General features: G+C 41.8%; 4 protein-coding genes across 5 annotated transcripts in view; 3 read left to right on the top strand and 1 right to left on the bottom strand.

Moving 5' to 3' along the window:
* The first annotated feature begins 11038 nt into the window (after positions 1-11038).
* LOC142464592 (olfactory receptor 1f45-like) lies at positions 11039-12001 on the top strand. The gene has a single exon (XM_075567965.1). It carries the CDS (start codon positions 11039-11041, stop codon positions 11999-12001), a length of 963 nt encoding a protein of 320 aa, XP_075424080.1.
* Positions 12002-29396: 17395 nt separating this feature from the next.
* Positions 29397-30326, top strand: LOC142464591 (olfactory receptor 11L1-like). The gene has a single exon (XM_075567963.1). It carries the CDS (start codon positions 29397-29399, stop codon positions 30324-30326), a length of 930 nt encoding a protein of 309 aa, XP_075424078.1.
* A 25886-nt stretch (positions 30327-56212) lies between these two features.
* Positions 56213-57154, top strand: LOC142464590 (olfactory receptor 5P52-like). The gene has a single exon (XM_075567962.1). It carries the CDS (start codon positions 56213-56215, stop codon positions 57152-57154), a length of 942 nt encoding a protein of 313 aa, XP_075424077.1.
* A 3856-nt stretch (positions 57155-61010) lies between these two features.
* Positions 61011-62953, bottom strand: part of LOC142465080 (dehydrogenase/reductase SDR family member 4-like) — an 18783-nt gene continuing 16840 nt past the window's right edge. For both annotated transcript variants that reach the window (XM_075568987.1, XM_075568988.1), the window contains 3 exons: positions 62941-62953; positions 62801-62856; positions 61011-61663 (listed from right to left, as the gene is read on the bottom strand). The exon at positions 62941-62953 is cut by the window's right edge and continues 122 nt beyond it. In XM_075568987.1, the coding sequence (XP_075425102.1) occupies positions 61549-61663; positions 62801-62856; positions 62941-62953 (184 nt within the window). In that variant the 3' untranslated portion in view covers positions 61011-61548. The remainder of the gene's footprint in view (positions 61664-62800; positions 62857-62940) is intronic.

Here is a 62953-nt window from a genome sequence, read left to right as displayed (position 1 = left end):
CTCTTCCCTCTCCCAAGTCACCCACTTAACTTCCTTCCACTTGTTCTCTGTGTATAGTGCGGTCTGGTTATACTCTGTCAGTGTTTACTCTGTGACGTTCGAAACGCGTTGGATGGGTCTTTTGTCACATTAAAGTGCCCTTTTAATCATTTTTTGTCCTGGGTTCTTCCTGCTCCGTTTGTGCTGGTGCGCTTTTTGATGTTTACACAACCTCAAACCTGATGGATTCTTTGGCCCCTGAAAAATATACCCAACTCCATATCCATTAAAAAATTGTAAATGTAAAGTGGAAACAGCACAATTAAGTGATAAAATATATGTAAAATATGATAGTTATTGTAGGATGTGGATAACCTCGCTCAAAGCCCCTAGGTAAGGGCTGCGTGCTGCCAGGGAATTAATAGAATGAATCTAAATGGGTGTACTATGTTGGCTTAACAGAGCTCTGTTTAGGCAACATAGTACACCCATTTAGATTCAAATCTGATCGTTACCATTAAACATCACAAAATAATTTATACAAAATAATTTTTTTTAGTTAACATGCAAAAATCTCAATGTATAGTTTAATCACTGTAACATATACATACAGTAAGAGAGATAAATTGTATTTTATCACTGCAAATTCCAGTTCCTTATTATCTCGCAAGCATTAACAAAAGCTTTAGTGCCCTCTGCTGACATATTGCTCTTAACATCACGTTTGAATCTTTGGCATACTGTACCTGTGTCATAGGAGACATGCCATTGTAGGAAAACTACACTGGCGACACAGTTTATTACACTGCGGCCAGATCCGCAAGCCGGGAGATTTCCCGGCTTGCTAGTGGCCGCCCCTCGGCGTGCCGCGCGTCATAGACGCGCGGTCACGCGTCTTCGGGAGCGTGCGCCCCCTGCACGCGCGTCCAGGGGCTCCCCGAGGGAGCCCTGGTGTCCCGCGATCGCGGGACAGCGGCAGGGGGTTCCGGGGGACCCGGCGGACCCGGCAGCGGTAGGGAGAGCGCCCCGATCGGAGGGCGCTCTTCCGCTGCTTCGGCGCGCGCCCGTCACTCTCGGGCGCGCGCCAGGCTACTGCTGCGGCACAGAACGGGCAAATGCTCGAATAAACTGTGCCGCAGCAGTACTGCACAAGTACTGAATGCAGTCATGTTAAGTAACGCCTTAACAAACCGGGAGCGAGGACCTCTCTTCTGGTCCAAAACCCTTCCAATGTACCAGGTACTGGATAGATCCTCTGGACCTTCTTCAGTCAAATTCTTCTTGACCTTGTATCATCACTGGTGGTGGTTTAAGAGAAACATCCGCGAACTTAGAGCTTTGGAACACAGAATTTAGAAGTGAAACGTGAAATACCGCAGGAATTCTCATGGACTGAGGAAGTTGTAGGCGGTAAGCCACAGGATTGACCTGTTCTAGAACCGTAAACGGACCTAGAAACCTTGGAGCCAGCTTCAGGGTAGGTGTCTTCAATCTGATGTTTTTGAAAGATAGCCACACTTTGTCTCCTGATAAATGGCTATCTATAGTCCGAAACGCGTTGGTGTTTTTTGTTTGTATTTTTGATCCATTAAATTAGCTTTTATTTTCATTGTGGGAACGCACTCTTGTCGTTATTCACTGGCTTGCCAGCACTGGATGTAGTGCTCCGTTTTTTCTCTCCTCTCCTACACTTTGTCTCCTGGCCTGAATTTGGGCGCCTTACGGCGATGACGATCCACCTGTGACGGCGATGACGATCCACCTGTGACTTTTGTCTGAGTACAGCCTCTTGGAGAGTCTTTGTGAGGAATCAGGGAACGCGTCCCTTGCGTCACGTTCCCTCCTCGCTTACCTATAGTACTTCAGCGGTAGCTGCTGAAGATGCAACCCCGCTGATGCACGCATCCCCACTCCTGTTACAGAGCACAGCGCACCCGCTCCTTCTATGCACGGTCATGGAGCATAGCTCTGCCCCCTCGGACAAGCCGCACCTCTGCTGTGCGCTGTACATGCGCATGACGGGCCCCAGCTGCGTGGCAAGTTTAGTTATGAGCCCTTGTTTCCTGCAGCCTATCTTTGGCATCTGCGGAGGCCCCGCCTCCGCTCCGCCCCCTCTGGCTCTTGTCTCCTATAAAGGACTGCCTCTTCCTGTCATACCTTGCTAAGCATAACAAAGTGTAGCCTTGTGTGTGCCTTGCCTTGTCTTGCCTTGTCCTGTCTAGTTTCCTGCAGTTAACCCTTTGTGTACCGAACCGGCTTGTTGTGGATTCTCTCTGGCTCTTGACCCCTGACTTACGGACTCCAACTACGTGTATCTCTCCTATCCCAGACCTTTGGCTTACGGACATCAACTAAGTGTAACTCTCTAACCCACGGACACCGGCAAGTATCAGTTTATCCTTTTTCTCATACCCAAACCCAGCAACACTGATAAACCACCTTCTGGACACGCCCCCGCTACTGTGGGTGCGTGGCATAGTCCTTCCCACCTCAATGCCGGGGTCAGGTCTCGTTTGTGGGCTCACGCAAGCGTTACAGTTTTTTGGATCTTCCGCCAGGAATTTTGTAAGGAGTTTACTCTGGAATCTGCTGCTGGGACACCGGATGGACTAGAACAAATGCGAAGACATGATGGGTGAAACCCGTAATTAATAAAGAAAGGCGACTACTGGGTGGACTCGTTTCTCAGGGAGTTATGGGCAAATTCGGCCCAAGGAAGGAGGTCTACCCTGTTGTCCTGTGCATCGTAAATAAAGCATCTGAGGTATTGTTCTAAAGACTGGTTCGTCCTCTCGGTCTGTCCATTGGTCTGGGGATGGTATCCTGACGAGAAGTGCAGTATCCAACCTCTGAGCAAAAGCACGCCAACATTTAGAGATAAACTGAGATCCGCGATCGGACACTGTGGAAAGTGGGACTCCATGGATACGAAAGATCTCCTTAATAAAGATGTCTGCCAAGGTGGCAGAATTGGGAAAAACCCTTGAGGGGTATGAAATATGACTGTTTTGAAAACCTAACAACAATAACAAGAATCGTGTTCATCCAACTAGAAACAGGGAGCTTGACAATAAAGTCCATTGAAAGATGAGTCCATGGATGATCCGGCATGGGCAAGGGACGGAGAAGACCCAAAGGTTTGTTGCGAGAGAATTTGTTTCGAGCACAAATGGAGCAGGACCTGATTAATTCCTCGATATCCTTGATCATATTAGGCCACCAGAACGTGCATCTGATTAAATCCGAAGTTCTTCTTGTACCAGGATGACAGGCGGACTTAGAGGAGTGACCCCACTCAAGGATCTTCCTACGAAACTGTGGTGCAGCATACAAACAACCCTCCGGCACCTCCATACCCTCAGGATTGCATGACTGTGAGAGGCCAGAATCTTATCCAGAACATCAAATGAGTTAGCTGAAATTATATATTTAGAGGGCAGTATAGTCTCAGAAATGTCCTCTGTCTTGTCTTCACTGACGAATTGGCGCGATAAAGCATCAGCCTTAAGGTTCTTGGTTCCAGGGATGTAGGAGATTATATAATTAAATCTAGAAAAACAAGAGCCCAACGGGCCTGACAGGAGCCGAGGCGACGAGCACCTTCAATGTCCAGTAAATTATTATTATCCGTGAGGATTGAGATGGGATTCTCGGTACCCTCCAAAAGATGTCTCCACTCTTGAAGGGCAAGTTAAATAGCTAAGAGTTCTCGGTTGCCGACATCGTAGTTTTGCTCAGCAGAGGAAAACTTTTTGGAGAAAAACCCACAAGGGTGTAATCTGTCTTGAGGAGTTTGTCTCTGTGAGAGAATGGCTCCAGCCCCTACGTCTGACGCATCTACCTCCAGGGTGAAGGGAAGTTTAGGGTCTGGATGACGTAAAATGGGGCCGGAAACAAAAGCTTTCTTGAGGGACTCAAAGGCCTGAAGTGCTTCAGGAGACCAGGAATACATATCTGCACCTTTCTTTGTCAGAGCAGTAATAGGAGCCACGATAGAGGAAACATTATGAATGAATTTATGGTAATAATTAGCAAACCCCAAAAAACGCGGAATCGCCTTGAGGGAAGTAGGCCAATTGTGGCCAATCCAAAACTGCCTTGAGTTTATCGGGTTCCATAGAAAAAACAGAGTCTGAGATAATATAGCCCAGAAAGGAAGTGGACGTTCGATGAAACATACATTTCTCCATTTTGGCGTAGAGGTGATTTTCACGAAGGCGAGACAGATCCAGCTTGGAATGCTGGATGTGTTCAGTGAGAGATTTAGAAAAAATAAGAATATCATCAAGATAAACAATGACAAAAATGTTGAGAACATCCCGAAAAATCTCGTTCACGTACTCCTGGAAAACAGCAGGAGCATTACATAATCCAAAAGGCATGACCAGATATTCGTAATGGCAATCCCGTGTATTAAAGGCCATCTTCCACTCATCCCCCTGACGTATACGTATCAGATTGTAGGCCCCTCGAAGATCGAATTTGGAAAAGACAGTAGAACCTTGCAAACGATCAAAATGCTCAGAAATCAGTGGTAGAGGGTAGCGGTTCTTTAAGGTGATTTTATTAAGCCCACTGTAATCTATACATGGGCAGAGTGAGCAATATTTCTTCTTAACAAAAAAGAAACCAGCCCCGGCTGGGGAAGAGGAATTTCTAAGGAAGCATTTCTTTAAATTCTATTGAATACTCAGACATTGCTTTGGTCTCAGGGATAGATAACGGGTAAGATTTTGACCTGGGAAGGATAGCTCTGGGCAAGAGGTCAATGGGGCAGTCAAAAGGGTGGTAAGGAGGAAGAACTTCAGAACTAACCTTATCAAAGACATCTAGGAATTCAGTGTACACTTCAAGAAGGGTAGGGTTGTCTGGTTTAGGGATGTTTACCCTGCAGATATGTTGCAGCTGCATAACATAGGAATTGGTACATAGAGAACCCCATTGAATAGGTCTTTTGTCAGTCCAATCTAAATGTGTATTATGTCGTTGGAGCCAAAGGAGGCCCAAAATTATCTGCACCGAGGGTGAGTGGATTACGTCTTGATATATCTCCTCCTTGTGACCATCCTTGGTATGAAGGGTAAGTGTGGGTGTTTCCAAGGAGATGAAGGCTGGCTGGAGAGGACGTCAATCGATGGCCTCCAACCCGACGGGCACAGATTTCTTTACCAAAGGAATTTTGTTTTTTAGGGCGAAATCTTGATCCTCAAAATTCCCTCCAGACCCGGAATCAATGAAGGCAGAGGCGGAGGTTAGGAAGCCAGGGCCCTCAAGGAAGACTGGAAGCATGATCCGAGTCGGCAGGTTCTTTTTAATAGAAGGAGAGGCAGAAATGGTACCCAATGAGATCCCCTCATACCTTATTGGGTGTTAGCATTTCCCGGCTTTGTGGGACAGCGAAGCACCAGATGACCAGGCAAACCGCAGTAGAGACAGAGGCCTTCATACCTCCGGCATTGTTTTTCAGAAGAAGAGAGTTGGTGACTCCCTAACTGCATTGGTTCTGGAACATCAAGGACTGGGGAGAGGGTAGGAGAAAGACTGCGAATGAGAACATTGGTCATGAGGGATCGTGTACGACGACGTTCGGCCCTCCTCTCCTGTAGGCGCTGATCAACTCTAATACATATGGCAATGAGGTCTTCCAAGTCAGTAGGTCACTCCAGGGCAGCCAATTCATTCTTAAGTGGTACGGATAGGCCCTGCCAGAAGGCTGCTCATAAGGCCTCATCATTACAGCCTGTTTCTGCAGCAATGGTCCGGATCTCGAGGGCATATCTTGCTACAGATCTATGATCCTGTGAAATATGAAACAGGGAAGATGCTGCAGTAACCTGGGGTGTCAAAGACCTGCCTAAATTCTCTTTTGAAGCGTTCGAAATCGTGAGTGAGTTCTGGTCTTTGCTCCAAGATGGGAGATGCCCAAGCCAAGGCGTCACCGGTCAGCAGGGCGATAATGTATGCCACCTTGGATCTATCAGAAGAGAAACATGAAGGGGTCAACTCGAATTGTATGTCACATTGATTGAGGAACCCTCTACAGCCATGCGGGTCACCCACATAACGATTGGGAGTGGGAAGCTGAGGTTCAGGAGGGGGAGATACCTCCAAGGTAGGGGAAAACAAAGTTGAAGGTCTGATAATTCTGGACGGGGTTTGACGTAAAGACAAGGTTGCTACACTTTGAGTCAAAGAAGTAAGCTGATTCTCCAGGTATATAAAGTGTTCATTAATAGAAGGCTGGGGTTGGCCCACCTCAGGGGGGTCCACGTTCATTGGTCCGATCAAACTGTAACGCTTGTGCTCACCACGAACAAGGCGGGACCCCGGTACTGAGGTGGGAAAGTACGGAACTGCGCACCCGCAGCAGCAGGGGCATGCCTGGAGGGTGGATAGTCAACATAGCCGGGTCTGGGTTGGAGAGATTGGGTTAGTCCAGATAATTGCCGGAGTCCAGGGGTCGGAGCCAGTACAATGGTCGATATCCATTGTGCCGTGGTCTGGGGTTGGAGCCGGGAGAGTAGTAGTATGTCCAAAGCTTTGGTCAGGGATGGAGAGGTGCGGGTGGTCAGAGGCAAGCCGGGGTCATTATCCAGAGAGGGTCATAAAGTCAAGCCGGGTCGGTACACCTGAAAGCAACTAGAGAGATAGCAAGGCACAAGGCAAGCAAAACAGAACGCAGGAACACAAGGCTACACAGGTTATGCTCGGGGTGGAGTGGAGGCAAGGCCTCCACAGAGGCAGGGATAGGCTGCAGGAGACAAGTGGGCAGAGAGATACTTGCCACGCAGCTGGGGAGTGGTGCATGACATCATGTGTGTGTGCCGCGCGCGAGAGGCATGACGCGACAGGGGGCGGAGCCAAGCTCTTTGGCATAGTTAGAAGAGCTGCGTGTGCACGCGCTCTGTAAACAGAGCAGGGAACTGAGACGCAGCAGGTAAGGAGGGAACACGCCATGGAGGACGTGTTCCCCGATTCCTTACAGATACATTGTAAGGAACCCCAACCCTCTCTAATAGCATGTCTATGTGAATCCCAAATGGTAAGTAACTGTAGCAGTCCTCCGGGGTGCCACTTGTTCTGCCGGACCTAGGGGCGCCTGCCCAGCGGGTGGCATTGGGATAGCTGGGGGGAGATGTGGAAGGCTTACTCATGTCTCTTGGCTATTTCAAATTTCCCGCTGACCAGGCTTTTCCACCCGGCTTGGCTCTGATTGGCTGTTTGAGAAAGTTCCTACACGCTGATTGGCTGTCCGGTCTGCTTATATTTTGTGAATGAAGCATAGAATACTATAAGAAGCCTTGAGCCAATCAGATTGGGTGTTCCCCTTGAGTCAGAGCCGAACGAGCGATGGCGGGATTTTCAAAGATACTTTGTTTGTAATAGCAAAGCAACCGGCTTCGATTTCAAGCATGGAAAGCCTGCCCGCCAGAAACTAAGTTCAGCATTTTGCGCCCAAGTTCTCAGAATCGAACGTAGCAGTCACGGCTGGGATTTTATGTCGATTTGCGTTCCAGGAGATTTGGCCTAACTCACATACAGGAGGGACCAAGTTCTCAGAAGAGAACGTAGTGGTGGCGTATGGAATTTTATGCCGATTTGGGTTCCAGGAGATTCCGGGATAAGTCCCGTCAGGGTAAAACTCTCCCAACGAGTTCCCTGCACTTAGTGAAGTCTAGTTTTCAACCCCAGCCCCAAAGTAAGTGTATCTTTTTGTCTGTGGTGTGTGCCAGAGTCTGTTTCAGAAGAGGAAGGTGATGTGACTTTGTAAATGGTTGCTATAGAAAGAAAAAATGCTTGTTACATTATAATACTTTAAAAATTTAATTTCAGAATTGTTTTTAAAAAAATATGCTACACGTATTTTCTCATTGCACAGAACGGATTTATTTAAAAAAAAAACACATTTGTAGGATATTGCTTGGTCTACAGCTTTAAAGCATAAACTCCTATTTCTTGAGAAAACATACTTCTACCTTTCTGATTGACACTCAATGAATTTAGCATAAACTTAGATTATAAACTCTTCGGTAGCAGGGACTCTATTTTCCTAATGTTACTTTTATGTCTCAAGTGCTTATTCCCATTAAGTGTTATATTATTATGTTACATGTATGATTGCTGTGAAGGGCTATGTACATAAATGGTGTTATATAAATAAAGATATCCATACCAGTACATATAAACTCATCCTTTCATATTTGCAGATGAGACTTTTTTGATACAACTCAGAGAATAGAGTATTAACTAGAGGCTTGCGCCCTTGGAAAATCCTAGGGAAATACTTCCCTAGGGTTCTTGTTATATATGTGCCAAGAGACCCCATTACTGTATAAACCATCGACTGCATATACAAGGCAAAATCAGAATATAATTCACCATACATCTGACGCAAAGAATATAAAACGTCTCCTGCAGACCAATGTAAGTATTCCTGATTTCCTAAGCCTTCAATTTTCACTAACACTCATTTTTTTGTCAGTGATGAAGAAAAAAAAAATAATAATAATACAAATCATGTTTAGGATGTTCGGTTTTATATTCTAGAACTATTGCAATTAACAACCAATTATGGTATCTTAAAAGGGCAGGAGTTCAGAGATACAGTAATATTCAGGAAACTGGGTTTCAAATATTTTCTCCCCAATTTATATGGTTGAGACCAGAGTTATTAATTACAATTATGTATTTATAATGTGATAATGTACTGTATGCTGCAGTGCACTATGTACTATAGAGTATTGTACATCATTGCAACATAAATACAAGAGAGAAACTGAAACAAATATAATATTACAGTATACATAAAGTAGCAAGGGGGGAGGAGCACATGCAAAAGATGTGTTATCTTTTATAAGGAATACACTGCAAAGTGTTTGTACTGTACATCTTATAAGTACTGTATTAAGAATGAAGAATGGCTGCCTATATAATAGGGATTGGCAGCTGCATATCCTGAATGTATTCCCTGGAATCATGTACAGTAAATGATGCATTTAATTTGATTAATAAATAGTTTAAAAGCATAGTTGCTTTTGAATTTAAAGAAACACCCTGATGTTCAAAAGTGTGTAAACTGTAAATTGTATTCCTGTCCAACAAAACGTGTAATTTTTTCATCTCTTTTTCATCTTTAAACAGAGGATTAGAAATGGGTACTACTGTATGTACACCCAATATGAAGAGCACAATGACAGAGCTGGTATATAGTTGACAGAGAGGGAAACATAAGAGGAAATTGCTGAAGGATTAGTATGTGAAATATTATAAATCAGTTGTATGTGAGCTTATGTTGTTCTCCACCGCACACCAAATAACTTACTGGAGCTGGCAATCTTTTTCAACTTTTTATTCTTGCTGGCAAGCAGTAACAATGCATATAGTTTCAGGCGATGTCCCCTTTATCAGGTGTGGGATCTTATCCAGTGACAGAAATGTATCAGTGCATTGCAGAAACACACAGATACAGACAAGTGATTGAGAATGTATTCAAGGACATGCAGTAGCAGGATGAGAGATACTGGTGGAGATATGAGTCTCAAAGCATTAGATATTTTTGTACCCTTCAAAAAAGCCATGCATAGATTAATTTTTTATTATTCATTGAATTTTTAATTAATTACATTTACTAAAATGGTCATGTGTTACACACATGAAGAATAATTATGATAGTTTCTTTATTTTTTTTTTGCCTGACAGTTTATGCAGTGGTGTACATATCATTTTTGCAGACACAAGTTCCTGCCCAGGTGAGCTTACAATCGATGTTTTGGGTGCCTGGGGCACAGGAAGATAGTGACTTGCCCAAGGAGCTGACACTCAGATGGGAAATGACTCCTTATTTACAAAAACATTATTTTATATTTTTTTTATATGTTTATATGGGTGCAATGGTATATTATAAGGGGGCGGTGGTATTTAAAAAAAAAGTTTATTATTAATAATAATTAGTTATGCCAGTAAATATACATTTCAGAAATGATTATTTATAGCATAATTTATGCTCATGCAATTTGTTTTCTAATTGTTAGTTGGTCATTAAAGTGTACTGTATGTGCTTTTTCATTTGTATCTGAAATTATATTGATAATACCAGTAAATAAATAAAAATACAATGAAATTGAAAAATAAATAGTAGGTTCGATAAATACAGTACATGGTTTTCTTGATATAGCTCATGAGTCTTTCTCCTCTAAGTACAAAAAAGGGTGGGTAAGTACAAACATATTTAAGCATAATGCAAAGCTGCCATTTTGCTGTAGAAAAATATTTGCACATTTTTTTTTTTTGCAATTGCACAATCGGATTTGCGGGGGATGTTAAAGATATATATTTTTTTCAAAATGTCTAATTATTTCACTATTTGCATGAAGAATAAGGTCACATGGCCAATAATATGTCTTAATATGTATTTAGAAATGTGTATTTACTAGAAGTGCAAATGTATTTTTTGTCTTCTTGATGAAGTAACAGATTATTTTTAGAAAAAAATACTAAAAATATATATGAAAGGAAATGTAGTCCACTGTGTACACCTCAAATGGAGAGATCTGACCCTCTGTACACACTGAGCTCCCGTCTGTATTGAATATCAAAATAAAACAATAGATTGATTTCATTTATCATTTTAATTTTTTATGGATACAGATGATGAGATAAAATGTAAATATAAATTAATATTATTAATTACTGATTTGCACAGTATGATTGCAAAATTACAGATTCCCTAATTTTTATTTGGTATAATTTGTATATATAATTAAGGAAATGAATGGATGTTCTATTATTTTCTCTCATTAATCTGATAGGTCTCTCTGTCAGCAAAGGGGTTTAACTGGGATTAAGCACATATTTACTATACTCTGAGTGATTTCTTTGAATAATTTAATCTAAGACAGTTTTTTATTAAGTACTATGTAGCACTTTGAATCATGTCTTCAAATAAAGGATTGTACCTGTAAATGTTCCCTCTATTCAAATAATTTCATCAAGAGATGTAGCAAAGTGCCACCACTGTAGACTATTTGAAACCTGACAATGTCACTCTATCGACAGGCAGATGGATGAAACAGGCAAGATCAACCATTCCAGTGTGACGGAATTCCTTCTCCTTGGGTTTTCTCTCACACGAGATAAGCGCATCTCTCTCTTCATCGTCTTCCTTCTCATCTACATCACGACAATTCTGGCCAATGTTCTAATCATCATCCTGGTGCACGGCGACAACCGCCTTCATAACCCCATGTATTTCCTTCTTGGCAGCTTCTCCTTCCTTGAGATCTGCTACACAGCCGTAACAGTACCGAAGATGCTGTCGGATTTGATTCTGGAGAATCAGTCTATTTCAGTTGCAGGCTGTATCACCCAGTTCCATTTCTTCTCTCTCTGTGCGGCCACTGAGCATTTTCTCCTTATTGTCATGGCTTATGACCGCTATGTGGCCATCTGTTACCCTCTCCATTATGTGAGCATCATGAGCAACCAGACTTGTATCAAACTTGTTTCTAGTTGCTGGCTCATAAGTGCTTCGTCTCTGTCTATCCCAGCATATTCTGTATCAAGGCTCCATTTCTGTGGGCCCAACACCATTGACCATTTCTTCTGTGAATTTAACCCATTGTTACAACTCTCCTGCACAAACACCTACATTGCCCAAATCATCTTCAATGCCCTCTCTTGGATTATAATATTGGGCTGCCTCATCTGCATTGCAGTTTCCTACATATATATCATCTCCAGCATCATGCAGATCCCTTCCAACCTTGGGAAAAAGAAAGCTTTCTCTACGTGTGCCTCGCACCTAGCTGTGGTTGGAATATTTTATGGGACAGTCATATTCATATATCTGAGACCAACCGTGCATATCCCTTTTAAGCAAAATAAAGTTGTTTCTGTGTTTTATATTGTAGTGACCCCTATGCTGAATCCCATCATTTACAGCTTTAGAAATGTGTCCCTACGTAAAGCTGCCTCTAGTTGGGTGGACAGAAGGAGAGGACACTCTTTTAGGGAGGAAGACTGAAGAAGTTGAATAGAATCTTTATAGAATTGTCCTGACAGTGGAGGGGAAAACCTAGTTAAATCCCGACTTACATCAATCTGCGAGCTTTAAAAAGCTCTTCCTGCATCATTGGCCATTTGTACTAAGAACTGCTACTCCATATGATGTGCTGGAAGAAGACACCATTCATGTGATTGTCATTTGAATTGGCTGTTAGCCAATATTTACTAAGCCATGCTGGAAGGTGTATCTTGGAGCAGCACTGCTTAGTTAATACGTCCCTAAATCTAAACGGTAACATTTGACAAAGCAGCACATTTTTGCAGGCCCCATTTTGCTCTATAAGAAATAAACATATTTGTACTATGTAACTTTTTATCACTTGAAGCAGAGAAAATATGCATATCCTGTGCAGACATACCTTGATTAGTAGTGGAAATGGGGATATTTATTATTGCATGTTACATTTGTAGTAACAAACATTTACAAAAGTACAAATAGATCATCAGCAAATCAGCAATAAGATCATTCAGTAAATGAGTGACTGTTTGTCCTTTAGCGCAGGGGTGCACCGCGCTCTTCCCAAGGCATTTAAATTAATTGCCAGGGAATCACGTGAGGCCTCTGCAACTTCACTTACCTTGTCTCAGGCGACTGGTCGCCATGGCAACGCGGCGGCAAATGACGATGTGACATCACGTGACCCCGCTGCGTCATTTGACGCCAGAGACATGGTATGGAGGGGGATGCGAGCGGGGGAGGGGGTACGCAGGGGGGAAAGATTGCACACCCCTGGTTTAGAGCCTGCATCTCCATACAAAATCTTTTGTTTAGGTTTGACACAAGTTTCTTAGGCACCAGGCACTTTGTGATGTATAAAAAGCGGAGAACATTGTAAGGCAGGGGTTCTCCTCTCCAGCCCCAAGATGCCCCAACAGGTCAGGCTTTCAGGATATCCCAGCTTCAGCACAGGTTTCTCAGTCTTCGATTGAGCCTCTGATTGAGCCACCTGTGCTGAAGCAAGGATATCCTTAAATCCTGACCTGTTTGGGGTCTTGAGGACTGGAGTTGAGAACCCCTGTTGTAAGGGTATATTAACATTGATAATAACTTTGTCATGCAACATTTATCGCTTGCTATTTCTAAGTGGGGAAAATTTGATGCAAAATATGTTGATGGATTGAAGTTGAGATGCATTTTCATAATACTATTTTAAATCTGTTAAAGTAAAACTTTCTGTCTCTGTATTTGTTCAGCTTACAATAAAACACCTTTCTTCTCAAATAGCCCATGGCCCTCTGATTATGTTTATGTGTGAGAACAAATAATTGGGTTCCCAGCACTCAATTGTAAGAAGGATCTGGATAAGAGGATTAAGTCAAATATATCTGTATTGAAAACAGAATCACCACAGGGTACACTGTGTTGGAGAAAAAACAGCGTGACCAAGAACTAAAATAACTGATCAATGTTGGTCAAAGAGTAATACTAGAGCATAATACAAGAATAAGTGTATACTGTATACAAAAAAGTGAACAATCAACTACACGTGGAAGGAGATCAATTTTGTGCTGATTTCAGTTGAACGGCAATTCTACTTGGCTAGAACCAAGTAGAACAAAGAAAAACCAGACAAACAAATATAAAATTAAACTAATAACAAATAACTAATTAAACTAATAACAAGTGCACTGTAAAAGAAAAGTGCACTAAAAATGAAGGGTTAATATAAAATAATCCAAAGTGGGGCATACCGAGCAGAGCACCCTGCCTGACACCCACTGGGAGACAAACTCTAAAACCATCCCAGTGGACTCGACGTACGTGTACTCTGCCCGGATACAGGAGTGCATCAGTGCCCGGAACATGGCAACATTCTTCATTGGTAGCTCCCCTTCCAAATGCTGCTTCCTGGTCTTATACTGTATATGGCTAGCTTACCAATGCGAGGAGCAGGTTGGCAAGGAGCTCCTTAGGGGTAGGTGGTGGGGGAGTCCGTGAAGTGGGCCAAGTACTCTCCTGTGCTCAGTGCACTGTGGAGGACTCTCCAACTCAGATTCGAGGTGGGGCGGGGAACCAACTCTGAATTTAGTTCCCTTCACTGGGGCCTTTTGCCCTCATTTTCTTGTAGTACCACCCCCAGATGATATCAGGGTGGGCGACAAGGGCGAGATAGTAAAGCCCTTTCCTCGGCATACTGCGGAAACATGCCAGGGACAGATCCCCCAAACTTCAGAGGTTGGGGACGAGAGTAGCATATAGGGTTTTCGTGTCTTTGGTCCCAGATCCGGAGAGCTGGGGGTGAAAGGTGGGCAGGGCTCTCCATTCTGCAGTACACCCTCAATGAAGGTGAGTGAGTAGAGGGAAATGGTATCTTTAATCTTCTGGATCAGACGACGAGGTACGCGGGCAGTAGGCAGACCCATATGGTGCTCGAGCAACTCTGCCTCTACCCTGTCCTGTCACTCATAGTCCAGGAGATCCCAACTCTGGTCACTCACGCCAGGATTATTTGATGGCAGCAATAGGGTTAATCAAACATTCAAGCCCCACTGCTGGATTTAACAGCATGGGTTCGTGAGAAAATCAAACCCCACCGCCGCAGCTCCAGGCTCTTAGTAGGTCCCAGTAGTATGCTGGCATCACAGAGAGGTCTCTACCTAACCCCTGAGGCTTGATAATAGACAGTTGCCGTGCATACCCGATAATGTGCAGCTGGCGAAAGAAACTGGTCACCAGCTCGCACCACTGCGCAGACGGATCTGCGAATAGGTATCTCTGCAGGTATTGGAGGAGTAAAGTGTGTATCTGGGAGTGGACTCCCTGTCCACCCTCTCCCAAAGGGAGGCACGCAACACCCGAACAGACCCAATGCTTCTCCATCCAGAGAAAGTCCAGCAACTTCCTCTGGATTCTGCTGACAATTTCAGGGGGTTGTCCCATGGCTATCAGCCGGTGCCACCGCTGACTGGCCACCAGCTGATTGATCAACAAAGTCCTTCCCCTGAGGGAAAGCATTTTTAGCAGATACGCTCACGACCCCAGACGAGCGATGACACGTTCGTCAAGATCACTGAAGTTTTCTGGGGCCGGGTAAACTAGTTAAGTGCCTCTCTGCTAAGGGAGGGGAAAAAAAGACAGCTTTTAAAAGCTGCAGGTCTTTTTTTCTTTTCCTCCCTTGCTAATTCCATTTTCCCTAGCAAGGAGCTGCACATCAATATTAAAAAAAAAAAAAAAATCAACGTAATATAAAGTGAATAAGAAAGAAAAACAAACAACCAGTGGTGGGGGAGGGAATAGGGGTTGAGCCTGCAGGTACCAGCGCACTCAGAGTAGGGCTGTGCTGGGTTGAATCACTGCAGCCGCTGGGGGAATACAAAAAAACTGTTTGAAAACTCCCAAATAAACCCCAAACTCCCTATAAGACTCCCACTATATGCCCCTACTATTTCCATGCCCAAATATACCAATTAAATTACATTAGAAAACAATAAAATAGATTTAAAACCAAATGTTTGGGAGCTCTATTACTGGGTTTCCAACATGGGAGGAGGGAGGGGGGGAAGGGAAGGGAAAGGGGGGATGGGAAAAACCACAAGGGATTAAGTGGGTAATGAAACAAGGGGGGCAATGTTTCGGGGTAGGGACCCCTTCTTTTGGCCCATTCCCACAAACTTGTAGGGTCTATGATACATCTATTATACCTTCCACACACTGCCTATTTTAATCAAATATATCACCCACAGTGTACAGTGCACTTTGTAATGAATGTATTGACACAAAGCACAATATGCAAAGTATGAACTGAATCATGCAGAGACACAATGGAACAAAGTACTGTAAGCTATCACCCTACTAATCCCTGTAAAGCAAATGATTATACAGAGAAATGGTTACAATGACCTATCAAAATAACTCTGAAAACCCTTAAGGGGCAACATGAGAAGATATTGGGGCCTATGCTAGTAGCCTTCATAAAGTGTCTCGCTTAGCCTGCTACGCCGCCAGTTTTGAAAGTGTAGTTATCACAGTATTCAGAAAGACTCTGAATACATGTGATAGCAAAATGCACAAAACTGGTGAGGAGCAGCGATGGGATATTCGCTGCTCTCAAATGGTCTCACCAGTGGATCTGCAATGATCTGGCCCAGCTGCATAGAGAGAGCAACCTCTCCCTGCGCATATCTCGCCAGCGATTGCAGGGGTTTAATAACAATTTTAATACTAGTGTACGTGTGCAGGGGGTCTCCGGAGCAGAACCGTGTTGTTTTCAGGTCCGGGGACCCCCTGCTTCCCGAGATACAGGCCCCGTTATAGGTTGCCGGTATCTCCTTTGCATTTAAATGTCCCGGTCACGTGACGCGAGACCTTTAAATGCATAGGAGATACTGACAAACCATAACGGGGCCTGTATCTCGGGAAGCAGGGGGTCCCGCCCTGAAATCAACGCGGTTCTGCTCCGGAGACACCCTGCTCACTAGCATTAAAATTGTTATTAAAACAGCTTAATTACTTTAGCGGCCTGGTAGGCCACCCTTGGGGCAACTACCCCCTTTACCTAATCCCTCTACCCCAAGAAACAAAAATAAACACAACAACCCTACTACCCACCTCCTCTACCCCCAACAACTCCCACAACACATACAGTACAGTAATGGGCAAAAATACTATTATCCAGATATGAATAATAGCTAATTTTCACATTCTAAAATCAAACATTAGCTAGCCAGCATAAATAAAGTAAATAAAACTTCTATTTACCCCTGCCATGAAGTCCTCCGTTAGTAGCAAAAGTACAATACAAAATACAATCTAATGGCCCCTAACACTTTAATCACTTTAGCAATTAATAACCGCTAGAGTAATTAAGGGGTTAACCCACCCTCCCCTGTTACCCACACGGGAGGCCTAACCACCCATCCTGGCACAAGTCCCTCCACCCTCCACCCATTAATTGGCACAGTGGTACATCATATCCATATAATATGGCATGATAAGCCACTATAGAAGTCAATGGCTAACCTATACAAAAAATGATCCAGCACAACAATACACAACAATTAAAGAAATTAAAAAGCACCTAAACACCACAAGAATAAAAGAACTAAAAAGCCTCAACTATACATCAATAAAATTATTCTAACACCATAACCACAAAAGAATAAAAATTATGCTATACCAAAATTCTAGAATACAATTAAATAAACACCTAAATAACAAAACAATTCAAGAAATAAACTATAAACTTAATGAACATAGGAGTCCTTAGCACCCTTGTAATTCTTGGCCTTCCCACGAGCACGGCTCTGTTGAAAGAATTGTTCGACCAGCCTTACCCACCGGAGCGGGGGTCACGACTTCTGCATCCGCCACAGTGGCCACATCCACGATGACGACTTCCGGTTACACATGAAGGGTGGTGACATCTATGGGAGAAAAAGAAGTACCGGTTGGTACCTCTACGGTGGATTCCTCCACAGGACCAATCCGGACCGGAGCACTCCCGACGATCTGCGGGGTTGTAGTCATCTCAGGAACCTTGGAAATTAACACATCCTCACCGCTCCGCTGATCCACTGCATCTACGTGTTTCTCCTGTCCAGGAGCAGGTACCTTCAATTCCTTGCGAAGATCCTCCGGGCCCTTGGAGATCCTGCGCTTGGGTGGGGTAGCCTCTGATGACGTTACAAACGTTGGATGAAGCTCCCTCTCGCTCCAGATGACTGTTACCTCCACTCCGGGAACGATGAGACGAAATTACGGCTGGAGCATCGCGATTGAGCCCTCCGCCTCGGCTTCCTCCAACACAGCGCCGAACAGCTTGGCTGAAGAGGATGACTGGGACACCTAGATGTCTCTGGTGGTGGCTTGCAAGCAGCGTTCCACTCCTGCACCACCACCGGAAGTGATCCAGCCTCCTCCCGTGCAGTCATCTCACCAGGTAAATCTGTCTTACAGTCCAGGTCAGGGACACATGGTTCCCTTGGAGCATCCGCTCCCACTACCCGCACATATGGTTGAACACTATATGTGGATCGTCATGTTGTAATCCCTTTCAAGCGATTCTGGTCCCCTTGAGCCCCAGCAATCCTAGGTACCCTACACATAATCCTGATATGGCCCTGATACAGTGGTTATTAAGCACCTCTCAGTGATGGAGTTGGATATTCAGGTGATCGTTTTCCCTTACAGGAGGTTCTGGTCCCTCAGATCCCAAAAGCTCCCAGGTTCACAACCCATAATTCCTCTTCCAATGGCCCCGATACAGTGTTTTCCGGGCACCTCTCAGCTTGGCATATGAAGATCAATTCTTCTGTAAAAGCCTGCCTGCTTATCAGATCATTATGGATCTCAGCAGCGCCTCCAAATGTAACCGGTGTCTCCCCACCCTACGGAAGATTCATTGCTACCTGGTGTTGTGGTGCTCAACTGCAGGTTTACAGGTTTTCCGTCGATGTTAGTTAGGGATGAACAGGACAGGCTTTTGAGATCAGTAGCTCTTATCTTCTCTGGTACAGCGCCTCCATTCCCACAGGGCCTATCGCAGATAGATGCAGCCCCTGCAGAAAACCTATTTCCCTCTCCCTGAAAGACTGTAGTCTCAGACAGGAGTAAAAACAGAAATTGATCTTTATTGAACACACTTCATCACAGCATTTCTTACAGCACATTCTCTTCTCTGTGTCCCTGGAATCAACCCCAGGAGCTTGAGGCCACAGAAGTCTTTCCTTGTCTCCAACACTCCCTGGTGGAGTATAGGGTAGCTGCTCCCACTCCCCTAAAGGAGGGAAGGCCTGACACCAGGTCCCTGGTCCAGGATAGAATAAATCCCACTCCCCCTAAAGGAAGAGCATAGAACATACACACCCCACTTCCCATGAGGGGAGAGGGAAGAACACTGAATTTGGAGCTTCAGCCCCTTTTTGTTACCATGGGAGGGGCCCCAGGTCTTAGCCCTGGTGGGGGCAGTATCTAGGCCTTAGATCAACCCCCCTGACACTCAAGGAGCTGTTTACTGCAGCAGGGTGTAGATTTAACCCTAACACTGCCTGTGCTGGCACCAGGGCTTACATGTTAGGCAGAGAATTAGTAGCCCAGAGGGTTACCTGGCTACATGTATATCCTATATTCGTATTTACAGTATTTTGATCCAGAGGAAGGCAAACAAAAAACCCCAATGAAACATCATCCAATGATGTCTCATACATGGAAAAATAAATTCCCTCCCGACTCCCAATAATGGCGATCAGATTACTCCCTGGGTCAACATCCTTCCCATGTCTACTTATTTGGTATATCCCTGTATACCTTTCCTTTCTAGAAAAATGTCAGGGGTCCAAGTACCGATCCTTAAGGTACTACACTCACAACTTTAGCCCAACCTGAAAAGGTTCCATTTATGACAATTGTCTATAATTCAACCAATTTTCAATCCAGGTTTAAATATTTTTACTGGGTCCAATTTCCTTTATTTTGTATACTAACCTCTTCTGTGGCACCTTATCAGGGAAAAGAAGCGGCTCAGTGAGTAAAGACTGATTCTGATTACAAGGACATGGAGTTTGAATCAGGGGAACTGGATTCAATTTCCCAGTATCCGCTCCTTGTGACCTTGGGCAAGTCCCTTTATCTCACTGTGTCTGGCACAAAAAATAGATTGTAAGCTCATCTGGGCAGGGACAGTGTCTGCAAAAATGTCTATGTGCTGCATACAGTGCTCTTTATTGTAATTGTGAAGCGCTTTGAGCCCCATTGGGATAACAGTGCTATATGAAATTAAGTTATTATTCTAAAGTTATTATTAAAAGCCTTTCACAATCTATGTAGATCACACCAACTGCATTACTCTGGACTAAATTCCTACTTTCCTCCTCAAAGAAAATTCTGTAATAAGGGGAAAGAAAGAGATGGGGAGAAGAGTCACACGGAGAGAGGAAATGGAAATGGGGAGAAGACTGACATGGGGACAGAAGGAGATGGGGGATGAGAGTGACATGCGGGAGAAGAGAGACATGCAGGACGAGAGAGTCACATGCGGGGATAGGGGGATAGGGGAATATGGGGAGATAATGACAATAGGGGGTGACATAAAGGGAGTGTTACACCAGAGGATAAAGTGATATTGTAGGGAAGAGAGACACGTTGGAAGGGGGCAGAGAGTTAAATGGGAAGAACAGAGTGACATGGGGGAGACGTGAAAGAAGATTGTGTCGTAGGAGAAGATGGTGGCATGAGGGAAGAAAAGTGACATGGGAAAGTGACAAGGAAGGGGGATAAAAATGAGGGAAGTGAATGACATAAGGTGAAGAGAGTGACATGGGGAGAAGAGAAGTGTGAGAAAGGTGGAGAAGAGGCTGACATTGGGGGAAGATTGTGGCAGGTGTGTGACGATCGAAAGGGGGTGGCCCGGTATTAAAGGGGTTGCACCCCATTTGGCCATCCCCTGACCTCACCTGGGAAGCAAGGGGTTAACTGGACTGAGGTCCAGTAATGTGTTTTTACCTCGCTTCAATATCCAAGTGCTTATTCCCCTGTGTAACTGTATTGTGTTATCCTAGTGTTTGCACCCACACATACACTAGGATTGCTGCGGGAGGGAAAGGGTTAATGTTAAAACAGTGATTCTAGCCCTTTGTTTAAATTACCCTCAAAGATGCCTGCCTACTAAATGCAAATGGTCAGGAGAGCTACCAAATGGTTAGGAAACAGCCCTGATCAATGGCCCAGCCACTCTACCTGTTTGCAGGAAGCTAGAGTGGGGGGTGAGCGTAATAACTCACACTTACAAACCATAGTATCCTGCCATGTGGTAGACTGGCCAAACGCCTCTGATTTAGGAGTGGGGCTACAGAATGAGTGACCTTATTAAATATAAGAATATTATGAGATGTCCTTGGCTGAACGTGCTAAGAGTTACATATGTGTATTCGTGGGACTTACCCGCAACTAACGAATACAGACACCTGAGGTTTAACAGATACTAAGAGGCAGAAATTAATATCTCTCTTAATTTTAGTATTACGCGGTAATATTTAGTCTCATTGGAAGCGTCATGTGTGACGGAATGTATTAATATGTCTCACGTGCCAGTAAGTAATACTGAACTGAAGTTATGAAGTTATTTACAGTGTATATGGGATTTTGAATCTGTTGTGAAAACTGCAAACTCCATCTGTTATGGTAATAGGCAAGCAGAACATCTTGCTAGAATTTACATAGCCTGGTGATCAAAGGCTAAATTGCCTAATTGTTTATGTAGGAGGCAGGAACCAGGAACTGTTTGGTTTTTAAGTGTGATACTTCGCAAGTCCAAAATCAGCTTCAAAGACTTTTGCTAGCCTTTTCGGCATCTAGGGTTAAGAGATGAGTTTGACATGGTATTTAAGTCAGAGTCTCCCTTACTCAAATGTCTTCATGTCTTCATGTCTGCATGTCTTCATGCCTGTGTCTTCATGCATGAGTCTTCATTCATGGGCTGCATGTATTGCTGTGATGCCAACTGAATTATGGAAGAAATGGCCCATCCTGTACCCTGATGGCTTTCTTGTCCTAATCTTTAAGTAAGTGTCTATATTTTGCCTGTTATTTGTATATTTTGTGTGTTCACCTTTATCAAGGAATAAATTATATTCTATCATATCTAAGTCTCGTCCCAGTTCAACCCAGTTATATATATATTATTTTTGTGTATTATTAATAGCCTGTCACAAAGCTCCCGTCACAAGGTGACAGAAGAGGGACATGGGGGATAGAGTCACATACAGTAGGAGAGAAGAGTCAGATGAGGGGAGACTTATATGGGGTAAGAGAGAGTGACATGAGGGAGAATAGTAAAAAAAAAGGGGATGACAATGAAGGGAGAGCAACATGAGAAGAGAGAGTGACATATGGGGGAGTGAGAGTCACATAAGGAGAGCGTGACATGGGTGGAGAAGAGACGAGTGACTCTATATGGCGGCCAGAGATATTTACATCTACCACCTGTGTGCCTGGCGCGCTACAGAGACAACAAATACCTTACACATTTGCTACAGGCCCCATGTAAAGTTATAAAATTATTGAAGAGCAAATGCTGGCGGTCTTCATCATATGGAGCTATACGGTTGTACAATGGCAGTCTACATCTACCACTAAAGAGAAGCGTTGCTATGGGGCAAACCTTTCAACATCATGGCCTGGTTAGTTCTTACAGCTACCACTAGCCAGTGAAGATCAATAGAAGCATTTTAACAGCTCCACTCGTATATCAAAACAATTCTGCTTTATTTATATAAAAGGAGCATCTTCAAATGGTATATTGGAAGTTGCTGCAAGACTCTGAAGTCAAAACTGGTTGTGCAATACAGCATGTAGCATCCCCGACGTGACTATCATGGGGTCCCCGACTTAGCCTGACACAGACTTGAGTCTTGTCAAGAGGCATTCAAATCTACCATCTGTGTTCTTGGAGCACTGGAGCTACAGTATAATAAATACCTTGCATGTTTACTACAGAAAGCATGGGTAGTTAACATTTTTTTACTGAAGACCAAAGGCTAGCGGTCTTCATCACATCGAGCTACAATGGTGTCGACTTCTACCACCAAAGGGAAGCGTGAGTATGGTGCAGACCTCTCATGATCCAGTTTCTTTCTCTAGCTACCAGTAGCAAGTGAAGATCAATAAAAGCAATTTGCTTTGCTCGTCTTATATCAAGAAACATTGCTGCTTTATTCATATAATATGAGCATTATTGATTATGAACTCTGAACTTCGGTTTGTAAATATTGAACCTATATTTAAGGGATTCTTTGCTTTAGAGAATTAGTCAGGAAAGAGAATTTTGCTCTAATAATGAACTTTTTTAACATTGTTTACATTCATTGATTTTAATATCTTAAATTGTTGTAATAAATTGGAATAAGGATTGTTACACAGAAAGACCTACTACTTAACCTTTATTTAATTATTTGAATTGTTTTTTTATTGGTGTTATTTCCTATTCCAAATACAGAATTATGCAGGTTCTTTTTACAGCAGACGTTATGAATAGTAATTGCACCTGATGGAAATACACAATGAAATCCCTAAGGCAATACAACTGTGTTTTATTAACATCCTGTGAAGTGCATCAGAAGAGCACCAGACCTGAGCTTTGTTAGAACCATGCATTGCTGATCCTATGGAAGATAAATATTTTGAGCAATGTTGAACTGTTGCTGGTATTGTGTTAAATGAAGAATTCTACAGTTTGAAAAGGAAACCAGACGATTCAGAGTGGATGTTTCTAACATTGCAGTGATTCCATTAACAAGAACAAGGCATTGACCACATCACAACTGTACATCAGCAAGGAAAGATCCCTTGTAAAAGTTATGTATGCACAACAAGACTATACTGTGCCTACTGTACCCACAAGAAGATCACGTTGAAGCAAGGACAAACAATAAAGGAACTTCAGGTTGGAAATATAATGTGAATGAAATGTTCAAGTATTAAGAATGAGGACCATAAGAGAATTATTCTTGCGTTCCAAATAATTGTTTGGAATAAATCTTCAGGTTTATTTTTTTAGCATTAAATTGAATAGTAAGGAGAAATTCCTACAGAGTAATATAGATTACTACAGCAAGAATACCAATGATAGATTGACAATTGTAAGGAAATACTGTATCATTTCTGACACAAATATTGCTTTTGTCCGACCCCTGAAAGTAGTAGGGTTGCTACTACAGTGCATAGTTGGACATTGCAAAAGAGGTATGATGTGTATCTACATGGTATGTTTCTCCTGGTGATCTGCATTGAGAGTGCAGGGAGTGTTAGAGACAGGAGGGGCAAGAAGAAATGCATTCACGTTGAACATGTTTTATTGCATTTACTTAAATGGTGGTTGTTTTGAACAATTGTCACATCCTCTTGAATTGCTCTACAGAATTCTAGAAGCCTTATTTTAAACAATGTGATTTTGCTAGACTACTTTAACCCAAGTGAAAAGAATATAATGTACTGTCAATATTGTTAACCAGGTCCCTGTCACATCCAACTCAGTTGCAGTAACATCTGAGAACAACTTTTATTCTTGGTCAGATTAAGATAGGGTGGCAATTTCCTAGATTTTAAAGTACGAGGAGACCAGGTTATAACTTAATAATTAAGTGGAGGTGACTTCAAATTTGTCATTGAAGCTGACTAGTCTGAAGATTTACGCATATATGATGGTTTTTAACAACCATACGTTTTATGGTAGTTGGGATTCATTGAAGAAACATGAAAGCTCTTCATAGATTTCAAAACATTCTAAGACCACAAGTCTCTTCTTCAGATACCAGTTCAGAAGGCACTTGGAAAAGTAACATTTTTCGTAGTTACTGAAGAAGTGTTACATCATTAATAGAGTTCTCTGATCTTCATTGATAATCTACCGTACCACAATCTTCAAATATTGGGTAAGCATGTACTACTAAAAAGCAGCACTGCATATGAATCTTAATATTGCATGTGAAATTACAGCAAATAAAAAATACCAGTTGTTGGTAAATTTGCAGGTCTCACACAGGTCTGCAACCCAGTTTTTCCCCATTATCTCTTAGCATACAGTTCTTCCACTGCAGCTATGGATTCTGGGTAATGACATGCAAATGAGCACTCCAGGGGAAGAGGCATTACTAGATTTGGTAATATCAAACAATGTAGAAGTAATAATAAATATTTAAGTCCAGGAAATTTTGAAAACAGTGAAAATAACATGGTCTCATTTGAAATAAATGAAAACCATGTTACATGGGTTCAGCAAAAACTTAAAAATTTAGACTGATTTAATAAACTGAGGAGTAATCTACAAGGAATGAATTGGGATGCCATTTTAGCACAAAAAACATAGAAGATAAATGGGCAGTATTTTTTTTTTTTTTTTTTTAGAAAAGTACATATATCCGTGTATAACCTTGGGTTATAAGTATAAAATAAATAAGTCAAAACCAATGTGGCTAAACAGATAGGGGAGGAAATGGATTAACACACATTCTCAGCTATCTCAAACTCCTACACCCACCACATCATGAATATATATTTATGTCAGAAAAGAGTACTACTGGGCGTGGCAAATGTATACAACAAAAGACAGGGGTGCCCAATGCTACATCCAATTGACAAAACATATATGGTAATAAGTATAAAGTTTAAATACTTCAATAATAATAATAATAATTACTTGGTTATTTAGTTTAACCCTTTGGCCAAAGCGTTGTAAGCCTGCACACCAAACGTCAAGGTATAACCAAAAATGCAGGTCCTACACTACACTGTGAACCCTTCCTTTTACCTCTGTATGAGGGGAAAGAACCATAGTAGGTCATGTTCTTGCAGCAATGTGAAAGACCTCCAAAGTTAAAAAGGTGAGGAGGAGTAAGCTCTGTGGGGAGGTGCCACCTACCTCCATTACAACTGTTACGTGTCAGAAATTGATTAACACACATTCCCAGTTAGCTCAAACTCCTACACCAAGCACATCATGAATATATATTTATGTCAAAAAAGAGTGCTACTGGGCTATGTATGTTAATCAATTTCTGACAGGTAACAGTTGTAAGGAGGTAGGTGGCACCTCCCCCCAGAGCTCACTCCTCCCCACCTTTTTAACTTGGGAGGTCTATCATTTTGCTGCAAGAACAGGACTTACTATGGTTCTTTCCCTTCCTACAGAGGTAAAAGGAAGGGTTCACAGTGTAGTGTAGGACCTGCATTTTTGGTTATACCTTGACGTTTGGTGTGCAGGCTTACGACGCTTTGGCCAAAGGGTTAAACTAAATAACCAAGTTATTATTATTATTATTATTATTATTGAAGTATTTAAATGTTATACTTATTAACATATATGTTTTGTCAATTAGATGTAGCATTGGGCACCCCTGTCTTTTGTTGTATGGGGAGGAAATGGAAAAGAAGAGGCAAGCGTTTAGATTCTTGAAGTCAGAAGGGACGGAGGTATTGTATCAGAATTATAAGGAATGTAACAAAAATTGCAAAAGGGCAATCAAATTAGCAAAAATGGATAATGAAAAAAAGATTGCATTAGAAAGTAAGATCAACCCTAAAAAGTTCTTTAAGTACCTTAATAATAAAAATATTAGAAAATTAAATATAGGACCCTTTCAGTGTGAGAAGGGCAGGCAAATTATTGGAGATAGTGAAAAAGCAGAGGTATTAAACAAATTATTTGCCTCTGTGTTTACCAAGGAAGAACCAATTGCAAAAATAGTGCCGCAGGAGGAAGCCAAAACCTCTATATTAACAAACAATTGGTTAACTGGCTTAGAAGTGCATAGGTGGCTTGATAAAATGAAAGTAAATAAGGTACCTGGCCGCGATGGCATACATCCAAGAGTTCTTAAGGAGCTAAGTTCAGTAATAGCCAAACCATTACATTTAATATTCAAGGATTCCATTTCTCAGGCTCAATAACATTAGATTGGCATAATCCCGACGTGGTGCCTATATTTAAAAAGGGAACTAGATCACAACTAGGAAATTACAGACCTGTAAGCCTGACATTAATAGTGGGGAAGCTACTTGAAGGTATAGTACGGGATAATATTCAGGAATACCTAATGGATAAAAAATATGTATTAGTAATAGTCAGCATGGATTTATGAAGGATAGGTAGTATCAAACTAACCTTATTCATTTCTTTGAGGAGGCAAGTAGGAATTTAGACCAGGGTAATGCAGTTGATATGGTCTACTTAGATTTTTCAAAGGTTTTTGATACGGTTCCACACAAGAGGTTAGTGTACAAAATAAAGGAACTTGGACTCAGTAAAAATATTTGCACCTGGATTGAAAACTGGTTGAAGTAGAGACAACAGAGTTGTTATATATGGATATTTTCAGGTTGGGCTAAACTTGTAAGTGGAGTACCTCAGGAATTGGTACTGGTACTCTTGCTTTTTAACTTGTTTATTAATTACTTTGAGATTGGCATAAAGAGCAAAGACTCCATCTTTGCTGATAACACTAAATTGTGGAAAGTAGTAGAATCAGAGAAGGGTACAATTTCTCTCCAGAAGGACTTGGATAGACTAGAAACTTGAGCAAGTAAATGGCAGACTTAATAAAAAATAAATGTAACGCTATGCATTTGGGAAACAAGAATAAACAGTTGAGTTACAAATGAAATGGGGGAATATAAGGAAAATCCTTGATGGAAAAAGATTTAGCAGTGTAGGGTTAGCAATAGAAAAATAAGATCTTAACATCCATTAAATGGGTAATGGATGGAAAGGAAGTAGGCATAATTATGCCTCTGTACAGTATAAAGCATTAGTAAGAACACACCTTGAATATGGAGTACAGTTTTGGTCACCACTCCATAAAAAAAGCCATTTTGGAACTAGAAAAAATGCAGAGAAGAGATTCCAAATACATAAAGAGGATGAACATCTGACTTATGAGGAGAGGCTAGCTAAATTAGATTTGTTTACATTAGCAAAGAAGCATCTAAGGCTTTGTTTATAGCAAGCGCACATGTGACAGAGAGCATGGAGTCGCACGCGACTGTCGCTCGAGCGATCCCTGCACTGGGATCTCAGGTGATGGGGAGGTGTGGCTGTAATGTCACAAGGCTGGTTCGCTCTCATTGGCTGAACCGCTCACGTGACCTTGCTATGACGTGAAAAAAAACGAAATATTTTGTTGGCTCAAAATTCGTCCGCGCGGTCTCTCGTCATTGCTCACGCGGTCGTGCACTGTGGCCACCACTCATAGAGGTGGTGTTAGTTGTTCACACCCAATATAGTCTTCGCCTGTGTGGATATGATAACTACAGTATATACAAATATATTCAGGGTCAATACAAGGAGCTTTTAAAAGAACTATTCATACCAAGGGCAATACACATGACACTGGGTCATCCCTTAAGGTTGGAGGAAAGGAGATTTCAATAAGCAACAAAGGAAAGGGTTCTTTACAGTAAGGTCAGTTAAATATAGAATTCATTACCCATGGAGACTGTGATGGCAGATACAATAGATGTCTTCAAAAAAAGGTTGGTCATTTTTTTTACAAAGGAAAAGTATACAGGGATTTACCTAATAAGTAGACATGGGAAGGATGTTGGAGTAAGGATGGAATTTAGTTTCCCCCTTAGATGTATCATTGATTGATGTTTCACTGTTGGGGCAGGGGGTTGTTTGCCTACCTCTGGATCAAAATACTGTAAATGCAAATATAGGATAAGTATATGTCGTCTAAATTTAGCATAGGTTGAATTTAATGGACATTTGTCTTTTTTTCAACCTTGTCTACTATGTAACTATGCAACTATATCATGTGTAATCATAAATCCAATTATATTATGTTGGCCAATAACTCCTCATTTATCTCTATACAAACTCTTCCCTAATAACAAGGTAACAAGAAACTGTCTGATGCTCCATAAATGGGCAAAGCACAATATTCAAATAGATCATAACGCTGCTTACATGAGGGATTAACAGCTTAGAATAACATGTATTGGAGGCAACATATGGTTAACTCACCTACCTGCACCCTATGATGAAAAGGTAACCTACTAACCTTCTATGAGGAACTCGGGATCATGGGTGATTGTGAGGATCTTTGTCCTGTTCAGTTTAGACAGTGGCTGTTCTTGTATCACCATAGTCTCACAGGGTTGCAGTGTAGCGGCTACTTGGATACCAGTGGTGTGTCTCCAGAGAAGTGGTAGAGTACAGAGAAAACAAAAAGGCGTAGGGAGTTAAAGGCAGCAACAAATGTCGTGGAAAATCAATCGGTTGAAAGAATATTAAGACTTTATTCTGGACATGTTTGAATACAATATTTTTGGTATGTCCAGAATAAAATCTTTATATTCTTTCAACCGATTGATTTCCCGCAATATTTTTCGCTCACTGTTATCCTACGCCTTTGATCTTCTCTCTTCCCTAACCATAAGCTGGTTTGAAACAATGCTTAAACTCGCATTCAAATGTATCTCCTAGTATCAATTTTAATGCAGCGTCCCATAAACGCTCTATGCACATTGATTGTGTAGTTACAGTTTTACTCTTAAAATGTTTTGTTCTATATTTTGGCCAATTCATATTGTATACATTTTATTTAAGAAAAGGTTCTGACACCTCTATTAAACTTTTCATTGTTTTTTACCAACTACTTTTTGTCTAAACTATCAAAATATAATCGTTATTGAGCATTATGGCAAAGAAAATTAAATAGAAAAATTAAAGGAACAGAAAACAAGAATTAAAAAAATTACCCAACCAAGTTTTTGTGGCTATATAGCAACACATACAGTGTACATCTTTCATTATGAATCCCATCTGTGATGAGATCAAATACAAGTATCCATAGAGTATAGGAGATAACATTGGGAGTTTGAAATGATGTACTCATAGTATTTTAATATCTTCCCGCAGAAAATGCATGAAGAAAACTATACCAGAATCGAAGATGTTTGGATAGTAGGATTGCAAAATCTACAAGGAGCCAAGGTCATTGTCTTTATTTTGCTATTGATAATATACATTATGATATTAATGGTGAATGTGCTAGTCATTTCATTGGTTTCATCCAGTGATCACCTTCACACTCCAATGTTCTTTTTCCTCTGCAGTCTATCCTTTTCTGAAATCATGTTTACAACCAACCTGATACCTAAGTTTCTACATGTTTTATTGGCAGAGGGCGCCACCATGTATCTCACTACCTGCCTTGCACAGTTTTATGTGTGTGGTTCTCTAGGAGCAACCGAGTGTTTTCTACTGGCAGTAATGTCCTATGACCGTTACATGGCCATTTGTAACCCACTACATTATGCCTCTTTCATGAATTTAAAAGTTTGCCAAGAGCTGGTCATCTGGTCGTGGGTAGGTGGTTTTATGTCAATGTTAACAACTCTCTTTCTGGTTTGCCAGTTACATTTCTGTGGCCCCAAAGTAATTGATCATTTCTTCTGTGATTTTACTCCTATTATAGAGCTGTCTTGCTCAGACACCTATGTTGTCAAAATTGAGACATATGTTTTTTCGTCTTCGGTGACACTCTTTCCATTTGTGTTTGTCATTGGAACTTATGTTTGTATCATCCTCGCCATCCTCAGAATCCCATCATCCACTGGTAGACAGAAGACCTTTTCCACCTGTAGCTCTCACTTAGCTGTTGTAGCTACATATTATGGTACTTTGATTGCTGTTTATGTGGTGCCAAACAGAGGTCTTTCAAGTACAATGAACAAGATTTTGTCCCTTATGTACACTCTGGTCACGCCTTTATTCAATCCCATTATATATAGCCTGAGGAATCGAGAGATCAGAGCAGGTCTGCAAAGACGTATAGCAGGCATTTTATAACAAAATTGAAGCATTATTAAAACACAGAACCAAAGATATGAGATGTTTATCTATGTGAAATTAAAAGTGTCTGTATAGTGCTCTCTATGCAAAGATCTAGACAACTACCAGTTATCCACAAGCTAAAGTAAATGTGAAAACCCCACTACTTAATGTGTCAAATGAGTATTGGAGAAGAAAATATATCCAGAAAAAGAAGAAAATACTAAATAAGTGACTGCTGACCTTTTTGTTCTGTGTCACCAATATAAAAAAGCAGAGCTCCCCAATTCAGTAAAGTTTTGCTGGCATTTCAAAATGTATATTGTAATACTTATATATCCTTAGTTTAATTATTGCCATGGCTAAAGATGTAATATGCAATATGAACTGTAGTGTGAACCATTAAACGTGAACAAACTTCAAACAGCTCCGCTTCCATATTACACATGCCATGGATAATATTGACACAATGAAGGTCTACACAAAGCACATTCTTGTGACCTAATTTCTCATGATTATTAAATGCCAACTTCTCCCTTTCATAATGAGTAATCATTCATTATTTATATTGTTTAATTAATTTCCTCTACAAAACATGTCAACCTGGAATGATGACATATTGGTTGTCTGAAATAGTAAATGCAAAGGAATAAAGTGTAAAGCAATAATCGTGATTCCATTAAAGGAGCAGTTCGCCCTACAGTATAGTAGTCTGCTTTTTTATTTCATGGACAGGATGCATCACTGAACAGCAATAATGTCTGCCCCAGGGACCCACTACCACTTACCTGGAAAGGTGCCACTAGTCCCCTCCAGGGAAAAAAAATAAAGGTTTAAATCTCCAGGGTCACACATGCCAATAGGAAACTGCAACATCATCCATCACGGCATCCCAATAGACCATGTGATGCAGAGGTTTTACACCTCCATGAAATAACAGAAGCACCTTCTCTGGTATGTACTGTATCTTGGGAAGCAGGAAGTCCCCAGAGTGGAAATAAACCCAGTTCTCTCCGGGGACCCCCTGATTCCAACCTATATGAAAAAGTGGTGGTCAATGTGGTACTGCTCCTTTAAGTTGATTAAGTTTAAGCGTGATTGTAGACATATTGCCAAAAGAGTTCCATATATCGAGTCATCATGAATCCTGTTTGGTTCACAAAATCTCAATTATTCAGTGAGATACAGGGCTATTACCACCCAGAATGCACAGGAGTTTATGTTAGAACACAAGGACTAGACCAAAGTCTCATGATTACATGGAGCAAAGTTGGCAATACAGAAATAGCATCCAGATCGGAAGAAGCCTGTTGCATAAGTCATATTGTGAAAAAGCTATCCATGCATTTGAAAGAAATCCAAATTTCAGAGAGGACCAACACAGCATATAAAAAAGACACCGTTGGATCAAAATAATGTCTTTATTGATTGGCCTGTTTTAAAAATCCATTCTTCAAGCCTCACAGGGATTAGTTCAGCATGTAGTAATCCAAACTCTTATTACAAATACACTTCAGTAAATAATGGCAGTGAAAGGAAAATTATCACATTGTGGGTCTAATTGTACCATAATTGGTTGACAAAAATAAAACAGCTGAAATGTAAAATTACTTAATAAAGGTAGACCTAAAATAAACGAGTCTTATTTATGTTTTTTAAAGATTATACTATAAATCCGTTTTTAACATATATTAAGCATATATTGAGTACCTTCCTCTACAGTAGTATATACTTCTATGTATACTATGCTCCCTCATTGCATTATAACTTACTATACTGTAATGCCAGAACGGGAAAATGTTTGCTGCTATGTAAGAAAAATGACATACAAATCTGTATTACATTGTTATGATAGGTGAATCTCACTTGAGGTTATTTATTTATAACATGTTTTACCAGGAAGTAATACATTGAGAGTTACCTCTCGTTTTCAAGTATGTCCTGGGCATAGAGTTATGATGACAAATAATACATGGTTACAAATACATAGTTACAAAAGTGAACAGGGTATATATACATTATATACAAGACAACGGGTCTGCGATCGAAGCACCAGTAGGCGTCCCGGTGGAGTCCAATCCCTGGAAGCAAGTTTTGGAGCTCCCTTTTAGGAACCAGCATGGAGGGAGTCTTTGGAGCCGCTGACAACGCTGATTGTCTATTACCCTGTCGTGAGTAGGATTCTAATTTTACACCTACCAGACGGGACCTCTGCAGCCATTGTTCTTCACGTTTTAGACATTTGTTTTGTCTCTGTGGTTTTAGATTACACATTAAATAATACCAGTTTATTTTCATCTATTCTGTGTTGTATGTATGTTTATATAGGGTTGTAGTTACTGGTTTGTTTGAGTTGTCGTGTCAGTGTTGCACTATGAATGTTTTTTCTGTTTATCCCCACATGTTATGAGACATCAATCAAGATCCCATTGGACATTTTGATTGGACACTAAGGACTGGATTATCATTTGGTCGGAGATCACCTTGGGTGTTGTATGGGTTTTATCTAGGCGCCGGTATATTGTGTGGTTTTTTTTGTGCTTTGCTATTGATCTGTATTGGTCTTAGTACCAGACAGCCTAGTCTTTTCATATAGAGGCATTTTGTAATCACTTATAGTAATTAGGTTTTACTATATATTTTTAAGCATTAGCGCTTTGAACCCATTTTTTCTTTTTTTCTTTCACCATATATACATTTGCAAAGGCCACATTGGAGCCCATCGCCATGCTGGTTAGCCGGCGGTAAAACTGTTTCTCAAATGTAAAATAATTACCGTACAAGTGAAGTACTAAATTCAGAAGTTCTAGCATGAAGTGTATTGGTGGGCCATTATAGTCTGCAGACTGAGTGAGGGTATCAGCTATTGTATGACTTTGAGGCCTTCAGAATCATGGTGTACCGATAACTGGCACCCATACTGACAGTGTTTTGGTTGTGATGTTAGAAATGGAATTAATGACTAAGAAAATCAGTAGTCTCTTTACGGTAACTGGATAACTGTTTGACAAAAGGATGGAACCAAAAATCTAAAAATTGTGAAATGGGGTTGACCGAGTGAAACCCGTGCTGAAATGATGGGACGACCGGGTGATCAGTGCGGGATTTGTGCATTTTAGGAAGTGTACAAATTATAGGACAAATGGGATGTGACTGAGTGAGAAATGAAGTTGTGTCTGCCTTGATCCATTTAAGTTGTGTACCCAGTGAAATTAAATAATCATTTTTTTTTTCTTAAACCTAAGTGTAGGGTTGAACGTCAGTAGTCTGCATGCCATGGTATCACCCAATTGCTTAAGGATTTGTAGCCTGTATTTAGCATAATCTTGTACAATAATTCCACTGTCTTTATCGGTGGAGTGGGTAATTATGCTGTTAGAAATTAAATTGTTAAGTCCAATGTGTTAAGTAATTTCTGAGTCTCTTGTGAAATCAGTCTCTGAAAAGTGGTAATGGAAGCATTTGGGGAAATCAGATCAAAAGTACTGCTTTTCCAAAAATTCATACCTGGCATGTTGGGGCTAGCTGGTCTTGTTCCACTGTCACTGAAATACTCCTTTAATTTCAAAGTGTGATTCAATTGGTACAAATCCATGTGAAGAAATATCCGGGTCTGTCATAAGAATAAAAGATAGTCCCTTTTCAAGTACAGGCAGTCCTCGTTTTACAACGCATCGCTTTACAACGAATGTCTTATCCAACGCTATGCAATGCATACCTATGTTCATTTTTACAACGCCAAAATGGCTTATCCAACGCTCTTACAACACTTTGCAAAGTTGTTTATGTGTATATAATATATATATTATACTATATAAAATATTATATGTTATATTATATATACAATACAGTATATACACTATATAATTTATGTGTGTGCTGTGTATCTTATTGCCTGCATAAAATATTTTGTGTATTTTAGCATTAAAAATGCCTTCAGGAACGGAACCTTTCATTTAAACAGTGTTCCTGTGGGAAAACGTGTTTCGCTTTACAACGTTTCGCTATCCAACGCCATTTTGAGTAACGCATTGTGTCGGATAACCGAGGACTGCCTGTACTTGAATTTTAATTGGAAAAAGTGTACATGCAGATAAATTGTAAAACAAGGTGATGGTTTAAATTTAAGTTTACATCTGGGTATCGGACACATTCCAAGGAAGGTTACGTCATCTGTAATGGTGTTAATTACTAATGCTCATCACACCTGCATCACGGAGAGAAGTTCACTTAGCACATATATAAAAGTCACACTGCGTGTATGTCACATTTATCTAAGCAAAGGTCAGTGCTGTTGACTGAAATGTCGATTTCTGTGGAATAAATGTGTTTTTGTACTAAGACCCCTGGAGTGCTGGTTCCTTCTCCACTTTGGAGTACTTGCAATCAATTAAAAATTATAGATGCAGACATATTTGCTCCACATGAAATACAATTTCCATGCACGTTTCATTTCAAAAGTAATCTTGGTATGTTTGAAGAGAGAGATGGAAACTACTTAACCTATTCAACTCAAGGTGAGGAAGAAATAGGTTTTTTTTTTTGCATATATCAAGCATGTTTTTGCATATTATACAGATTTGCATAGCCTGAACCTAATTGCTTCCTAAAATGCTGTTTACGCGGGGTTGGTACTTGCGAGAACTTTTTAATTGATATGTTGAAACGTCTGTGAAAATGTGTATTTTCTCACTGAAATTCCATTCTTGCTGTTTAATGAATACGCCCCCAATAGAAAGTAATGAAGTTGAAGATAGAATTACATTCTGGAGGCTCCATATGCAGATGTGTGGCAGAGAAGATGTGTATCTCCAAGTAGAATAATGGGGGCACCATGGGTGAAATTGAAAAAAAAAATGCCGAAAAAGCAGTGGATGAAAAAAGTCTGGTTGCAACATTTTGAATAGATTGTAGGAGCAGGCACTGAACAAAAAACGTCCTGTAACCATTCATTTGAGAGAATAATTGCAGGTTTTGGCAATAGGCTTTAAAGCAGCCTTACCCTGGAACATTAAGAAAAACTCATTGAGCAAAGAGAAGAAGGCATCAAAGTATATGAAGAGTAGCCTATTAAAGGGGAGAGTACTGTAACAAGAGGTCCAAGCAGGAGGCTTCTGTTCAACTGTAATCTACCCACACAAGATTGCCATGAGTAGAGTAGATGAGTGTTAATGTAAATATAATATTTCACACTAGGGTATTTGCGCACCCACAGTTTACCTTTAATATAAGGGAAATTTGTTACTGGTTTTGGCCCGCATTTAAATGCACTAAATCACAAATAAGCATATGCTTCATTTATTTAACCCCTTCCGGGCACTTTCAAAAACTATACAAAATTTAGTCCATAGGACAATAAGAAATTACATATATTCAATGTAGGTACCTGCTAAACTGAGTCTACCTTGACAAGGTTGGCAGGCTTGAGTCAGGTTTTGATCAAAAGATGCAACCAAATGACTCCTTTGTCACACAGACTTAGGTTCTAAATTGGTAGGAGCGCAGGAATTGTTCTTTGTTTTCCATGAGTGGAGCACTGGAATCTTGGAAAAGAGGAGATGAAATGGTGCGAGTAACACGGTTGTACTTTGTACAATGTAACTGTAAAAAAAAAACCCACACAGTACATGTTTTCAGAAGGATGGGGAATGTGATGTTCTTTGGTCAGTGTTTGTCTCATTAGGATGGTTCACGTATACGTGAAAGCGGTTAAGAGGTGAGTTACTGGATTATACTGTATGATAAATGAAAATGACTTTGTATTACAGAAAATCGGTTGTACGTGTTCATATATCGTACATGTAGGTATACAATAATAGCATCTTAAATCAGTATTATTTTCATACAATACTGATAAATCATTTACCAAAATACAATTACAATGTGTGTGAGAAAGAAAGAGGGAGGAACGAAGAGGGAAGAAACATAAATTGAACATTTAATTACCATATAAATACATACTGTAAATGGGCCCAACAGTTTCTCATATTATTATTATCTCTGTGTCTCGAATGTATTCCTTCCCAATGCAGTCATTGATGAAACTGCATGTATCCAGAACATTATATTTAGAAATGCTTTAGAATTTCAATTTTGTAAATGTAGTTTTTCTGCGTTTTAACTACAGCCCTTAAAATGTAAATGTAAATATAGAAATGGTTACAATGGGGATTTGTGGCAATAATAAATATTAGAGGATATTGTTCCAATCCACAGCCAATCCACAGCCAATCCACAGCCAATCCTTTTCATTTAAATGCACATTTATTCCCAAAATAGCTAATTTGAGAACAACTTCATAACATACATACAGTATTGCAGCTCTTTTGTTTTTATTGCATTTGCAACAAAGTACATATTACTTTGATAAATGCTCTGAGATTCCCGAGGACGTTTATAGAAATGTAAAAGTAGCAATACATAAACAAAGAATGTTCTTGGTCAAATCAATATCGAATAAAAGAGAAGGAGTAATCCTGCGTCACAAATGTATAAGTGTGTAGTACTTATTTAAAATGGATGAGGAGGTGTTGGCTAGGATCTATATCGTGGAAATGAAAAAACTATATTCTTATAGATACCTCTGGACTGTATTAAATGTAATCAAACTTAGTCTTCTAATAATTCAACAATAAAATAAAGGCACATACATATTTCATCGCTAGGTGTATCAAAGAACTCCCTTATGAGATCAGTACGCATATATTTGTGCTTGGCTTCGATACTCACACGTAGGTAACATCTAAGGGCTTGCTGATTTCTCCTTTCAAAAAAGGTAAAAACAGTGTATGGGTCAATCTCTCTATAGTACAACAAGGTCAATATTCCCATTGGTATCTTATATTTAATATAGACGTCATGGCACATGTGACGGCTGCACGGTGAAGGGAAGGAGAGAGAGATTATACATGATACCTGTTTGCCACATTGGGCGGCTCTGCAAGGTGCCGTTCCAATAGTTACGTAGTAGATGAAGTTGAAAAAGGACATACGTCCATCAAGTTCAACCTACGCTACTGCTGCGGCCGAGTTTATTCGAGCATTTGCCCGTTCTCGGCCGCAGCAGTAACCTGGCGCGTGCCAGAGGGTGCCGGGTGCGCGCCGAAGACACGGAGGAGCGCCCTCCGATCGGGGCTTTCTCCCTCCCGCTGCCGGGTCCCCCGGAACCCCCTGCCGCCATCCCCCACATCGCGGGACACCAGGGCTCCCTCGGGGAGCCCTGGACGCGCGTTCAGGGGGCGCAGGCACCCGATGATGCATCACCGCGCGTCGATGACGCGCGGCACGCCGAGGGAGTGCGGCTAGCATGCCGGGGCATCCCCAGGCTTGCGGAGCTAGCCGCACTCAAATAAAATGTGCCGCCTCTGTAAATCTAGACGACAGATACTTTTTCCTATATCCGTACTTACAATATATTGATCCAGAGGAAGGCAAACAAAAAAACCCCAGTGAAATATCATCCAACAATCTCTCATAAGGGGAAAAATACATTCCTTCTTGACTCCTAGAATTGGCAATCGGATTACTCCCTGCATCAACAGCCTTCCCATGTTTACTTATTTGTTATATCCCTGTATACCTTTCCTTTCTAAAAAGATGTCCAATGTAAAAGAAACTTTCTTATTTGCAACTGATACAGGCTTTCGATAAAATAACTACCTGACAACAGAATGATTTGTAGCACTTGGCGGTTAGGCGAGATGCCACACCAGTTCTAGGGGAAAAGTATATCCACAACTATATGGGCTTTTTTAAACTTAAGTTATTACAGCTGACAGACAAACCAATCTCAGGAGTTGCCTTCATGATAAATTAATCTCATGATAATACGCATGGCACTCCAGATATATACTCTTTGTGCTCATTGGCTATACTATATCCTCATATAAAGCAGCCAATTATTTACTGCTACTATGGCAAACTTGCTTCAAATGAATAGCATTATAACCTAACTGAAAAATAGTCACCATTATATATCTGAGATATGAACAACCTTGAAATACACCGTAGGTGTTTCCCCTTTTTCCAATTAACTGAGACATACTAAAGTATACTATCTGCAAGGGAGTAAGGATGTAATGATACACTAAGATTGTTTCCTACATAAGACTTAGTGTATATAGATCCACATATATTTTTGATTCCATGCTATACTGGTGTAGCCCTGCTTCCTATCGCTAGCAAGCTACTACTCTGTGCTGTGTCACCTGTAGGCTCGCAGGGTCTGAGTCTCTGCCACGGAGAGCATGGGGTTTGCGCAATAAGTAACACGGGTGCAGCGCCTTCACCTACGACAGCTCCCGCCAACGGGGGAGTGGTTCTTCGCAGGACGTATATACAATAAGTACTGACACACAGCCAATTACCGTAACCAAATTCGTTTACTCTTATATCCAAGTTCTCAATGCGTACACAACATAACATCCCTTGAACCCTTACAACATACCCCGCCACGGCGGGCGGTAATACTTGCTTGCACCTCGGCGGACGCTACCACATTCATGCGCCACGGCGGACGCCCACAATCCCCGATCCCTCCACCGGGTGATCCCACCCCGTGCCCAATTCCCCAACACAAAACCGTCCAGTACTTCACAGACAGTCTCTATGTGTGTGTATGGGTGACTGCGCAGCCAATGTGTCCCGAATGAGTGAATGGTACCGTTGGGGCCTTACTGAAATACCTGCCGAGCACTCCAGTACTCAGAACCGCCACGATCTTCACAAACGGTCTCGGCACGTCGATACCTTCCTTTCGCTCTCTCTCTCTTGTCCAGGGTGATCCCACCCGGACTCCGATAACACCACGAGGGTCTGAGCCCAGACCTCCCGCTCAACTGTATAGTCCCGAACAAGGTCTACAATTACTAGGGGAACAGGAACCTCACTAGGGCGCTCCCTGGCTCCGCTTGTCTTTACAATGACTTAGGGCTAACTGGGCCTGGGGCACACAGCCTATACCAGGGGCGGCTAAACCTCCCCTCCACCAACACTCCGTCTCCTCTCCTACACGTTTAACTCCCCCACGTGCACGCAACCACCTCCCTTTATCTTCTCCCGTGCATGACGCTCCCTGCGGGGCTGCTGGGTCAAGGATCTGCTCCCTCCCATAAACGTGCTTCCCTCTTTCGTGGGCTTTTGTAACAACCTATGCAGGCGCAACCTCCCACTCTTTCGGGGTAAAAAAGGGGTCACTGCTACATCCTCCCCCCTGTGGAATCCAACGTCCCCCCTGTGGAATCCAACGTCCCCGCTTGGACAACGATACCAGCACACATGTTATATAATGAAAATTGCTAACCATCAACTCTACATCAACTTATACATTTCACTGAACATGATGATAACAGATTGCACTCGGCTGCGAGCCCACTGCTGAGCCTCATGATGGGGTGCCCCGAACTGATCATAAGCCATCCTCATTGGAGGTTGTCCATTTCTCTGGCTCCTTCTCAATTCCAGTTTGGGCACTCCTAACAGGAAGTGAGGTTTGTACTCTGCTGTGTCTGGGTCTGCCCTTGAGGGGCGGTTGTTATTGAATCGTTCGAAACTGGGGGTGAAGCACGGACTCTGAGGGTCTAACATTGAGGATTCCGGCGCCCTCGCCTGGGGTGATTGATTACTGAGCTCTTTACCCGATGCTCCTTCGGGAGATGCTCCTGTTGGGAGGTCCCTTCGAGAGGTCCCTTCCATCGGATCCTCCATACTTTCGCCGTTCTCTACGTCGGCCTCTGAGGCCACTTCTCCATCATGAGAGAGGCCGGCCATTCCAATTCTCCCTCCTCTATCTGTGGAAAAGGCAACAGATGATTACGATGCCACGTTTTTACCCTACCCTCCCAATCTTTGATATGGTAGACAGGAAGATCGGACACTTGGGAGATCACCTCATACACTCCATCCCTCCATCGATCAGCCAATTTATGTTTGCCCAGTACTCCCAGATTGCGGAGCAGTACACCATCCCCTGGCTTAATGTCTCTATGCTTTACTTTGTGATCGTATCGCCTTTTGTTTCCGGCGTTCAGTTTTTCAGCAGATTTCTCGGCTTGTCCGTAGGCTTTCTGTAGGTTTTCTTGCAATCTTAGTACGCAGCGGAAATGAGTAGTATTGTGCACTCCATCGGTAGAGACCCTTAACTGTATGTCCATGGGTAATCAGGCTTCATGCCCAAACATCAAGAAGTAGGGCGAGAACCCGGTAGATTCATGTCGGGTGCAATTGAAGGCATGAACCAGAGTTTCCACATGCCGACTCCACTTAGTCTTTTTCCCCCCGGTTAGAGTGCCCAGCATATCCAGCAGAGTGCGATTGAAACGTTTGGGTAAGGCATCCCCTTCGGGATGGTAAGGGGTGGTACGGGACTTTTCGATGTGCAAGAGATTCAGCAATTCTTTTATCAGTCTACTTTCAAAATCCCGCCCCTGGTCAGAATGCAGGTGTTTAGGCAGTTCATAGTGCACAAAATACTTCTCCCAGAGTAACCTTAGCTACTGTGATGGCTTTTTGGTCTTTGGTCGGAAAGGCCTGGGCGTAGCGGGTGTAATGATCGGTGATGACCAGCACGTTCCCTATGCCATGGGTGTCGGGCTCGATACACAAAAAGTCCATGCATACTAAATCCATAGGTCCATTACTTTTTAGATGGCCCATGGGGGCAGCTCGAGTGGGTAGAGTTTTTGCGTTGAATGCACCGCGCACACCTCCGACAGTGACGTTCCACGGATTCTCTCATTTTTGGCCAGTAAAATCTATCCCTCACCAGTCCAAAAGTCTTAACTATTCCCAGATGCCCGTGGTCATCATGAAGAGCTTTCAATGCCAGGTACTGTAGTCTCTTTGGTAACACAAGTTGTCGACATCCTGGATGGTCGTGATACTCCACTACTCGGTATAACAGTTTGTTTTGAAACTCAAATTTGTCCGCTTCCCGCATCAGTATACCTCCGACATCCCCCGGAGCTTGGCGAAGCAGATCCCGCTGATTTCGTCGAATGGCTTCACGAATAACCCCTGCGACCGGGTCTTGTTCTTGGTATCGGATCATATCCTCCCATGCAATGATCTGATCGTGGCTAACATGCATCCCCCTTGGGTCATGATAGGCTTCTGGTATAGCGGTAGACCCGCACCCTAGTGAATCGGCCACCCGCAATTCTGAAAAAGTGACTTGATTGTCTATGACGGCAGCAGTGCCAGAGAGTGCTCGGATCCCTGGGCCCGGAATCTCTTCCCACTGCTCTTCGTCGAGGGTGGGAACCAGTTCCGGTCGTCTTGACAAGGCATCCGCTCCAATGTTCAAAGGTCCCGGCTTGTATTTCAATGTGAAGTTGTATTTGAAGAGCGCGGCCAACCACCGATGTCCCGCCGCATCCAGTTGGCCGAGGTCATGATGTAGGTGAGAGGGTTATTATCAGTTCGTACCTCAAAGGACACTCCGTACAGGTAATCCCGCAGTTTGTCCACAATGGCCCACTTAAGCACCAGGAATTCTAGCTTGTGCACCGGGTAGTTCTGCTCACTGGCAGTAAGACTACGGCTGATATACGCCACGGGGCGTAACCCTTCAGGATATTTCTGATGCAACACGGCCCCGAGGCCACTCAGGCTGGCGTCCACATGTAGAATGTAAGGCTGATCAGGGTTTGCATAAGCCAATACTGGGGCAGCGGTCAGGCTCTGTTTCAGGTCGTGAAAGGCCTGTTCGCACTCGGGAGTCCATTTATTCCCGAACAGCAGTCGGGCCGGATTTGACTTCTGACGTGATTCTAACGGGTAGATTCTTAGCAAGCTGTTGAGGGCTCTGGCCCTACAAGAGTACCCTTCCACAAATCTGCGATAGTATCCACAAAATCCTAGGAACGAGCGCAGCTCTCCCACATTCTCCGGGCGGGGCCAGTTAACAACAGCTTCTATCTTGGCGGGGTCAGTGGCAATCCCTTCCCCGGACACTATGTGTCCCACGTATGTCACGGAGGTCTGGCAGAAACGGCATTTGTCCAGGGAAAGTTTGAGACCTTCTTGGGATAATCTATCCAGCACCTTCAGGAGTCAGACCTCATGCTCTTCCAGGGTTTTCCCGAAGACTATGATATCATCAAGATACACCAGGCACTCTCGGGGGTTGAGGTCCCCCAATGTCTTTTCCATTAACCGTTGAAAGGTAGCGGGTGCCCCGCAGATGCCTTGGGGCATACGGGTGAATTGATAAAATCCAAGGGGACAGACGAAAGCAGTCTACTCCTGATCCTCGGGGCTCATAGGTACTTGATAATACCCGGACTGCAGGTCCAGTACGCTGAACCACTGGCTCCCGTGTAAGGCATCTAGAATCTCTTCTATGCAAGGAAGGTTATACTGATCCTGCACCGTCCGGTTGTTTAACGTTCTATAATCCACACATAGTCTCATTGTTCCATTTTTCTTTTTTACGATTACTATGGGTGAAGCATAGGGGCTGCGGGACTCCTTGACAATTCCAGCCGCTTCCATTTCGTGGATAGTGGAGCGCACATCCTTCACATCCCGGGGAGCGAGTCGCCGAGAACGCTCTCGGAAGGGCTTCTCATCTGTCAACCGAATAGTGTGCTGGGCTTTGCGGCTACACCCCACATCCATCTCTCCTTTTGAGAACACCGATCGCCTCTGCTCTAACTGTGTCCGTAACCGTTCTTTCCATGCATCCGGCAAGCCAGACGAGCCAAAATCAAAGTTCAGGCCCGTACCGGTTTTCTCCACCCGGTTCGCGTTCACCCGTACGGCTTCTTCCATGGAACTGACCGGATAAATCCTCCCTATTCGTTGGCCCATATCAAGGGCCATGGGGAAGGGCGACAGATTCTGCACCATCACATCAATCCGATGGGGAATGGCTCCCCGCCAATGGCGGAATTCAGGTATAAGTCGATACCCGCAGCGCACATCCTCTTCGGGGGTACTTTCTAGCGAGAATTTCTGGTCTTCGCTGAACCATTCAGCATATGCACACCATGCGGGGATACTTTGCGTTTCTCCTGGGAAGAGTCAAGTCAGACCTCTCCTTCCGCAGAACAGCAGTCCGTAATCTTCTGGAGAAGAAGGGGGAGAAGTGGGGTCTGCTGAGACCAATTGTAGCTGAAGACTAGAAATAGGGAGCACTTTAGTTTCCTGTAGATAGGCGCGGATGACTGCTTGCACAATGTCCACGTTGGTACCGAGTATGATGGGGTACCTGGGAGTATCCTGGGCTCCGGACACACCAAAGTGTCCACTTTCATGGAGTGCGTCTTCCCCATGTTGAGTTGCTGAATGTCCAGGTCCACGGTCACTAAGCCATCGATGGAGTAGTCATCATTGCTTAACCCCTGCACCTTGATGTGGTCAGCCGGTCGTAGAGGCCGGTTTTGGAGATGACGATCGTAGAACCCCCGATATATGATCGTGACTTGGGATCCCATGTCCAGTAGAGCGGAGGAGTAGATCCTGTCCACAAGCACCCGAATTAGTGCTACCGGTCCTACCCGGTTACTGTCGCCATCCGCGTCGTCTCCTTCCGTGGCCATCGCACCCTGATCGTTCTCTGCTGCATACACCCCGCACACCATGACTTGCGGCGGAAACTTCTTGGGGGAAAGACTCCGGCGGGGAGAGTCATCCAACCGACAGTCATAGGATATATGGCCTCTCTTCCCACATCTGTAGCACGATATATCTCTATGGACTGCTCGTCGATCAATTGGGGGCGATGACCGTCCTGCATAAGGGGGCTTCTCGGGAGTCGGTTTGTCTGGGGGGTCGTCTTTCTTGTCAACGCTCCCTTTGGGTTTAGTACTGCTGCTATTTTTCAACCTCTGAGGAGAGCGCAACATTAGATGCATCTCGTGCTCTTTCACCTGCTGCAAGAGTTGAATGAACGAGGGAGGAGGGCCCCTCGTGAGATGGTCCCGAATCATGCTGGATATGGGATGGGTAGGACTAGACCCACGGAGGTATTGCTTTCATAGATACGTACATAGCACGTGTTTATGATGCAACAACGGTCCCAGAGACATTTGCACTCGGTGTATATACGCAGACAGTTCTTCCCCCTCCTTTTGATTCACAGCATAATACTTGGCCCATAAGGCACCATCATCCTCTTTCGCGCTATACGCTTCCGCTAAGAACTCAATCATTAACCGAGAGGTTAGTTCGGGGTATTGTTCACGGTGTATGCTAAGCATGGTGGCCGTCGGGGGCCGTAGGCACTCCATGAGCCTTTGCCTCTTTACCACATCAGTGCATGACCACTCTTCCATCACGCCCCTCGTATGTTCCTTCCAGGTCTCTACCCCATTTTCCCCGGTAGGCACGGGGAGTGTTCCCGAGTAGGCCTTTAGCTTCCGGTAGGGATGAGCATGCGTGGCGATCGTAAGCGCTTCCACCAGAGGCGGCAGGCTAGGGGGTGCAGCAAACTGATCACTTTTGTCATTGAGCTTCCTTAACATATTACTATGTATTTCGGCTTCGGCAGATGCGCTTGACCCGGGGTAACTGGAAGCAGACAGACAACTACCAGCGTCGCTCTCGGCATAGTGAGTGAAAGGCAGGGTGGGGTCGTCCTCATCTAGCGACCGCACGGTAGAGTTGCGAAGGGGGTAGATAAAGAGACTGCCACCAGGCGTTGCATTCGGCAGGGCCAGGCATTGAGGAACAGCCGGTTCGAGCGCTAACAGGTTGCGGCGACAATCCACAAGCAAGGTATTCCAGTTAGAGTCCCGATCAACAAGTACATCTACTAAGCGGGCTTTGGCAAAGCCGGGGAGTTGCCGTAGCGCCGTCTGTAAAGTCTCTAAGGGCAAGACCATGGGCACCCTGCTAAACGCTACGGCGCGCCGGGTGGGCATTCGGACTTGGCGGGCCCAATCGCGTATCTCATGATGGGTAGGAAGGGCCATCGTAGCAACAATTTAATTTCGAGGGGCACCCCATGTCTAAGATCTCAGCATTGCCTCCAAATGTAGCCCTGCTTCCAATCGCTAGCCAGCTACTACTCTGTGCTGTGTCACCTGTAGGCTCGCAGGGTCTGAGTCTCTGCCACGGAGAACCTGGGGTTTGTGCAATAAGTAACACGGGTGCAGCGCCTCCACCTACGACAGCTCCTGCCAATGGGGGAGTGGTTCTTCGCAGGACGTATATACAATAAGTACTGACACACAGCCAATTACTGTAACCAACTTCGTTTACTCTTATATCCAAGTTCTCAATGCGTACACAACATAACATCCCCTGAACCCTTACAACATACCCTGCCACGGCGGGCGGTAATACTTGCTTGCACCTCGGCGGACACTACCACATTCATGCGCCACAGCGGACGCCCACAATCCCCGATCCCTCCACCGGGTGATCCCACCTCGTGTCCAATTCCCCAACACAAAACCGTCCAGTACTTCACAGATAATCTCTATGTGCGTGTATGGGTGACTGCGCAGCCACTGTGTCCCGAATGAGTGAATGGTACCGTTGGGGCCCTTACTGAAATACCTGCTGAGCACTCCAGTACTCGGAACCGCCACGATCTTCACAAAGGGTCTCGGCACGTCGATACCTTCCTTTCGCTCTCTCTCTCTCTTGTCCAGGGTGATCCCACCCGGACTCCGATAACACCACGAGGGTCTGAACCCAGACTTCCCGCTCAACTGTATAGTCCTGAACAAGGTCTACAATTACTAGGGGAACAGGAACCTCACTAGGGCGCTCCCTTGCTCCGCTTGTCTCTACAATGACTCAAGGCTAACTGGGCCTGGGGCATACAGCCTATACCAGGGGCGGCTAAACCTCCCCTCCACCAACACTCTGTCTCCTCTCCTACACGATAACTCCCCCACGTGCACGCAACCACCTCCCTTTATCTTCTCCCATGCATGACGCTCCCTGCGGGGCTGCTGGGTCAAGGATCTGCTCCCTCCCATAAATGGTGCTTCCCTCCTTCGCGGACTTTTGTAACAACCTATGCAGGCGCAACCTCCCGCTCTTTCGGGGTAAAACAGGGGTCACGGCTACATCGGGATAAATAAACTGATTTATACCTGCCGCCTGATATAGGTGTCATGATACCAGCATCCATTTCACTGGATTTTTCGAACAGCCAGACTCTATACACACTCCTATGGGAGACAACTCTACTCAATATAAGATGCAGATCAGAATACAGGCATACCCCAGTTTAAGGACACTCACTTTAAGTACACTCGCGACTAAGGACATATCGCCCAATAGGCAAACGGCAGCTCACGCATGCGCCTGTCAGCACGTCCTGAACAGCAATACCAGCTCCCTACCTGCACCGAAGCTGTGCGCAAGCGGAGAGACTATAGAGCCTGTTACACATGCATTATTTATATCAGTTATGCACGTTTGTACTCAGTCTAAACATCAGACTATTGTACATGCATCAATAAGTGGGAAAAAGGTAGTGCTTCACTTTAAGTACATTTTCGCTTTACATACATGCTCCTGTCCCATTGCGTACGTTAATGCGGGGTATGCCTGTATTGACCTAGTTGAACTACAGAGAAATTGATCCCTACACTGGTTTTACCTTCTTTGAGAGGAGAAATCAGGAAGCCTTTAGATATTTCCTGCCTGCGTGTGAATATCGAAGCCAGCATAAATATATATGAGTACTGATCTCATAAGGGAGATCTTTGATAAACCCATTGTTCTGAGTATACCCCCTCACACATGTAATTTCTTTTAACGGTTCTCTGACCATATATGTATGTGCCTCACTTTTTAATGATTAAAAGGCTACGTTTTATTACATTTAATACAGTCCAGAGGTATCTATAAGAGTGCGGCACAAGGGGTCTCCTAGCTTTTTTCTTTTGTATTTCAAATCAATATCAACAAAACAGTGTTCTTAAAGTAAATGAGAAAAAAAACAAGTTACAGTACACACTCCTAGTTGAGAATTGGTTGAGGAGCCAAGCTCTAAAGGTCAACTCCACAGGGAAGGTTGGTGTTCTGCTGAATAGTGTTTATAATTCATAATGGGTTTTTGTATACTTCCTTTATGATGTATAATTAAACCCAGAGGACCTTACAGTCTTGCAAAGCAGTTGCATCAAAGTAACACTCCTTCTATACAGAGCTATAAATTGTTGACCTTCTGGAAGAAAGATCTTCTGAACAAGGTTAGGAATTTACATTTCAGATGGAAAAAAAAATAGTTATAATATGAGCGAACCTAGAACTCTACAGAACATGTTGCTGTGAAATAAGAAAGTTACCAACTTCACTTTGCACATCCCCAACACCACCTTTCCAGCATTTCAAAGAAGAACCAGGAGTTACATGTTGCAGCTGTGAAGGTATCACTAAGAGAGAGTGCAGAAGCAAAGAGAGTTTCTATACACACAAGACTAGATCTGTCTGTTCTCCACAGCAACAGGAAAGAGGTAAGGAGAAGAGAATATTTGGGGCAAACACATTTGAAAGCAAAAACCCTAAATACTATGTAGAGTTTCTCTATTAGCTTAGTGAAGAAAGACTGACCACGTTGAAATTAAATTCACTATTTCTATGTATGCTAGGGATTGCTACAGTACATACAGTATAACATTGCAAACAATAGCACACATTTTAGTTCAATTATGTTGTTCGGAATAGGGAATCATTAAATACAATCAGCGGAGGTACATAATAAAAACCCAAAATGAATTACCTTAAAACTACAGTATAGTCATAATTGTGATGGTCATCAGAAATAATATGAATGCATACATTTCAGCAGATGGTTGTTTTAATTAGAAGGAACAACAAAATAACTACATTTAGGAGGTCCAGGGACAGAAAGAGATATGATGGTTAAGGGCACAGAATAAATCATACTTTATGTTTTTGATTATTCAATTAGAATGAGGGGTTCTTTTAAGGAAAGATATCTCTTTCAATTCCATTTAACATTTATGATCTGCAACATACAACATAAACTCTACAACTACATGTTATGGTTTTTACTGAATGGCAGGTTTAATGTGGAATGACAGCATGAACAGATAGAAAATAAGAGGAAATACATATATTTCTTTTGCATTATCGTGCAAGTAGAATTATACACTACTGCTTGTTAAGCCACATTTCTCTTAACCAATCTGCAAAGAGTTATTGCATGAAATTCAGCCCCAAATCACCCAAATCCTGCTGTGTCTATGCTATAAAGTAATCTTACTAACCATTAACTAACAATGTACTAAATGACAAAGTTATAAGACACCTTACACCCAATCCACTTGAATGGAATTGGCTTTATGGCTTAGCACTGCTCAGAAAATATGGCCCTACAGTAGGTAACACATTTTTACATGATATGTGAAAAGGTTTAAAAAAATAAAATATAGTGAAGACATTTGACCCTAAGAGAGTTCAAAATATTCAGCAAACAGAAAAAAAACATTACAGCAAATAAGGGAGAAAAAAAAACACCCCCATTTTTTAAACTCCTAGAAATTAAACTACAAGCAGGTATCTCTGGAGTGGCACAATGTAAAAAAAACTAAGGAAATAATCTCAGTTTAGACAATACACATTTTGTGAATAGCAACACTAGTTAAAGATGAGTTTTTTTATTGTACCATCTCAGGTTCGTGTGGACTAGAGTCCTATTTTACTAGAGTCCCAAGTGCTATATATATCCCCTCAAACACACCTTTAGATGATGTGGAGAGATCCATGTGCACGGTAAATATACCCACCTGAGATACCTAGGAAATATGCTACAGAGTCATTTGCATATCCTATTCGCATAGTTCCCAGACACCTTTTTTTTGTGTATACTGTAGGTGTCTCTCTTATTGAGCCGTTTTTAGCCGAAATTCCCTATTGAAGTAAACGTGTATTTTTGTACCCTGGATGGTTACCACAAGCGAGTTTGGATATTTGGATGTATCCACCATGAGCCTTAGCAACCTGCATCATATTTTGTGCAATGCTATTGGCTACATTTTGCCGGCGTGGTGGTGCCCAATTCCAAAAATCCCAACTCGCTCATCTTTAGTTTTTAAGGTTTAAGGCAGGATGGGCGGCTGCCTTTTTTCGTGTTTTATTTTCTATTTTTTGTTGTAGACTTTCAGAGACACCCCTGTGTACATGTTATTTTACATTTTTAGGACAGATATGTAATCACTGTTATTATCTCTCGCGAGCAATATTATTTGGGCTGTCTATGAACTAAATGGTGTTAATTTTAGAGTGTCTTGAATTTAAAAGCCTTTTTTTTGGTAGCATCGTTTTATTAACAAGCGCCAGTAAATAGTCAAAACAAGTGCCATATTAACTAACCGGCACTATTCCATAAGACAAGGCTCATCACAGATCATGAAACTGAATGGACTTTATGGTATCTTACTGTGCCAGTTTTTTTGTTTGTTTCAATAATTTTATTATTTTACATGAATATATTAACATCTTACTTACATATACAATTTTGATAATAGAACAATATTTATCACTTTACATTTTTAATGTTTTTACATTTTTAATTTATCTATCTTATACAGGCATACCTCGCATTAACGTACGCAATGGGACCGGAGCATGTATGTAAAGGGAAAATGTACTTAAAGTGAAGCATTACCTTTTCCCCACTTATGAATGCGTGTACTGTACTGCAATCGTTACGTGCAGATGTAAATAACACATTTGTAACAGGCTCTATAGTCTCCCCGCTTGCGCACAGCTTCGGTACAGGTAGGGAGCCAGTATTGCTGTTCAGGACGTGCTGACAGGCGCATGCGTGAGCTGCCGTTTGCCTATTGGGCGATATGTACTTACTCGCGAGTGTACTTAAAGTGAGTGTACTTAAAGCGGGGTATGCCTGTACAATTATCTTCTCTATATGATTTCTTTACCATTTCCTATATGTTCCATATCCAAACTATATATTTAAATCTTTTTTGATTCTTTTAATTGCCAATTATTCTTATTTTTTATTTTATAACACAGAAAAGATAAAGAAAAAGGATAGATAAAGATGGGGCCAGAGAGGAAAGGAGTTGGAAGGGGAGGGAAGGAAAAGTTAGTTTAGAAGTATGGGTATGTATAAAGGATAAAAGGTAAAGGAGATCAGGGATAATAATCAACCAGAGTTAGGATTTTATCTGAAGAAAGGAGGCCATAGTTTCCAGACCCTATTAAATGTATCTACTTTTTTATTTAGTTGAGCTGAAAGCTTTTCCATTAATTTAACTTCATTTACTCTTTTAATTATTGTTTGTTTTGATGGTACATTAATATTTTTCCACGCCGCTGCTACAGAGCAGCGGGCATCTGTTAGAACAATAGAGATCATTTTTCTCATCGGGTTAGACACTTCTTCGACGGGTTTTGCTAATATATACGTTAGTGGGTCTAGAGGGATTTTTGTATCTGTAATTTCCTGAAGCATATTCTGTATCTTTGTCCAAAACTTTTGAATCTGTGGGCATGACCACCATATATGTACCATATCTCCTCTCAGGCCACATCCTCTCCAGCATAGATCTGACGCGCCTGGGGAGATTTGGCTCAGCCTACTCGGGATTAGGTACCATTGAAATAAAATTGAAGTTTTAGCTGCCGATTCCCAGATATCCCCCCAGGTTCCCCTATCTATTTCTACATTGAGGTCTTCAGCCCATTTCAACATATTATTATGATTCTGAGGAGTTGTTGCCAAAACTAATTCCATAATTCCAAAACTGTGCCATTTTTTTATATGTGGTACATTACCAAGCCATAAGGTACCTTACAGCCCATAGTGGGCCTTAAAAAGTTGTATGGTTTTGCAATGCTTGGTCAGATAAGCTAATTAGATATATAAATGTATCTTATTGCCAGTTATTTATTAAGAGCTACTCCTTCCTTAATGAGTTCCATACACACTATTCAAGTCCCTTTCTGACACAAAGTTGCAAACGTATACAACATTAAATTGCTACATTTATCAAAGTCTCCCGGCAGCAGAACTGGTGCAAAAATTATTTTCCAAAGAAGAAAATTCCATTTGTTTCAATGGGAATGTTATTCCTTGATGGATTTGGTGCAATATTTTTGCCCAGTTTTGCAGGGTGTAAACTTAATATCCTAATGTCCATTTGCAACACTTGGTTCCAGGGGGACGGGGGAGCGGTGAACATCCTGTACGTAAAAAGAAGAGAAAAACACCAATAGTGTAATATGCAAAAACGAACGAAATCCATAGCTAAATTGCCAACACCACACAGCCACCTGTAGCAGCAACGCGGGAGCGATGAGATCGCCGCTTGACAGCCAGATTGCTGTTATCATTTAGCTAAATGCGTTTACACTTTGCATAAATGTGAGTTTGCCTGATTTTTTGTATTTTTTTGTTTTAATAAATGTGTCTATATAGCAATTATCTAAGCTGATGATCGATCGGTGAAGATCCTGCTTCCCAGGGCAATATGGCTGCCTAGTTCAAAAGAGGAAGTGATGTAGCTTCTTAAATATTTGCTATAGCAACCCAAGGAGGCTTAATAGATTAAAAGCCAATAAAAAGGGCATAAAGAGGAGAACAAAATGCAATAAGTACTACCTAATACTACAATACTACACTACTAATGGATTTATATACAAAACATATATACAAAACATATATACTGTAGGAGTTTTTTATGAAATGCTGCTTTAGTAAATATTGTCTGTACTAATTACAGATGGGAGCATTCAGATTTCACAAATCTGAACCCAGCCAAACTCCTGCGGTCCAGATTAACCAAAACTCAGCCCTGCCTGCATAGGCTCAGATGGGAGTGAGGGGGCACAAGTGGCAAAGAGTGAGAGACATAGAGCAGAGGGGTAGAGAGACACACAGAAAGGGAACGAGAAAGAGACATAATGTAGGCAAAAAGACAGGTAACTGGCTGGTTTTAAGTGTATGTGTTGTTTGTGTTATATAGGTTGGCATAGAGATACCACCACCTAACCTCTCCCTACTAGTATACCAGTCAATCAGTTCCAGTTGGGTTAAAACCCTTAGGTTACCTATTGGGTACTGTTATAATAATAATATTAAATTATAATAACTTTATTTATATCGCCCTGTTCTCCCAATGGGACTAAAATCACTTCACAGTTACAAAAAGGAAAAATAAGACGAAAAATGTTAAGGATATAAGAGACCAAACACAAGGAACGATACAATATAGGATGGGATGGTACTGTCGCTGTTAAATGCCAGACAGGTTGGGGTTCATTAATTAAATGCCTGGATAAAAAAGTAGGTTTTGTGCCTGTTTTTATAGATTCCCCAAGAGGGGACCTCTGAAACTGTATGAGGCAGACTGTTCCAAAGAGTGGGACCAGCGTCGTTAAAAGCTCGTGCCCCAAAGGAACTAAAGGAGATTCTGGGAACTGGTAGGAGTCCTTCATCTGCAGATTGGAGTGAGCAAAGGAAGTGTAAGGAACTAGAAACTCTCTCTGAGATACTGTTGATGCGACCCTGGTCATCTAGTGCTTATATATAGTTTACTACAACATAGATATAGATAGATGTAGCCAGCATTATTGTACCTGTTATCACACTAGAGTGCATTTCTGCTGGTATGAGATTTAACACATTATCTTGCAATTTGCAATTCAATACAAAAAACCCACAAGTTGGCTCGCAAATCACCTGATTCAGTGCCTTGACGTATACTGTAATAGTGTGTGGAATAACATTGTTTGTATATAACCATAGCCACTAGTAACTAACAGTCAACGGAGGGGGCAATTAGCTTGGTGTACTGTATGTTTTCATCGGTCCTGCACTGTGTACCCAAATAGTTCAGTGGCCCACTTTAACAACTCAAAGAAAATACACCGATTAGTCCATTCTTTTTCGGTTTATAATTGTATTGCTGTTATTATTATTATGTATTCCAAAGAGGGGAATTTATTGGCATCAGTGAGATACAGTATAGTAGAGTTTTTGAACCCTAGTTAAAAATAAAAAAGACACACAAAATTCATAAGCAACCTTCACTAGTTATAGCAGGATCCTTGTTTATTTTATTAGGGCGTCCATGACAATATACAGTATACAGTTTAAGAAACAGTCCCTTCCTTTCCCTACGTCATTGGGCTGTGGCTGGCCAACTAAAGTCTTCACTGTTTTGTTGTTGTCCTCTTTTCACCCAACCATGGACCACTCTACTGAACAGCAGCATCTCTGTAATATTATTAATAATAGTAAAATTAAACAAAACTCCCAGTGGCACACTTAGAAGTTGAAAAAATCTCTTACAAGAAACAACATACATTATAAAATACACCACATACCGTTCAGTGAGATGGAAAGAGCATCTAAGTTTAAGAATAATGTGCCCAGTTCCCAAGCACCTTCTTTGTTCTCTGATGATATTTAAGTGCTGGCCTCTCAGGTTTATGGAATCTGCAGATTGAGTGTCGAAGACTCAAAATGTTTAAATTGGGCACTCTAGGGGGTTATTCATTAAATGTGATGGTACCCTATTTGGCACTATAGTATCACACTTTAGTCCGAGGAAGAAGAGAATGTTCATGTACCTTCATCTTCATGGAGAAGAAAATGTTCATATACCTTCATCTTCATGGAAGAAACCACAGGAGAGTCCAAAAATGGTAGCTACAGTATGAGTTTTGACATTTCAGACACTGTAAGCGGCCAACTTCCAAACAAGCCTTACCCTTCCCATTCCAAAATGTCTCAAGTAATCACTATCAATGATTTCTGTTAACGTTAATGCTTCTGTTGAAGATGATGATGACGTTGGTGAAAAGCAAGCCACATATACCATGGATAGTAACTCATTATCATGCATGCAAAAGGACACATCTTTTCTGTTTGGCAAGTATTCTACCCTAACAAAGACAATAAATACCAGGCAATATTCAGCCTCGGCCATGCAAAAATAAGCACTGGTAGGAAATGAGACCTCTCTGTTACTTTCATTTTGCACTACTTGCAGCAAAGTCATCCTCTCACAGACCAACCATCATCATCAATAAAGAGTCCATTGACTAGTGGAAATGGCATTGGAAGATACTTTTCATCTTCATCTTTTCATCTTCATCAGAATCCTTTAACACCATAATGTCATTAACAACCAAAGACATCCCCTTTATCGTCTCTTAAATCTCTTTATGCTGCTGTCTCTTCACAGATGGTGAGTATCAATAGTAACAATCAACTATCAAACAGTCTTTAAGTATGATTCCAGACACCCTAACATTCCAGACACCCTAACGCACAGCAGATCACTAGTCATGGCTGCTACATTAGCGTTGTATCTGCATCCTATATCTGCTTCTATTTAAGTAGGCTTCCACAGGTTAGAGGTGGTTATGGGCCCATGGTGCCAAATTCCATCTAGATATTATTTCTATAGAAACACCCTTCCAGATCTATACACGGGGCTGCCGGGCAAACTCACTAAGGCCATGAAAAATTCCAGTGTACAGGCAATCTTCTTAACTATGACAAGTGGCACTAGTCAAACTAATGACTACCTGACAGTGATGACCCACTGCTTTTCTTTCTCTTCATCATTTGCCACCTCAGCAACAGCATCTCCATCATCATCCTCCTCTCTGTCTATTAGCATTGGAATAGAATAGGTAATTCACTGACCCGCTGCATGATGTAATTATGTATTGCTGGCTTCACTAAGAAGCACACTGAAGAATGTCATTGAAAGATAGCTGACCCCTCTTGGACTCTCCTCAGGCTTCATAATTTCAGATAATGGAGCAAACATTATCTGTGCCCTAAGACTTGGACGCTTTGTTCCAATTTCCTGCTTTGCAACTTGATCATATAGAATTGTCTTAAACATGAAAGGTCAGATATCCTTCACTTCTATGGTCCAAATAGCTGCCCAATGCATTTCACCTAATATTGGCTTCCTCACCCGACACCAAAAGTAGGGCAGTGATGTGCTTGATGGACTCAGGAGATATATCTCAATACATGCTGCCTTGTGTTTTATGTTTGTGAGTGCACAATCCATTTTTTACTTAATATATTTTATTAAAAATATTATCCTACATATATTTTTTCTTCTTCCCATGCATGTGAGTCTACTACTGGGAATCTGATACAAGGCATAACCAACACCTAATAAATGTGAGTGCATATGACCACTTTTTAATCACGCCGAAGATAAAAGAATACAAAACTATATGTGTTCTGGTGTTCTGTTCCCTCCACATATCTATATTTGACCTTTTGGGGGTTGCGCTCCTGTTTCGAGAAATACCATAAAAATAAGACTAACTGGAAAGTTTAAGGGGAGCAGCACCTGTTTTTTTTCTTTCAGAATTTCAAACCCATATACAGTATGTAATAGCCTTCCATATTCTCCTAATCTCTTTTTCGCAAGTTCACCCATTTGGGGTGTGCACATATCACACATTATTTTATTCTTTTCACAAATTGGGTTGCACTTTTCAATACTTATTTTTTTTTAGTGAATGCACAAGGGCTGAAGATGATTATATGTATATATTATAGATTATCGTCCTCACCACATTTATTTGTTATTGTACAGTACCTATAAATAAACAATAAAGGACACGCTTAATGAGAAATCCTTTGTATTACCCACATTCTTTTTACTTGATAAAACACAAATATTTCCTGTTGAGAATTTATTTTGGTACACAAGAAGTCTATGGAATGCATGGAACAGTCTTTCAGTAGAAGTGGCACAGGCAAGTTCAGTTGATAAATCCATAACTGCTTGGGGTAGACAAAGGAACTTTGTGAGAGTAGAAAAGTGTCATAGGATCTGGCAGGATGTATAGTTAGGTTGTCCTTATCTGCCATCAATGTCTACTGTATGTTAAATATGGAATTGGTGTATGTTGTTACCTCCAAACATTGGTAAGCCTCATCTGATCTCTTACTCTTTCCACAGATAATGTTTGATAAGAACCAGACTGGAGTTACCGATGTTTGGATTGTAGGACTCCAAAATCTTTATGGAACCAGGATATTTCTCTTTATTTTGTTTCTTATTGTCTACATTGTGATATTAACTGGGAACCTGCTGGTAATCTCATTGGTGTTGACTAGTAACCACCTCTACTCACCAATGTACTTTTTCCTTGGTAACCTGTCCTCGTCTGAAATTATCTTCACCACCAATATTGTGCCTAAATTTTTACATGTTTTATTGGCAGAGGGGGGAAGAATCTCTATCAATGAATGTTTCACACAGTTTTATGTTTGTGGCTCCCTTGCAGCTACAGAGTGTTTTCTCCTTACTGTGATGTCTTATGACCGTTATGTGGCCATTTGTAATCCATTACACTACAGCTCTCTCATGGATGTCAAGGTTTGCTACCATCTGGCTGCCTTCTCTTGGGTGGGTGGGTTTGCGTCCATGTTGACAACTCTCATTCTGGTTTGTCAGCTCCAGTTCTGTGGTCCCTATGTCATTGACCATTTCTTCTGTGATTTTGCACCCATTCTGGAAATCTCTTGCTCAGACATTTCTGTTGTTAAACTGGAGACTTTTATATTCACTTCGTCAGTGACGCTCTTCCCCTTCATGTTCATCATTGGCACTTATGTCTGTATCATCCTCACAATCCTCAGAATTCCCTCTTCCACCGGGAGACAGAAGTCCTTTTCCACCTGTAGCTCTCACTTGACCATTGTATCTACGTATTATTGTACTCTGATTACTGTTTATGTGATACCTTCCAGGGGACACTCAAATAATGCTAATAAGATTTTGTCTCTAATGTACACTGTAGTGACTCCACTGTTTAACCCTATAATATACAGCCTGAGGAATCAAGAGATTAGAGCAGCAGTAAAAAAAGTTTTACATAGAAAAGGGGGAATGGCACTGTAACAGGGACTTATCCCTGTTTAAATAAAGCAGCCTCAGAGCTCTGAGAATCCAGCAGAGAGATGTTAATTGCAGCCACGCAATTAACTGGCCTCCACCTGGACTCACGAGAGCTCTGTAGAAAGCATGATGTGAGAAACAGAAGCCGGATTCCTTAACTCACATCTGGGCTGACATAGGAAAGCAGAGAAGCCTGCACACAGACACTGCCTTGAGCACAAAGGTGTGCTGAGATCAAGACACCCAGACACCCAGAGACCTACTGTTTATTTCCTGGATGCAGAGGAACCAAGAGCCTGCCAGAGACTGACATGGAGGGCCATCTGCTTAAGGTACCTCTTTAGACTTTGGGGTGATAGGCTGGTAATGGGAATATCCCTCCAGTCCTGCAGATAGAGTCTGGGGAAGTAAGTTAGCCCTTACAAAGGGACAGGGGTTTGTTATTTTGTTGTTTGTGTATGTTTTGCCTGGATAAAAGAACAGGCTCAATAAAGCCAAGATATAATTTCACCCTAATCGGTCTCCATTATATGAACCTCTGCACACATCCCTTACAGGCACAAAATGACAATAAAAGAAATGCAGTTAGACATTGGTATTATGAACTCGCTCCGCTTGGAAATGTATGTGCAGATACTACTTCTCCAAAACTTTCAACATGCAAACATCTATATATTTTATTAATGATCAACTTCATATTAAAAACAGGGGCCAACAGCTTTTTGAAACACAAAAGTGGGGCGGGTAAGAGATGTCGGAAGAAAGAAGTAAGATAAATGAAAACAAAAACAGTTATTGAAGATGGTTAAGTTTGTCCATCTGAAATACGGATGTTTTTATAGAAAAAAAAACCTTGCCATGAAGATTTTGGGATCAGCAAATTTACAGTGGTGTGAAAAAGAAAGTACACCATCTTTGAATTCTATGGTTTTACATATCAGGACATAATAACAATCAACTGTTCCTTAGCAGGTTAGGTAAATTCAATTTAGGTCAATACAACCTCAGATGAGCAAGTAGCCTCTGCACTAGGCCAGAGACCCCCCTCGGCCCCAGCTAGGCACTACTCACCCTCAACTTGTGGCTGCCGGGACGCCCCTAGGATAAGGACAGGGTCCTGTAGAGCAGCTTAAGTGAGGGCCCAGTCAGGAAGAGTGAATATCCTGGCCACTGTTGTTGGCAGTGGATCGTCCTCTGTGGTAGCAGAGGCAGAGACTGTCCAAAGGCGGGTCACTCCCTGCGGGAGCCACCCATTGCTGAGGCGGATCACAACATAGGATCATCCGTCTGGAGAAAGTGATTTAAAGCCAACCATCTGCGTGCCCGGGTGTGGACACACCCGGCAAGTACCATCATCCCTACATGTGCACCAACCAGTACACCTCACCTAGTGGGCAGCGCTGTCTCACACTGGTGTGGGTGGGGGACTCTTGGGACTCTGGGTACACGGTGAATAAGGTGTGGGGTGAAGGCCATGCGAGGCGACCGGGCAGTCGTACTATTAGTGTTACAGAGTGACACCGCTGCTAATGTTATTGTTCTGTTCTGCATATACAGTAAACTGTTTATATATATATACTCTGGTGTATGTGGTTACTGTGTATGAGGTCCTGTGTATTGGGGTAATTCTACACTTAGAATCCTGCACAGGTGGAGGCACTGTTTCTGTGAGTATGTTCCAGGATACACCCCTGGTTCCCAACAGCGGAGGCTCAGGCCTCCTGTGAGCCTGACAGGTAATGCACCACACCTGGTAATACATCTAGATTTCCCCACATGGTCCCTATCTGTGATTGGGGGGGGGGGGGATATTTGTGTTACATATATATATATATATATATATATATATATATGTACTGTATACCAATAACAACATACAAATTAAAATTAAAATAAAACAAAGGGAGAATCATAAGATTATAGCAAAGATCTCGGGAATAATTACCATAAGGCTCTCGATATCCAAAAGTGGTTACACATTAGTGCCATAACAAAATACTATGGTTAATACTACCAAGATCTATAGAATAGACCAACTACAGTAAGAAACGATTACTGGGGATTTGGTAATAAGTGGCCATTAATTCTAAAATAAACAGAGGATACATATAAAATGTACTGTATCGACAGTAAAAATGAATTTAGGGAAAAAGGCCCATGGTAGGAAAATACATATATTTGGTAACAGATAATGGAACTATTTACTGTATGTAGGAAAGAGCCCAGGTCAAAATCCAAGTTGAGACCATGAGGTGAGTATCTTTAGCTGGTATATTCAATAGGTCTCCCTCTTCAGAGTTGTGTGACCCTATTATGACCTCGCCAACGAGGTTTAAGACACTAATTTCCTATGCATTTGAGCCATCTTGGATCTTGTCCATGTACTAGTCGAAAATTATTCGATACACATGTGTTGTGAGACCTCTTTTAATGTTGTAAATGTGCTCTTCAAACCTTCTCTTGACTGGTCTACTTGCCTTTCCAACATGCTGAAGTCCGCAATGACATTCTAGCAGGTACACAATAAAACTACTCCTACAATTAGAGTTTCAATATTATATTCTGTCTGTGTAATGTTAGATTTAAATGTTTTCCCAGTGTCACTCTGTTTATACTCATTACATCTAGAACATATATAGTAACCCTTAAGGTCCTTTAGCCAATTCTGCCGTTCCTTTTTCTGCGGTTCTCCGCTGTTACAGCTGCGTGATTATTTGGGTGGGTTAAGTATTTCAGATTGAAGCATTTCCATCTTCACATACAATCCTGCTCTCACAGCTCTATCTCTACATACTCCCATTTACCTTTTCCCAAATGCCGCCTTCAATTAATAAGCAGCTATCAGGAACGCACCCAACTTATCATCCCCCTGTACCTTATGTTTCCACTTACCCTTCCTTATAGACTGTAAACTCCTTGGGACAGGACCCCCATTACCTACAGTAAAAATATATGTTTATGTCTGTTACCTAGTGTTTTTATGTTCTTCAACCCTATTGTACAGCGCTATGGAATATGTTGGTGCATTGTAATAATAATAAAAATAACTTTATTTCATATAGAGCTTTTCTCCTAATGTGAACCCAAAGCGCTTCACAATTACAGTATAGTTTGTGGTACACAACACATGGGAATTTTTACAGACACAGTCTGATTATTATCATTAAAAAATGATAATAATAAGGCAATGCTTTGTTTTAATGCTAGTGCATTATTTAACAGTAGTGCTATTGAAAAAAATGGATAAGAAGGTAACACACATGTTATTTAGCACATTAACTTGCGCTAATGAGTGTAATCATTTCTGCTACATCTGTTCAATGACTTTATAAACTATGGCTTTCTTCCACATTGAGTTTCACTTCTTGTTCAAACCAGCTAAGCAAGTTCCTAACTACAGTTTCAATATTTATTTTACTGTACACCAGCAGGGACCATTAATGTATGTTGTAGTCACAATAGTTCTATGAGTGGAATTAATTAACATTTGCTAAATAGTTTAGATGCCAGAAGGAAATAACAGTAGACGTTGTATGTCAACTTTTTCTAGCGCGGCTGTATTTAGCGGTTGCCTGCAACTCGGAAGATTTAATCAAGCCAAGATTCAGTCAAGTACTGTATGTTCCTAATAAAATATTTGTGAAGGACACTTTGACCCAGATTTACTAAATGAGGAGTTAAGCAGGACAATTTCTTGGCAGCCAACTACCAAAAACTGCAAGAAAGCACACTGAGAAGATGGAAAATAAGAGGAGGCACAGAAAGGGCAAGAGGTGGGAACATCATATGAGGACAAGAGACTAAACTCAAGAGGAAAGGAGGCACGAGACAATAGTGATAACTGAAATAAGTGGTTGTATTGTATTTTTTTTATTTTGTAGATTTGCTATCACTGTTACAAATTATGACAAAGCAAAATATTCTACTTTTTGTCCAGAAATACATTTGGCAATCTGCTATTGTCTTTCATAAAGCAGTACCCCTTTTCCACTGATCATCACTCATGACGTATTGGATATGCCCCTATGTTTCAACCAGACTAGCTCTTTATCAATTTTACTTCAACTTGATATTCATCTGGATAACTTTACAAACATTATGTGTTAGCCCAAAACGTCATTAGGATAACATTGTAATCAAAATGATTGCGCCAAACTGTTTCAATTCCAGCGTCATCTTGCACCTTTAATAAATCATCTTGCCTGTTGCAACCATTGTTACACCCATCATATATTGCTTAAAACTTAATCACCATATTAAATGAAAATTATGGAAACAACAGTAGTACAGTACCTTTATACCTAGTGGATAATCAGACATAGAAGAAAAGAGAGCTTTGAAATATGAGTAGAGTACAAGCACTGACTTATCTAGTCCTGTCTTCATACAAAGACATTTCAGAGTCGCCCTCGGGACCCGCCAGAAACTGCAATGTTTTCACCATTGATATAAGAAGCGTCTGGAGAGCAAAGAAATGACGCAATCCCTCCGCATTCCTCTGGTTCCCCAAACCTAAAGAAAAGGTCATATAAGAGATACCAGTATATTTATAGAATAGAAATGTGTGAAACAGTCCAAAATGCATTGGAAACATTTTAAGTGTTTTTTACCCAAAGTACAGTATGATGTCTTGCTAAATGTTTTGCCAAGTATCAAAAGAATAAAAATGCAGCTAAATGAATCTGCGATAAAACAAGCTTTCATAGAAATATTCCCAGACTTTGGGTTATATTCTATCCGTATGGATCGGCAATCACTGTGTTTATAGAATATATCCCAGTGAGTGAACATGGTATCTGTGTCCTATTTACTTAAATCAAGAGATACAGCAATATTGGATAGAGGTTCAGACAATTTTTTGATCCTTTGCCTTGGGCAGACAAGATATTTCATATACCATGTGCTGGGCAAGTATTACCATCACCTAAAGCAACATGTGTGGTATCTTGATACTGTATATACATCAATGTTTTGATGTACAGCAAAATCCCAGCCACTGGAAAATGTATGTTGTGTTCTACAAATGAGAAAATATTGTATATAATTTTGTTTTAAGAGAAATACATACAATGGGCCTCATGCAGAGAGCATCGTTATTTCAAAATTCGCCATTTTTTGTACAATTTCGCGCAGAAACCGGTAGAAAATGGCGAGTTACGAAAAACGCGCCATTTTGTTTTTTCTATTGCTAAAACTCGCCTCGTGGCTGGCGAGAACCTCCATCTCGCCATTTTTAAAACTCTCCGAATGCAGAGAGGTACGAACGGCATGTAGCGGCTGTTCGCGCCAGGGAAATGGCGCGATTTTCTCATTTTTGCCGCGCCAGGAAAAGTTGGCAATAAGATGGCGCTCGCCGCCTATAGCAAAGGGGGAAAAAAAGCCGCGATTTTTTTTTTACACATTTCTGAAGCGCGCATCTTTCCCATTCAAACTCGCCACACGCATCCATGTTAAACATAGCAGAATTCGCACTTTTCTGCATATGGAGAATAAAACTCTCCAAAAAAGCTACTTTTTATGAAATTCGCCAATTTGAAAATTCTATGCTCTCTGCATGAGGCCCAATAACTGAATACCAAATATATAACCCTGTCACACTGATTTTATGAGGTCCGGTGAAGATTACTCCATTAAAGTGTGTTCTCATACCTAGATATCGCAAAATGAGTCATTGCTTCTTTCTTCATCTCAGGTGTATTTCTCAACTACAAAACACACAAGGGACACGTTAAGTAAAAGTTCCGCATCCTCTTATTCATTTCACTTTTATTTTGCTCCCTCACACATACCACAACACTGAAA

The sequence above is a fragment of the Ascaphus truei genome, chromosome 13 (assembly GCF_040206685.1).
Source record: "Ascaphus truei isolate aAscTru1 chromosome 13, aAscTru1.hap1, whole genome shotgun sequence".
Classification (NCBI taxonomy): Eukaryota; Metazoa; Chordata; class Amphibia; order Anura; family Ascaphidae; genus Ascaphus; species Ascaphus truei.
This window is presented reverse-complemented; position numbering and strand designations above follow the sequence as displayed.

What these genes read in the sequence shown, in the direction of transcription:
- LOC142464591 (XM_075567963.1), top strand. Translation starts at nt 29,397, where the DNA reads ATGCATGAAGAAAACTATACCAGAATCGAAGATGTTTGGATAGTAGGA.
- LOC142464590 (XM_075567962.1), top strand. Translation starts at nt 56,213, where the DNA reads ATGTTTGATAAGAACCAGACTGGAGTTACCGATGTTTGGATTGTAGGA.
- LOC142464592 (XM_075567965.1), top strand. Translation starts at nt 11,039, where the DNA reads ATGGATGAAACAGGCAAGATCAACCATTCCAGTGTGACGGAATTCCTT.